This window comes from Saccostrea echinata, unplaced genomic scaffold (assembly GCF_033153115.1).
Source record: "Saccostrea echinata isolate AGI-Se365-2 ecotype Australia unplaced genomic scaffold, CSIRO_AGI_Sech_v1 ptg000046l, whole genome shotgun sequence".
In the NCBI taxonomy this organism is placed as follows: domain Eukaryota; kingdom Metazoa; phylum Mollusca; class Bivalvia; order Ostreida; family Ostreidae; genus Saccostrea; species Saccostrea echinata.
The window spans coordinates 5,273,406-5,345,494 of NW_026889795.1; the positions used below are offsets into that span (position 1 = coordinate 5,273,406).

Here is a 72,089-nt window from a genome sequence, read left to right on the forward strand (position 1 = left end):
CCGGGGGTAGGGCGGGGCAATGGAGGATCAAAGTTTTACAAAGAAATATTTAGGAAAAATCTTTAAAAATCTTCTTCTCAATAACACCAAAGCCCTAATTGATCATATTGATATGGAAGCATCCTAAGGTAGGGTAGATTCAAGTGTGTCCAAATCATGACCCCTGGGGGTAGGGTGGGGCCCCAAAGGAGGATAACAGTTTTACATAGAGATATATAGGAAAAATCTTTAAAAATCTTCTTCTCAAGAACAGCAAAGCCCTGATTGATCATATTTATGTGGAAGTATACTCAGGTAGTGTAGATTCAAGTTTGTTCAAATGTTGCCCCCCTGGGGTTGGGTGGGGCCACAATGGAGGATCAAAGTCTGAAATAGAAATATATAGGAAGATTTCTTCTGATGAAGAACTGCAAAGCCATGATTAGTCATTTTGATATGGAAGCATCATCAGGTAGTGTAAATTGAATTTTGTTCAAATGATGACCCCCGAGGGTAGGGTGGGGCCCAAAAGGGGGATAGAAAGTTTTACATAAGAACACATAGAAAAAATATTTCTTCTCAAGAACAGAAAAGCTATGTTTAGTCATATTGATATGGAAGCATCTTCAGGTAGTGTAGATTCAAGTTTGTTCAAATGATGACCCCCGAGAGTAGGACGGGGCCACAATTGAGGATCGAATGTTACATAAGAACATATAGAAAAAATATTTCTTCTCAAGAACAGAAAAGCTATGTTTAGTCATATTGATATGGAAGCATCATCAGGTAGTGTAGATTCCAGTTTGTTCAAATGATGACCCCTGGGATAGGGAGGAGCCACAAGGGGGATCAAATTTTTACAAAGGAATATATCAGAAATTTTTTTAAAAATCCTCTCAAGTACAACAAAGCCATTTGTTATTTTGACATGGAAGCATCATCAGGTAGTTTAAAATTCAAGCCCCCCCCCCCCCCCCCCCCGGGAATCTTTTCAATACTGAACTGATTTGTGCTTTTGCCTATCCACTGTGCTCAGGTGAGCGATGTGGCCCATGGGTCTCTTGTATTTTTTAAAAATAAATTGTTAATGTTTTTGTAAGCAAGGGTATGTCAAGGCGGCGCAACCTCAAATATGCGGATTTTTTTTTCTATACCTAAGTGTAACTTTAAAAAAAGTCTTTTGATATGAGCATTTTTCATAAAAAAAAATCCCGATAATGCAGACATGTGGTACAACACGATTGTTCCGTAAAATTTGCATTTTTTACCCCATTCTGTAAGCTCTATGAAATTTATCGTAAATTTTATATGGAGTGTCCAAACAATTAAGGACTTGAAAATGACGTCGAAAAGGGGGAGGGGTTTCTTTTTCCAATATTATATTCTATAAAGTTTTGAACCTCGAAATACTGGTATAGACCTAGGTAATGTTGAAACGGGCTACAGAAAAATAAAATGCATCCACAGTATTTGTTTTAAGTACCCAAAAAGATTCAGAGAGATGAGAGATGCACAGTTAATGTCGATTTGTAGTCAGGGTGTCAAAAGTCAGTCACGTCGAAGTGACGTTGATCATGTGTGATAGAAAATTAACTCCAACAAGCTAAATATTCTGGCATAATTATGATTTTAATTCCCTATGTATAGATCATTTTACACCATTATATGCATTGAAAGCAGCTGTTCATGACATTGTAAAGTTATATAAACAAGATGTCCTTACTTTACTGCAGGTAATCTTATCAAGATAAGTGTACGACGTAGGGAGAGCGGGCATTGAGAAACAAATATGTTGTCGGACGTCATGAAATTAAACGGCGGGTGAGCATATTATGTCTTTTTTATTTAAAAATAATTTGGCAGATTATCAATATATCAAGCTTAAATTTTCAAAATTTCTTAAACTTTTATTGTTTTATATTTCTTATAAGTTTTGTAAGCACAGACTGCATAGAATTAATCTTATTGCATCAGTGGAAGAACTTTTTGATAACCCACGTATATATAATTAAGGACCTAAGCAAAGAGGCTTTAAAATTTTTCCCCTTAGCCCCTGTATAATTGAAGAGTTCGGGTAGGATGCTGAGGACCTTTGTGTGACCTTTATAATGCCTAATGATGCTGTACACCTCTCATCTAAAATCGAGCTAAAACTATATGTTAATATATATATATATATATATATATATATATATATATATATATATATATATATATATATATATATATATATATATATATATATATATATATTTCTATGATCATCATCTGGTACCTATACAAACCTTTGGTAGAGTATCATGTCGTAAGGTATATTGCGTACGAAAGAGTGGAATTTGCTAAATACCGAAATCAAGTTTACCCACTTCCAAGTGCAATCTTGAAATTGTGAATTTATGTGTCCTGGTTCAAATTTTTTAAAGAGAAAAATCACATTCATTTTACAAATAGATCGTTGAAATTTGTTTGCATTTAATGTTGCCCCATAAGCGAGAGGACTAGTCACTTTAAGACAATAGTTTTAGATGTTTAAACATTGTTTTGAGAAATGTGCTGTCACATGTATCTATAGGCTGCATTAAATATAATTTGTATAAAAAGATTTTAAGATAATATAAATTAAACTTTACAAAAGTAAAAATAAAAATCCTTTCCTTGACGTGCTGAGCTATTGCATTTCTTTAAGCGCTTCTGAATATTTTCAGTACTTTGATTCAAAATGTTTTCGTTTTATACGCTGCCGCAGTTTAAAAATAACGTAGGCTGGCCTTGCTTCTCTGATATGTACGATCTTTCGTACGATAGAGACAGGCAATACCAGTCTAGTAAAAACAGTGCTACTCGGAACTTCTCTAAGGTTTGAAGCAATCGTTTGATCAACAGCTTGAACAAGATGCTAGACTTTGTGATTTTTGCGGCAACTTTTCTTACAGCCTTATTGATAGCCACGATTTACTTTTATCCGGTAAGAAATTTTACATAATGACATTCAACTTATTTTTGCCACTTAGTTTTATGAATCATGCAATGAACAGGTGTACACAGGTACATCATGTAGCATCCATATATCATGAAATTTGGAAGTTTGAATCTAAGAGGATGTCAGATCAGATGCAATGTAGGTTGTCGTTCCTCAACATGTCGTCTTACGTCAATCAATATTCTGAGAGAGTACAGAAACAAATATGAAATAGGTGAAGATAGCGTATTGTGATCAATCTCATAGGTCATGTAAAATGGGACAAAAAAGGGAAGAGCTAGGTTAAGAAGCGCCAATAAGAAATACGCCGTAAAATAATCTGTGAAAATGTATTCAATATATCTAAACAAACTTAAAGCGTTTAAGTATTCTGCTGTATGTTTTTGTGTATATTGGGTCTCTGCAGAATTTGTTCAAAGCGACAACATTTGTATCAGCTGTTTGTAACCTGACGGGTTAAAATTAGAAAATATATGTTCAACTAAAAAGATAGTGAAAGTTCATCGATTTACGTAATGCATTTTGGCTCTGAAATTGATTCTGTTTTCTTCAGACAGATTTCTTTACACAAAATTTGCTGGGAGCAAGTTTTCCATGTTTGGGAGCTATGAATTTAGCCATCTTTCTATGAATTTCTGTAATATAAAAGATATATCATCAATAATAAAATAGCGCCTAACCTTTTATATGTTGAAGGCGACAGGTACATGCGAATAGGTGAGTTTGTAACAATATGATATATTGTTAGGTCAATTTAATCAGGCTCGATGTTCAATCAATGCTTACAGTTTTGCTTTTGTAATCCGCCATGCTTACTGTTTACTTCTATTAGAATAGTCTAGTTTCACCTGACTTATCTATTCTACGAGCTCAGTCGATAGAGCGCTCGCTCCGTGATCGGGAGGTCGTGAGTTCGAATCTCGGTGGTGTTAGTGATTCTGGGCTGCAAGAGAGGCTTCTGTGTGTAGTTGACTTAGACTTGGAAAAATGCATTAAGGTTTGCAGAGCAACCGGTTTCCAAGGTGTAGAACAAAGAAACTGAACAACAGGACGCAAGAATATCTGTGCAAGCAGTGAACTAGCATAAGAAGAGCTTCAAGAATCAGCCCCAAAAGCCCCAGAATCAACAACAATAGGTATAAGCTGGACAAGATCCCAGTCAATGCAAGTACTGCGGAGGTCGCCACGCCAAAGTAATTCGAAATTGCAAAACTTATGGCCACCAGAGCGGGAAGTGTCGCAAACTATATAACTTTGAAAAGGTACGTAACTCCGCCAAGTCGACTGTACACCAAATCCAAGACTCTGCTGATTACTTTACTATTTACAGCATAGATCTGAAAAAAGAACAGTGAGTCAGTTAATGCCATTAACCAAGCTACTGCAAACAAGGTATTAGCCCCATTGTCAGTATATTGACAATATGTGAAGTCATCAGTGGGGATACATGCAACATATTCCCGACAGCAGAAACTCGATTCAGATCTCATAGTTCCCTACTTTGAGGTCAGAGATGAACTGTCTATCCAAACTGGAGTCATTTTCAATGGAGACAGACCAGTCATTCCCAAGCACTACGCAAGGACATGCTTAAGAAGATACATTCATCACACCTTGGATTTGAGAGATGTCTACGACGAGCCAAAGAGTCTGTGTACTGACCGCAAATGAATGCTGAAATCAAGGACTTCATACAAAAGTGTAAAACATGCCACACTTTTAAAATCAACCAAGGAAAAGAACCTCTACAACATCAGGAGATACTGTACCACCACGTCCTTGGGCGAAACTTGGTCTTGACATGTTCATTTTCAATTAACCTAACTACTTGATTAGTAACTGATTATTTCTGAAACTTCTTTGAAATTAAAATCTTGGACAATATGACATCCCGTGAGATCATTAAAGGATTACGAGTTCAATTTGCGAGACATGGAATACCAGACGTGTGTCTGACAACGATCCTCCATTTGTCTCTGAAGAATTTGCTAACTTTGCCCAACTATGGGAATATGACCTCGTAACATCTTCACCAAACTACCCACAAAGAAGGGGAAAGCTAAACCAGCAGTGAAAGTCGCGAAACAAATTCTATAGAAAGCAAAACACGCAAAATCCGATCCCTACGTAGCGTTTTTGGATTGTAAAATAGTATGGAAATTGAATAAATTAATAACATGCTTAAAACTGACTAGAATCACACCATCAGTACGGCTTTACAAACTGATTAGCAACAAAGTATATACATGTATATGACTGGAAATTGATTTTTAGAGTATTATATTCAATTGAGTTAGATACATCATCAGTTAAATAAATGAAGCATTATAGCTATATTATTTTACTAAAGCAAAGAGAATGTAACAATATGTTCAATCAATGCTTACAGTTTTGCTTTTGTGATCCGCCATGCTTACTGTTTACATCTTTGAAAAGTAGTCTAGTTAACTCTTACATACCTATTCTACGAGGCCACAGCATATTGAAACACGGGTAGCATGGAACACGTGGTAAATATCAACATACAAGGTACATTATAACAACAAAACAAGGTGTGTACTGAAAGGCTTATGGGCCTGGAATTCAGTAAAGCTAATACGGGCATCAGGTGACATCCCCACTATACGGGAAGAATAGGGTCAGAGGTCATAACAGTAGAGAGGTGATATATGGCATTTTCACTACATTCCTCCCCGTTTCATCAACAAGTTTTGATAATATAAAATATCCGTATATATATAAACTAACATAATTTTTTAAACATATCTATAAAGTTTGAGATTTACAGTACCTGCAACGTTATTCTTGACAACTCTACGCGGTTATGTTAAGGCTACACCCGGATACCCTACATGCCTATACAATATGACGTCATAGTAAGCTGTCTGACGTGAACTTTAGAGATAATAATTTCTTCATATCTGTATTTAAAGTTTAATTTCAGGTCGAATAAATAATTGAAATCATTCGAAAACACAAGATAAACTAAATCTTGTCGTTTTTGTGTGGTATTTATAGCTAAGTATTTATCGCAGGGGATAAATACCAAACACATGACGTCATAACTATTGATCAAATATTTGCCGAGTGAATCTTAACGTGACGAGAATTCATGTAAACAAATATATGAAATGGAATTTTAAAGCATATACCGTGAATGTCATGTGTGATTCATAAGGAATTAAAGATTAAGAATCAGGTACGCTAATTTATTCTTATCATGTTTTCTTAAAATGAACACAGTCAGTGTTTTGAAATCCCGATCAGCCTTTCCTCTGTCGGTCTATAACAACAAAATGCAAAAGTTCAACACTACGCCGCATACTTTGAAACATAATTATTGTTTGTATCGAAAGTTTGTATTCTATAGTACTTAGAAAGTGCTGCTAGAATCGTGTGGTTAATATGAATTGATGACAATTCCTTGATCGTATGTACAAAATGTAAAAATTTTGGTAAGGTTTCATGTGAAACTTTGGAATATTTTTTTCTGTGTCGGGAGAGTAGGATTCTAGCAGCACTTTTCATGACCCAGTGATGTTTTTACATAATTATTTTCAAAAAAGAAATGAATTATCCCCGGGGTAGTGTTGAACTTTTCACTTTTTCGTTAAGGCAATTTTTCTATTTATAGATGTCACGTGAAGACGTCGTAGTGGAGTGCTTCTTTTAGCCTAGGACTCAATGACGTCTATACAATGAATAATAATAGTAAATGTTTTATCTATGGCTTTTCCGACTTATAAATATTAAGTTTGACGGAAAAAGTCTAAATTCGCCGAAAAATGATCTGGGTACTGCCTTAACATACCTGCGTATCGGGTTCTATCGTGCGTGTATCCTATCGTATCGTGCGTGTATCCTATCAAGTTTTCGGTTTAACGTATTGTATGTTGCGTTCATCATGTTTTGTGTTTATCGTTTTTTTGCATTTATCAGGTTTTCCTTTTATCGTGTGCATTCGGAAGGCATCTAATTTAACGGTCCTTTTCAGGAAAAAGACAGAGGTATTCCCATAATTTACAGATTAATAAATTTTATTTTATAAATAAATGTATATTCATTTACCAGAAATTATTAAGTCAAAGTTTATATAGACAATTGTTTAAAAAAACCGTAATGGTTTGATAGTTATTTTAATGATTTAAATTTTTTTTTTCTTTTTTTTTTTTTTCTTTTTTTTCTTTTTTTTTTTTTTTTTTTGTTTTTTTTTGTTTTTTTTTTTTTGTTTTTTGTTTTTGTATTTTTTGTTTTTTTTTGTTAGTTTTTTTTTGAATTTAGATGTGAATAAATATTAGAATCATCCGTCACTTAATTCGATCAGAACCTAGGCAATTTTATTTGCACTAAATTTACCCATACCTATACGTATATGCTTTTCAATCGGCAAATATTCGACATTTTAATTTCCACTCTGTCTCAGATGAAGTGCAAGCGACCGAGTGATGTACTGATTGAAAAAAAAAGAAAAGTAATAAAGTCATGAAAACTTAATAATTTTTATCTTTTGAATATTTTTAAGATTACGTGGCCGTGTAGGTCGCACAGATTGAAAGAGATAACGTACTTCAAAATTAGATAATGTAAGAATTTATTTACATATGTATCTCAGACCTATTAAAAACGGAAAAATAACACAAGGACACCTGATTTGTTTCTATTAAAAAAATAGAACAGCGTGTACTTGTATTTGACATGCTAAGGACAGCACTGCAGCAGTAAAACATATTCACACGTAAGTCCAGTAAGTGCACGGACAAAAAGTCTTTTGGAAGTTTACTTACTATCAAAGGGTAAAATATATTCAGGAATTAATAAACAATAAATACATTAATGAGATTTATCAAAGAATTTAAATACTATTAGTCAATCTATGTAGCTACATGTTTTATTTCGTTTTGTACACAATTGTCTGTAATTTAAATTACCATTCGTGTATCTTATCATGTTTTGCCTTTATCGTGAAACAGTTTATCCTATCGTATGGTGCGTGTATCCTATCGTATGGTGCATGTATCCTATCCTATGTATCATGTCAAGAATAATGTTGCGGGTACTGTAGTATAACATTCTACAGGACCTTGGTCGGAAATCAATCCAGACCTGTAATTCTGCAGAAAAAAAAACAATATACGACATTACACATGAACTTGGTCGGAAGATGATTCAGACTCTAATTTTACAGGAATTGTCACCTAACATATATTACAACTAAAACTTGTAAAGGCGACGACTTTTTATGTCGCTTTTAACACATACTGCTCATTACCTTGTAGCCGTGCTGCAATTTTGGTAGTTACGTCACCAATATTGTTCATTGCGTGGACCCTGAGGTCCACGCAGAAAATATCTAAACGGGGTTAAACCGGATGCCATGGGCTTACGTCAGGCTACGCATGCGCGAGAATACTAGAGACTTTGCCTAGTAGACATCTTGCCCTTAGAACAATTCGCCCTTTTCGATTTAGAATATACCAAGCATTGGCAAATCTCGCTCTAAAATATGCACATCGTATTTATGTATTCTTTGACGTAACCAAGATCCTAATTTCTCTTTTATACATATATCCATATATACAAACTAAATTCTATGGTACAAGCATTTTAGATAATAAGTAGGAAGAACTTATATAGATAGCTTAACAGCTTGAACATTTTGAATTAAAAACTTAATTCAACTACTAGTTTTAAAAGATAGTCTTTAAATACAATGTTGACCGCCACTAGTTTTGTGCATCAAGGTTCGCAAATTCATTTGATAGACAAATATAGCTTGATAAAGACCTGTAGCACCGTTTTTCCATGTGGAGGAGAGGGAGAAACATCAAAAGAAAAAAATTCTGCGTACTACAAATCTGTGCTACACGTGTACCATCTATCTTTCCAATGATAAAATATCTTCCGTATAAATCTAGTACAGATGTCAAGTCCAAGAGTTATGGGTTACATGTATCGTATCGAAATAGCCCGATTATTTAATGACAAAACTATAGGCCAATCGGGGATAAAATTTAACAATTTTGCTATGAAAGTACAATCACTCAAAGTAGGCAGATCTTAATGAAAGGCTAACCTTTGCCACCTTCCAGAGTAAACAAAGAACTAGTCCATGGATGCATTGACAGTCGTTTAACAAGAATAGATATGGGTTACCCCATATTATCCAAGATATTCGACTTTTAATTTACTCCAATTTTCACTAGAAAAAAATGCACATGTTATGAAACTTAGTGTATAGTTCTTCATGTCCGTAGCAAATACTGTCACCAGTCTAAGCGTCACTAGAAAACAGTGCACATACCTGTGCTTGGAAGACCAAATAGCATAGGTCTCCACACCTGCGATGAGATCTTCTCAGACCTTTGTGGTGAGCTCGGAAAAACACGTTGTTATGCCGAGAAGTTACGATATTAACCATTCCGTTATTTAAAAAAAGACAGAGAAAAAAAAACACAAAAAATAATCTTTTTTTTGTTTTTTTTTTTTAAATTGATCAAGTTAATCGATAACCTAGCATCGCTTTAGATAACTCGAGACCCTCTGGTGCCGAGACTCTCTAGTGCTTCAATACAGGGTCGGAGCCAGGGTGGGGGGGGGGGAGGGGGGTTCTAGGTCTCACCTCAGGCACTTAAATTCAAGCCCGGTTTTCAAAGGGGGCAACATCAAAAAAAGAGTTGACAAGCAAAAATAAATAAATAAATAAATAAATAAATGAAATAAAAATAACAACCTGTGCACCACACTGTAAAATCCTATTTCGGGAGGGGGGACTTCGTCTAACTTTTCGGTACATTTTGATTTCTGAACCGATTAAAATATCCCCATAATATAAGCAGATAAATATTCTCTTATGGATACTCCCCTTCGTGACTTTTTATGCATACTTCTTAAAGTTAGTTACTTTAGAAGATGGTCCAAAATGGCATAGCCGTACGTTCGCCAGAATCTTCCGATGATATCAAAGTGAAATCTTTCATGTTACGTGTGGTTGATTAAGGCCCGGGGCCGGGGTAGTGAAGGTACACGTAGTAAAGCAATAAGCAAAATGCTATATAGAGAGCAGAAAGGGCAGAGATTGAAGTACTTATTTTATTGAAAATATTAGACGTAAAAATATTAATATTACAGAAAAACACACACACTCTCTCTTCCTCTTTCTGCAAAAATAAAGGGAGTTCCAACACCCGGAACAACCCTCACTCCCTGGATCCGCCAAATGGAGTTAAAATTCAATCATTACGATACCTGCACGCTTAAGCCTCTTTTAATTCTGTCGTTAATTTTAAAGGCTACATTACAATTGTGATAGATACCTAGATCAACATTTCATATTCATATCATTTCAAGGTCATGATTCTTTTTATCATTACAGGCTAATTAAGCAGACTTAAATAACGATCGATGAAAATTACAAGATACAAGTACAAAAATAAAATTTAATCACACCTTTGTAAAAACACTAAATCTAGAAATTTTCTTTGAATGTCGTTTAGAAACTCATGCATATGGTCCACGTATTGCAGTCCTTTTTTAAAGGACAGCAGCTTGTTTTTGTTATCAACTTCCTGGTTTCGTTGATGGGGAATCTGTTTCCAGAAGTAGCTAACTCATTGTAACGAACTGGACACCTGTAACACAATCAGCATTGAAGTTTGCTTCAGTAACTGTGAATATAAGATACACCTGTACACATTTGATCAGCTTTCCAACCATTCCTTGACTTACTCTGAATCGCCAATGAAGCAGTTGGTCTGAATCACACAATTTCCTAAGTATCTGAGCGAGCATATATATCCAGCCCAATCCTGTCGTCAGCAATCCCGCGCAAGTGAAGGACGCGGACGTTATCATTACGAGTTAACTTGAACACTTGATGGAACACTTTGACACAGGTTTCACAGGGCCAGTTCCATCCAGCCTTATCTCACTTAATGCCACCATATACGGGCTATCCAAGATTTTTTTTTTCATTTGGAAGACTCTTTCTGGTGTCAATTCATCAACATGCTTGGGATGAACTCTTACAGCCATTTTCAAAGGACTCGTCCAGTTTATAATTTGTGGGTGTGTAGATGGTTCACTATAGACAATTATTCTTCATGAAACCTTGACGTCGGCATTGGGAAGAAGGTTCTTGTGTAGGAGAAAGACGATAAATCCTTCACAGATCATCTTGATGAACATTTCCATATGCGGACAAAAATTTCCCGATGAACATTTCCATTTATGGATTCAAGTCCTGTCAAGATGAAGATGACTGTCAAAGGCATGGTACACGGTAGATTTCCGAGTATTACAAATCTCATGAACAACACATGGCTGTATATTACTAATGTGATTCTTCGGGAAAGTGCGTAGTAGACCCATAATTGACATCTTTTGCTGTAAGTTCGTTTTTGTTGAAGAATCAACCGTCTGAATTTGCATCTCATCGGTATCTGGAGTACTAGTTATGTCCTCTTTAACACGTCCATCTACAAGAAAGCCTTCATTTTCCATGGGCTGCAAAGGTGAAACAGTACTACCGACCACCAGTTGAAAAAGGCTTGTTGGTGACAATGTAAAATCCTCAGGTGGCTCCATCCACCTTTGGATTTATATATATTCATGTATATATTCATATATATTAGGAAGTTTTGCTCCATTGACTGACTGATCTGTTCCTTTGACTTTTGTTTACAAGTGAGGTAGCTTCTGGAGGGCTTAACAGGTTCCGTCTAAGGGGAGTAAACTTGACGTGAATTGTGGTAAATGTGTAACAATCCTGATCCGCCGTGTCATATGTACTACAAATAATTCCGCTGTTTCATGCACTTCGGAAGGTTATTGTTCACATATGTCTTACAACACTGTCAGCTTCTCTAGGGTCGAATGCCCACACTTCATTGCATTTTCTCGCAGAACTTAAAGATCTGGGTTGGACAGAATTCTTACGCCAAGAAAAATAGATGATAAAGTGGTTGATGAAACAGTTGCTGATGGATGCGTCCGTTTCTTGGTCTGGGACTGCGGAACAATGATGGAAGTTTTTCATCAACCCATCTCTCTGAACAAAGTATTGTGGAAGCTTTAGGCCTCGGTCCATTGTCCCCCGCATCCAAGCGAAACTGTTGCACAGTTACGTCGCAGAGGGTATGAAAGGAGTTTATTCGATGAGAAGGACAAAGTCCTAAATTTAACCTCTTTAGATCAACGAGACTTCTGTTCGCTATTTTCTTTCTTATACAGCCAACGTAATGTTCCTCTTTGTCCTGGCGAAATGATGATTTTTCAGATCTTCATGATCTTTTCTAGGAAGATATATTTTACAAGTACCTGGTATACAATTCTAATAATACATGAATCTGAGGGGGTATATTACAAAACGACCTACTGACAGGGTGATCCAAAAGGACATCTATATAGATATGCATGTTTATTAATTAAATTAACATGAGTTTGATCTTATGAAGTCAACTTCTACATCAACAATAATAAAATTAATATAAGTAAGATTGTTCTATCAGCATTGCAAATGACAAGCATTTAACATTTTACTGCGTAGATTAGAGCCATACATTTTCTGAACTGCATGGTAATTTTACCACGACATCAGAGGAACATTAGTAATCGTTGATGCCATAAGCAGTAAATCATAAGCAGTAAACTGAATCTAGTAACAAATTGAATTAATAACTTAGTTTTGACAATTTATATTTGACTTGATCCACCCATGCTGTACTGCGATCACCTTAGAACTGGAATTCATTGCTATACGTTCGTGAACCATACCATCGACAAATTAACTTAGTCCGATTTGGAAATCTGGAATTTTCATGAGCTACAGCTAAATGCTTCTTCCCTACCGAGGGCTTCCATCTTTGATTCAGATATTACAGACACCTTATAATCCCCTTTTACATTACCTACCTGAAGAAGTTGATGTACTCCTTTTCTACACTCATAACTTCAATGACGATATCCTCTCTGGTTTCGTCTGTTGATGACTGTAGTTCTTGTGTTTGGTTCAGTCTTCCCAGATGATTTTATGTGTAACACCGAGATCTGAGTATGACATCTTCTCGCCATTGGTTACAGGGATAAGCCATCCCGGTTATTAGTATCAGTAAACACCCTACAAGTCTATGTTGGGCATCTTTCCACTCCCAAAATATCACAAGCTGAGACCTCAAATTCCTCCTTAGTGAATGACTATATTGTAACAGAGTGTCTCGGTTTCTGGCTCTAGCTTGATAATCGGAAAAGGCAAAATCTCTGAAGAAGTAGACTGATAGTTTTCGGACAGACCCGAAGTGAGACTCCTGTAGTGGAGACTAATCCGATTCCCCTTACAATTCAGAGTTTCCGAACTATCCTAATCAATTGATTTTTATCCTCTCTGGTGAATTGCCGTTTTCAGTCTCTCCACTGGAACTATCTCTAAAGTCTGACTTGGTCTTTGCTTGCTAGTACAAAATGACTCCTTCTATTTGACTGAAGCAATGTCCCTTGATTCTGCTAGATCTGCTGAATTGACAACTACTTTTGGTGTCTCTGGGCGAGGACGAGAGGAGTTCGTTAATCAGTGCAGGAGGAATTCTGTCTTCTACTAATAGACTCACTTCTGGAGTGGAAGTCTTGATGAATACCACTATCATTACTCCAGCATGGAATTATCTCACCCTAAGGATATCAGGGGAGAAGCTGTAAAATGCCACAATAGAATTGCCAGCAGAACATGTGGAATCTGAGTTGGGTGTTGATGTTTCAACTGGCTTATCATATTGGTGTCTGACTAGTAAAATAGAGAAACACACGAACGAATTGCACAATGTTGGTGTTTTGCATTTGACTATTAGGTTGTGTAAAATGGGAATACTTTATTCACCCGACAGTAACAAACCGCCTAGAGAATGGAATATTCCTGTGCTTTGCATTTGACATCAGATGAATGGGTCATATCCCGTTTACTTGACGATTACAAAACGCCCTCTGACTGGGATATTCACGTGCTATGTATTTGACTCTCAGGTGTATGAGACATAAACCTTGTTCAGGATTCAAGGACACATACATACCCTGAACAAATAACGGCCCTGAACTGCCAAGTGTTTGAGTATGCATTCCTTCCCCTAAAGCAAATTGTCCTTGGCAATGTAGGTCAGATTCAATCCTTATATCTATAGATGGCACATGAAAATAAGGTAGATTATTTAGACTAACTTAACAATTAAAGTCATAAAGAGAACATGGTGGCATGCACTGGGGATACTAAGGTTCCCAGCTGCACACTACGATATAGCATCAAAGGATACCCATATGGTGGCATCATTCTCCACTGATTTGAAAATCCAGTAATGGGTGGATAAGGAAACATATCTGCCTGAGGATATCACATGCCATTAAATAAAGTATGAAGACCTGTTTGCATTTTAGTCATATTTGTTTGAAAAATTGATGTTTCTCATTTTGCCTGCGAGGCTTTGTATGTGTTTGTATCTTTTTTTCAAGAATAAAATTCAGAAAATCTGTTTTAGGTTCGAAGAGAAAAAAAAATCTTGTGTTTGTTATTTTATCAAGCCTTAACATAAAAACGTCTACCTAAGAGAGAGTGAAAAACTTGCGGTCTGTATTAACTTACATTAATTAGCAGGACTCTCCATGGGCCGTTAACGTTTAACGTAGCGGCCCCGCCAGTTACATATAAATTGCTTGGCACCACAGTTAAAAAAAAAATCAGCATTATAGCTCCGCCACAGTAAAATACTAGCTCCACAAAAAGATAATTCTTGATCAAAAACATGAATATATAAATTAATAATCAAAATGAAACTCCCGCTATTTTGTAAAACGTACCGCAAATCACAAAACAAAACATATTATTTAAGCTAGACAATGATATTGTATTTATGAGCTAGATAAAATTTTCTCGAATTGGTTATTATTTTATATTTTTATTGTGGATATTATTTTATTATTTTATACAATCTTTGGTTATGCTATTATATGAATGAAATTCTTGCGTATTAACGCGAAAAAACATTGCGTAGAAAAACAGATTTACTACGGAAGCCCATTTAGGACCTATCAAAAATATTTTTGAATTCGATATAACGAATTGTCAAATTTGATATAACAAATTTAATTCGTCATAACAATTTCTTCAAATTCGTTATAATTTGTTAAAACGAATTAATTCGTTTCAATGAATTCTTAAATTTGTTATAACAAATTTAAATTCGTTTGAACAATTTGTAAACTGTTTTATAACGAATTAAATCGTTTATTCAAATTCAACTATCAGGGCCTATAGAAAAATATATATGAATTCGATATAACGATCTGTCGAATTCGTTTTAACGAATTTGATTTGTTATAACAAATTAAAGAGTTCGTTTTAACGAATTCAATTCGTTAAAACTAATTTTTGAATTCGTTATAATGACTTAAACAAATTTGTTATAACAGATTAAATTCGTTATAGCGAATTCAAAGAAATTTTTATATCTGATAAATTCGTTATAACAAATTCGACAATTCGTTATATCGAATTCAAAAATATTTTTTGAAAGGTCCTAAAAAAGCTTCCGTAATTTTCAGTACGTTTGCATTTACAAACCACGGCGTAGGGCTTTGACAGGAATGCTAGCAATAAACTAAACAATCATTTTAAAAAAAAAAACTGACACAATTGTGCAATTCTTTTTCTTTTTCATAACAAAAGTGTTCCAAAGAACGAGTGTATCATTAGAGATCTAGGAAATTCTAAATGTAAGAGTCATCAGCTAGGCCTTTTATTCCCATAAGTATTATAGCTCATGCATATACATGTACCTGCAAAAACATCAAAGTATTGATACAGTACTGAAAGACGGGAACAAAAACTTTAAGGATTATATATTCTTCATTACTGGTGAAGATTTTTTATGCACCTGTAAGCCGACTTTAAGTCAAGCTTGAAGGAAGTGTTTGATTTTGTGGTAATCAATAGAATTTAACACAGGTTTCACGAAACTGACACCATTGGAAATCTTTATTTCCCAGCATGCTTGTACAATAAATTTCTTCAGAAATTCGTCTTTTTTTCCAAACATATTTATCACGATAAGCAAAATTACAATTTTTTAAATACTTTAGTGCAAATGTAATGTTTAATATCAATTTTTATATAAGTTATATAATTTTTCTTCAGGGATCTAGAAGAGTTACAAGAATACCAGGTCCAGAGCCTACCACAAAAGAGTAATTGAATTTCATAAATTTTAACTTATTTTATATTTGTTTCATAAGCTACGCTGAGTCTGAGGTTCAAGTTTGTTAAGCTCATGCTCTCCTGGGCTACTGTTGGTTCACATTGTGTAACAAGATTTTATTTAATGTAAATCTGGAAAAAATAAAAATAAAAATCCATACTAGACACAAAAGTTGCTTGTGACCAGAGAGTTTATAACAACAATGTACCATAGTCATTTGGACAAGGTCAAGGTTACTGATCATGAGTTGAAGTTTTAAATTCTTGTTCTTCTCATGGTTTAATTGAATGACTTTAGAAGATTTTGCTTGCCGTCTGGGTTGATAATGACTATAGGATGTAAAAGGTGGTGATAACGAACAGTGATCAATCTCATAAATGCAATAAACAAAATAAATCGAGAACATAACAAAAACACGGATCCTTGGAAACACTAGAGATGGGATCAGGTTCCAAGGAGGAGAAAACATCCCCACCTACCGTGAGCCCTATGTATTGATAAGGCAGACGGAGTACTCTGTTGCCAAATTTAGTATTTAGCGTAGAAAAGTCATATGTGCTGATGCCATTTATCCCATGTTTACCCCTTTATCCCGTGGATATGACTCATTGGATATTTTTTTCATATCCCACAGTTAAGTGCAGTTGTGACGTCACAATGGTTTTTGCGTTAGCGTGATGAAGTAAAATAAAGTCCTACATGTATATAAAACATTGTAAAACATTGGTTGTGAAGTATTAAACATGGGATAAAAAGAATCTCCCATGATTTCTAGTTGGATATGACTTTTATCCAACTCGTTGTGTGTTTTTATCCCCTCGCCAAGGCTCGGGGATAAAAACACACTACTCGTTGGATAAAAATCATATCCAACTACAAATCATTGGAGATCCTATATTTATCTTTCAAAAGTTTTGAGATTTTAAATTTTCTTTAAGTTCTGTGGTTTTTTGAGAATCCACATTTGATTTATACCACTTCTTAGATATGCTGTAGAATATGCCGTGACCCTGAACTCAGTTTATTTGATAAGGTCAGGGTCATATAAGTCAAAAGTGTCAACTAATAAAGATTGGGAAAGTATAAAATTCTAAAAGATTAAACTCTTCAGGAGTTTTAGTTTATCATACTTGACACAAAGATTGCTTGTAACAAAGAGATCTGTGACAGTTCTTAGCAATGATTCTTTGTATAGGTCATGGTCAGTTTACCCAGGAGACAGATGGACCTTGGATGATGACCATTTAGAATTAAGACGTTGGATGGTCAGATTCTCAGTTGTTTATAACAAGGGGTTACAACCTTCGGCCTAATACTTGGTACTTATCAAAAGATACATGGACTCTGCAGAATATGACAGCGCTCATTTTAAAGAATGCCCTATTTAGCCCCCCCCCCCCCCGGAGGGTATCATTGTATTAGTCTTGTATTGAATAGTTCTAGGTTTCTTTTGTTTTTCTTTCTTTTTTTATTTGAAGAACTATAAAATGAATAAAATTATTACCTGAAAGACAGGAATCATGGATATAAAAAAAATGTTTGTTTGTTTTTTTTTTTTCGGGGGGAGGGGGTTCTTGAGGTTCATAAAAGCCATGTTTGATTAAATATTTTAACACTATGGCTATAGAGATGGGAACCTGTCTGACATTGCACGGGCTGGGAGTCTACATCAGTACCTGATGATGCTTCACAAACAGTACGGGGACATCACAGCCTTCTGGATGGGACAGGAACTGGTGGTCAGCATCTGTTCTCCGGAACTCTTCAAACAGCACGCATCTGTGTTTGATCGACCACGTATGTTAACCATAAAACTACTATTATACGCAACAACTTTTATTCATGTATGATTTGTCGGCTTAAAATTTATTAACAAATTTTAATTAAAGGAAATATTCTGTACGTAACAATAATTAAATAATTCGTACATGAAAAGAAATATTGAAAACAGAGAAAAATCACATGTACGTGCTGCGGTAAAATCTAAAAGGCACAAAATTCAATCGCAAAAAAAAAAAATATAAATATTGCATTTGAAATTTCCTTCTTTGAGGCCCCTCCACGAAAAAGAACCCGATTTTAACGTTTCAATTCCAAATTTAAGTACCTGCTGTAGTCTATGTAATGTCCAGTTATATAAAGAAATAAAACTCATCTATCTTAGGAAGATGTATCTCTCTTATCAAAATGTCAATGAATCTTAATCTCTACATCCTGACCACATCCCAGGGATACATGTTTGTCGAAGAAAGTCCCATCTTTAAATACAACTTCTAAATCATTGATTTTCGGACATCTAAAAGTATTTGAGAAATCATACAATGTCTGAGGTCGGAGATTTATCTATGAATCAATTATTGGATTTCTATCTTATCAAAGAAAATATATTGAAATTCTGACTCGTCGGTAATTATTTTTTTTTCCAAATAAAGCGTCCTTATTTGAGCTTTTTAAGCCATTGCTTGGAGAGAAGTCGCCCCAGTATGCCAACAAGGCTGACGGTAGAAAACGTAGGAAGTGTTATGATTCTGTACTGGCCCATGATTATCTACATCACTACTACCCAGCTATACAGGAAGTAAGTATATAATTACCTACATCACTACAACCCAGCTATACAGGAAGTAATTATATAATTACCTACATCACTACAACCCAGCTATACAGGAAGTTATTATATAATTACCTACATCACTACAACCCAGCTATACAGGAAGTAATTATATAATTACCTACATCACTACTACCCAGCTATACAGGAAGTAATTATATAATTACCTACATCACTACTACCCAGCAATACAGGAAGTAAGTATATAATTACCTACATCATACATTTAGCTACTCAGGAGGTAAGTATATCATCATTTCTACCCAGCTTTACAGAAGTTTAGTATATAATTTCTTACATCCCTACAACCCAGCAATACAGGAAGTAAGTATATAATTACCTACATCACAACAGCCCAGCAATACAGGAAATAATTAAATAATTACCTACATCACTACAATCCAGCAATGCAGGAAGTAATAATATAATAACCTACATCACTACTACCCAGCAATACAAGAAGTAATAATATAATTACCTACATCACTACTACCCAGCAATACAAGAAGTAATTATATAATTATCTACATCACTACAATTAAGCGATTCAGGAAGTAATTATATAATTACCTACATCACTTCTACCAAGCTATACGGAAGTAAGTACATGTATATAAGTAAGTCAAGAGTATGCAAACATTTTCTGTGAGAAACTGAATTATACAATGGTCTCACTTGAAAAGACTTATTTGTGTTTCTGTTTAACGTATTGGAAATCTATAAGCAATTTTTTAAAAAAGGAAGCATTTTCTTTCAAAATTGTAATCATATCATTACTACATTTCTCTTTTATGTAAAATGCTTGTTTGACTATCATGATGATTTATAATATAAGTTATATCTATCATTTTTGCATGATAAGATTTTTTAAAATGACTGTAAGAGATAACAAACAGCTAAAATATTAAGAAGTTAGTACATTAAATACCAGTGTCTAAATCGGCAGTGTTTGTTGTCAGACATACTTGCCTCTGTAATCGTGGTACCAACAAGCTGAACACTTCATCTGCCAGAAAAAAAAATGTAGGGAAGAGAATATACATTTATATCTGCAAATTGTAAAAGGTGGATTAACAGTAATCTAAGCGCTTCATTAATCCTGGCGATTTGCTCAGGAACGCAAGGCTTAACTATATAAAATTTGCATTTCACCATGTTAATAAGTTACATTTTGTTGACTTATTCAGTAAAAAAGACTTCTATGTAAAGCGGTAGAGTAAACATATACGAAACCAAAAAACCATCCAGTGTTACTTGATTTGGTGGGTTTTGTTTTTCGCTTTTAAACAAGTAATTACATTAGTCTTTCATTATCCACAGATTTCGGATAACTTGGTGAAGAAGTGGTCAACTATAGCCAAAGACGAACACATCCCTTTGGCTCAGTACATGAACGGGTTTTCTTTAAAGGTTGTGCTGGTCAGCTTGTTTGGAAATAAAGCCTGGAGTGATGAACAGATTCTGGAGTTCATCCATCAGCATGACATTGTACGAATACTGATGATTCTTAATGATTGCAATTTGTGAAGGTCATTTGAATCATTGTAACTTGTAGGTCTCAATGTTTGAGAGCAGGCAAACCTTAACTGGTTTTTTGGGAGTAATTTTGTGGATAAGTAGTTCATACAGTGATGCACAGACAATTATAGTTTGTGTGGATGTAAATTTGTGGGTTATGGTGACCAACATAAACCAAGAACCCGCCTCCCCCAAACAAAGATGATTCCACAGTAATCATTCCTCAATTAAATGCAATTTCAGAAAAAAAGTTTCATAGCTTGTGATTGATCATCTACAAAATTACTTTGGAATAAAAATCACTCTCTTACTGTATATAAGAACTCTGAGGTTGATATCAAAGGATGCTGGAGATTCTCATTCACATCTTTGTAGTCTTTGGAGACAAAGTCTTCCAACAATCTGTTGGAATTTCGAGAGGCACTAATTTGTGCTCCCTTATTAACCGATCTCTTTTTATATTCCTTTAAAGCAGAATACATTTATAAATTGCTACATGAGAAGAAGAAAACACCTACTTTGGCTTTCAACTCGACATTCAGATATATCGACGTAGTTTTATCAATTAACAATAATAACGTAATTCATATGCATGTCTACTCGATAGATCCATGCAAGACAGTAAACTCGAAATAAAAAACACCACAGAGTCTAGATATGCCACATCTGTTTCATATGTGGATGATTTAATGACTATAGACGGTAAGGGCAAAATAACAACTAAACTGCATGACAAACGAGATGACTTCAGCTTTTGAATCGTCATCTTTCCTTAATTATGTATTAATATTCTACTATCACCTGCATATGGTGTTTATGTCTCCCAACTTCTTCGATACTCAAGAGCATGCTCCGAGTACAATCAATTTTTAAATTAAAGCAGGCTACTGACATACAAATTGATTTTACAGAGCTTTCGAAAACCCTGATTAAAGTCACCATTTCGTTAATTCTATGGTGCATATATATCGTTTTGATAAATTGACTTAATAATAAATAAACCTATTATGGGGTCGTATTTTGACTGACATATTTCATGCCAATTGTTAGATCTCTATGTTTATTCTAAATTTGACTTTGGATTATTCCGTTTTCCTGATTAATACATACAGCTCATGGCATTTATTCTTCCTAAGCACCTGATACCACCTCTGGAATTTCCAGGGTTCTGAGTTTTATGACCTGTTCACAGGTTATTAATCTACATTAATTTGAAATGCTCAGCTTGCTATAAACGAGATTTACTGTAATGGGGAAATTCATATAGTATTTCAGGAGTAATATACTTTTTGTAGGTATGGGGGGAAATGGAAAGAAGATTAACAGATTTCCCAGAGGAAGGAAGTTCAAGAATAAAAGCTTTTGAGGAAGGTTAAGTATATCTTGGTGTACATGTCTTAGTGGTCGTAGGTATTTGGCTTATTAACTAAGAGGTTCTTGGTTCAAATCTCCCCGTGGGCACTCGATGGTGCAATTTATCTGCGATGACTCAACCCATCTAGCTGAAATGAGTATAGGCTTACACAAGGAATAAACCTACAATGGACTGATGTCACATACAGGGGAAGTCAATGAATCTCATTCATTTAGCATCACAGAAAGTGGGTATAAGTTCCGAACGTTTGCATCTCATGGCTCAGAGAATGAGTTAAATCTATTTACTACAGAGAAGGTTTTTGGCTTCATTCTGTTTTCATACATTCCAATTTAAGGACAGGTGATACAAACAAAAAGATGGATGCCTGGATTGGTATATATTTTTGGACCTATTTTGGTTGTAAATGATTCAAATAATAAATTTCTAAAATATAAAGAATTTGTAAACCTTTTATGATGTTCAAAAATCTATCTTTGTGGAACCATCCTTATTAACCTATACAACTTTTTGTCACTTTAAATCCCATTTTTGTGAAACTTTGATTGAAAAATTAAAAAAAATATGCGGTTAAACGTATTCATTTTACTTATATGAACATGACTTAAGTCGTTCTTTTCCAGATTTTTGATAAAAGTTTGTATCATCTGTCCTTAAAGCCAAGAATTTCTTATAATCAATACAAATTCATAATAGCTAACTGATCTTTTTTGAACTCAGTTGCTAACTAACATAATAAATAGAAACAATTATTATTTTTATCACAATGTGAATTGTCAGCTTACATGTATAGAAAATAGAATCTAATTTTGTAAAATCAAGGTTTCACATTCAGATACAGTCATTTTATCTAATATGAATGGTTTTGCATATTGTACAACTGTATCAATCTTTGATATAAATAGATCTTTACTCAAAGTGTGGGGCTTCAAGTAGAAAATGTTCTTTTGAAATATATTTTACAGAGCAAACTTTTGGATATTTTTCTTACTAAAACTTATAAAACGAATCTTTGTGTACACTTTCATACCCAAAAATACTATACCGCATGTGTACTTTTTTTTTTTTAACAAATACCAAATTAAGCACAGTTGATGGAGATTTTCATAAAATTAAATATTTAGTAATGACATAAATCATACTTAAATGGTGCTCATGATTTATCGCCATAAGCGCCAAAATCTAAATCCTGCTATACTCGTACAGTTGTATATAAAAAATTCACCCTTTCTTTTTCATTGAAGGCCACCCCAACCCCCTCCTCATTTTATGGGCGACGTAGGGATCCTCAATCCTTTGTATATCAAAGTTCTTATACCTTCCCATCCAGGAAGGCCCGAAGTCCACTTTAAGTAGATGGAGGGGGAGTAATCAATGTTTTGTATGTAAAACAAATTTAACATTTTTCTGCAAGACGGCAAATATCCCCTTTCTGAGGGGAGGCCATTCAATCTCTTCTGCATATGAAAAAAATTATTGCATTGCTAGATTGCTTTTTTTCTCATTAAAAAGTTGTTTTTTCCCTTTAAAATCAAAAAAAAAAAAAAAAAAAAAAAAAAAAAAAAAAAAAAACCCAGAGATTTGCAGACATGCAATGAACAGAAAAACTTGATTTTCTGCTCGATATTAATGTAGCAATAAGTTTAAAATGCTAAAAATTGAAGAGGAGAGGCCTGATAGAGTTGTGTCTATGTGCAGATTGTTAGTTTCTTTTTCAGCAAAAAACAGGATGCTAGAGCTTTTTAAGAAAATTATAAAGAATCCCAAGAAACTGAAAGACGCAGATGAATATTTGTTCATAGATGCACTACTAGATAGCACCACGGATAAAGACCAGATCTTCTCAGATGTCATTACATACGTGATTGGAGGTTACCACACAACAGGAAATCGTAAGAATTATTTTATGGATCTTATTTGGTCACCCGGGTCACTAAAGTGACGTGGTGACCTACTGTATACTAGTATGTTTTTGTATGTCGTGTTGCATCGTGTGTCGTCCGTAGGAGGTAAACTTTTAAACATTTTCACCTTCTTCTTTGGAACTGCTGAACCAGTTTCAACCGATTTTGGTATATAGAATCTGTGGGTAAAGGAGAAAAAATTATGATTTTCATGGTCACCTGAAGGATGGAACTAAATCAATCCAAATTAATGTAATCTTCAAAAGATTTCTTTTTTCTCCTGGACATCGAGCAATCAAACTGTATATATGATTACAATGAGATTGAGCCCTCTACCAAAATTGTGAAATTTATGGCCCCAGGGTTAGGGGTCCTGGTGATAGGGCGGGGCTTCATTTATTGTATAGTGAAAAGGCAGCAATTATATATAAATCTTATCTACCTGTAAAGATTTAGCTAACAAACTTAAAACACAGTTATGATCAGCAAGAGTATCTCTTTCAAAATTTTGAAATTCATGGCCTCAGGATCAGGGGATCCATTGTTACGGCTGGGCTTAATAGATATAGTGAAAATGCATTAATGCTTTTAAAAAACTTCAACATCTCTGTACATTTAGCAGAAAACTAGGTGGATGGTTATAATGAGCTATGGTGCCTCTTCCAAAATTGTGAAATTTATGGCCTCAAGATAAGGGGTTGTGACGGTACATATTGTCGTTTTGTACATATTGTCGTCGGCGACAATATGTACCTACCCTCAATGCACATATTGTCGTCCATCGGTACATATTGTCGCCGGCGAGACGAGCCTTATTTTCCTCCTACATAATGGACGACAAAATGTACAGTCAAGCACAAGCACATATTGTCGTCGGCGACAATATGTACAGTCAAGGTTGGCATATATTGTCGTCGATATATTGTTTTGCTGAATATTTACTTGAGAAAAGGAGAGATTGACAAACACGCATACGCACGGAGGAAGACAGCATTTCTCACAATACTGTAGGGAGAAAACTTTTTGGACAGAAAATTGTATCCAGGATTGATGTACATCAATATGACATATATAGATACCGTAATTCTTGACATATCTGATAAATCATCTATTCTTTTTTTCTTGTAACATATACTTGGAGATTGAATACAGATATGTTTTTTTTGTTCAGTAGTAATGATTATTTGGAAATTATTTTTTGCGTTATTCTTATATACGATCATGTGCCGATATAATATTATAAATATAATTTATTGTTAATAATAATATAAGAATAACGCAAAAAGTAACATTTTTAGATCACCTGAACTGGAAGTTAGTTCAAGTAAGCTTTACTGATCACATTTTGTCTGACCTTCCGTTGGTCTGTAAACTATTCATAATTTTAGCTTTTTCTCAAGAACTACTGGGTTAATTTCAACCAAACTTGCCACACTTGCATCCGTGGATAAAGGGGATTCAAGTTTGTTCAAATGAAGAGCCATGCCTTCTTTCAAGAGAAATGGTGAAGAATAAGTGAAAAGTTAGTGACTTCTAAAAATCTTCTCAACATCCACTGTGTCAGAAAAGTTTAAACTTGTGTGAAAGCTTCATTAAAAATGAAGATTCAGTTTTATTCAGATCATGTCCCTCGGGGGATTGGTGTGGCTACAATAGATGATCTAAGTTTTTCATAGAATATTTAGAAAAAAATCTTTCAAAATCTTCTTTTCAAGAACTACTGGGTCAGAGGAGATGATACTTATGTGAAAGCTTCATAGCATACGTTCAATTTTGAGGTGCTGGCACAAAAAGACCTCTCACTGCTCAATGATCCTGAGTGCCTAGTATAGGTCTAAATTTGCTGCCCTCCACCGGAGAGTGGTGACCTCTCAATATGAATGAAAAATTCTCGAGAGGGACATTTTAACAACAAACAAACAAACAAACAAAAACAAAATCAATTCTGTTCAAGTCATGACCCCAAGGGTAATGTGGGGCCACAATGGGTGATCAAAGTTCTACATAGGAAACTACACAGAAAATCTTTAAAAATCTTCTCAAACACCAAAGACAGATGTAGCACCCCCTTCGCTTGGTGATTTGATTTTTTTTTTTTTTTTGCTTTGGTAAATTCTGTTTGTTTAACTTGTATATATTTAGTCCACAGGTAAAATTTCATAATTAAATAATTAACTTAACAAATACAATAACACTGATGGACGACAATATGCGCAGTGAGGGAAGGTACACATTGTCGCCGGCGACAATATGAACAGGACGACAAAATGTACCGTCACAATCATGCTGCATGAAATAGCATAAGAGACACTTCAGTGTGATTCCCACGCAAATTACATTCACAAAACTTCCAAAAAACAACAAAAGACATCTTTAAACAGCAATATCTGTGGGGCGACAATATGTACAGTGAGAGTGAGGCACAAAATGTCGCCAGCGACAATATGTACATATGTAACTTTTCAGTCGGCGACAATATGTACCGATGGACGACAATATGTGCAGTGATGGTAGGTACATATTGTCGCCGACGACAATATGTACAAAACAACAATATGTACCGTCACAGGGATTCTGTTGTTAGGGTGGAACTTCATTGATCACATATATTTCATTAAAAATCTTCCTTTCTCCCTCTGTCGCGATCGGTTAAGCAGACAACTGTAGTGCATATAGTGCCTCTTCCATAATTATGAAATTCATGACCCCAGAAATAGAGATTCTGGTATGAGGGCGGGGCTCTATTCATAATACAGTGAATATGCCATATTTTTTTTTTTTTTTTTTTTTTTGGAAAATCGTCCTCTCTGTTCCTGAGCACTAGTATTTAACGACAAATTAAGTGTATAGTTATCATGATTAAGGTTGGTTCTAATTACTCGGGTATGATAATAAATAACACAGGTGACCAATAAGGCCCTTTGGCTTCTTATATATACTAGGGTCTTCCCATGAATACTATAAACTGCCTATCCTATTAACGACAGAAACGCAATAAACCGGATATCATTTGAAAAAAAATTATAATTTCACTTGCCCGAACTGAGAATTAACTTGGCGCGGACAATTGGACAACTATTGTCGATCCCTGTTTCACGTTCCACTTTATTTTACACAGTTCTAACATGGGCAGTATACTTTTTGGCAACTTATCAAGATATACAGGATAAAGTCTACAAAGAGATCAGAAAAGTTCTTGGTAAAGAGGATGTTAACCCCAAATCAGCCAAGGATTTGGTGTAAGTTGGAGTTACACTCAAAATCAAGTAGGATTTACACTCAGTCTTAATCAGCCAAAGATCCAAAGATTTAGTTTAAGTAGTATTAGGACACTAAATCAGCCAAAGATTTAGCATGGGTAGGATATAATTTAGACTCTAGTACAGACAAATATTAAATGAAAGTAGGATAAGACTAGTACAGACAAAGATCTAGTGTGAGTAAAATGTAGACCCTAGAACAGACAAAGATTTAGTGTAAGTAGGATGTACGAGGGGTTATCAAAAAGGTCGTGGAATAGCGCCATAACATTATAACCGCCTTAGGTACATCAATGAATTTTAGTACATTTAGTTAGCATCATCTTCTCCATCTATAGAATAAATCATCAATCATAAGTTTTATTTTTTAATAAATTGTTATGTTTTGTAAGCAATGGTATCTCCAGGCGGCACAACCTCTACCTGAATGTTACTGAGATAAAACTCTTTCGATATGAGCATTTGTCAAAAAATCCCGTTATTTCAGGCATGTGGTATGACACAATTGTTCCGTGAAATTTGCAATTTTTACCCCATTCTGTAAGTTCTATGAAGTTTTATCGTTAGTTTATATGAGGTGTTAAAAAAATTAGAGGCTTGAAAATGACTACAAATGGGGGGGGGGGGTCTTTTTCTAGCATTCTATAAGTTGCGCACCCGGAAAAATTGGTATAGACCTCGGGAATGTTTAAACGGGCTACAGAAAAATAAAGTGCAGCCAGAGTACTTGTTTTTAAATGCCTGTAGTGTTATGACCCCCCCCCCCCTTCCTTTATTTTTATATCATTGTAGTTTTGAAAGTGTAAGTAAAAGAAGTGTACATGATAGTAACAGTTTGGATTAATGTACATGTATAAAGTTTATCAATTACTAATGTGATCTACGGTAATGAAGCACATGTGTTTACATCATGTTTACTTTCCCACTTCCTGTGTATACGGAGTTTACTTTGATTTGTAAAGTGAATACTGAGGCATTCCGAATGTTAGATTATCGATTTTTCTGCTACTGCGGGGAATATGAATGGCATGTTCTTTCGATATTGACTGAATGTATACGAGATTTTTGAAAACATAAGAAATGTTTATAATGTAAATATTACGGTTTGTTTTATAATTTTATAGACAATTTTATATATTTTCTGTTAATGTAACGTGATAATACAGATTCTGTGTTTTTCTGTATTTTTCTGTTTTGCTCGTGCGATGTATAGAATTCTGTTTTTCATAGTATAAAAGCCTGGTAAATTCTGTAATTCGAAGTCTTTTGGTTCTCTCTCATTCTTGAGGCAACGTAAGTCGTTTTATATTTTATTTTGTTATTGTTTAGGCTACATCTTAATTTTTGAAAAGAAACTTATTGATTGAATATATTGTTTTATTGATTTATGAGAAGTAGCAAATATTTTGATAATTTATTTGGCTAATTTTAAAGATTGTTTGAGACTTTGATCAGTTGAGATTTGATAGCAAACTACATTTGGTAGAACTTTATTGAGTCAATGAATTTTAACTTTATTGGAAAGTCTGGCCTATCTGATTTCTTAAATTAGGCTCTCTCATTTAATTATTTGTGACAGAAATAATATTTTAGAAAAGTCTTTGTTAAAAACATAACTTGATGATTGTCTCAAGTGATCATTGTAATTGATAATTTAATTACTGTTGTATGAAGACTTAAGGTATTTCTCAAGAGTGATTTTCCTCAGAGAAATTATTTTTGGAACTTTTAGATTCTTAAGGGTGATTTTCCCCTGAGAATTCTATAGCTTATTCATTTCTAATTACTGATAAGAAACTCAGGAGTGATAGCCTCAGATGAGTTTAGCTTTTAAATTTTATACAAGAAGTGATTGACCTTCTTGTTTTGTCAAATTGAGTTATCCCGAGTTTTTCCCCTTTATTTGTGCTAAGATATTGGTCGATCTCGTCATCGTGTCGGTTTTGTGAAACAATTTTACGCACATGAGTGAAGTCCTCAGCCGCGTTGGTTTATATTTTGCTTGTTATATTGATTTGAATGAATAAATTCGTTAACTTTATGAACTTGTGTCTCATTTACATGTCTTTTAGACTTCTGTTCAGGTGTTGGTAATGGTCAGTGTCAGAGTAAAAGTATTGAGAGTTGAACAGGTCAGGTCATTTTATTTTATTTTTATAAGAGGCCATATTTGAGTTTCCTTGCTGATGGGAGCTAATCAGCTGGTGGCAGCGCTACTGGGAAAAGGACTTTCCCGCTACACAATTTCGTGGTGGCACCGGTGGGATGTGACTTCGCAGAGGTGCGTCCACATTCAGAGATACGTGCCCAGCCTTGAATTTGTTCAGCTACGGTCCAAGAAGTTGATAGTAGCAGTGAGCTGACTTGTTGGAGGGTGTACACTGTACAGACTTTAGTCTTCAACGTGCCTGAGAGCCTTGGAAGCAGACCTACGATGTCACGATGCACCAACTGGATCGGAGTCTGGGATACCAGTTTTTTTAATTAATTTATTTATTGATGTTGAGAAGAGAAGTTTTGAGAAGGACTGTAGTCTGATGTTGTAGTGATAGTTGTTGTAGTTGTAGTAGAGTTGTAGTGTTCATGTTTTGTAAAATCAGTTTAACTTTAGGACTAAGTGAGAGGTAGTCCTGGTTGACAGGGTTCAGTGAGAGAGGTCCTAGAGTATGTTATTCAGTGAGAGTGAATACTGTTAGCAGAGGTTTCAAACTTGAGACCTAAGTTGATGGCACATGTGATTTTTCATTTTATCACCTATCTCGGCTTTTAATATGCAAAGAAAACGAGATCCTGTAAATAAACAGAGTGCTACTGTTGTTATGAAAAAAGAAATGGCAAGCAGGAGAAGAAACCTTGGTTTAATGGTTTAAGAAGTCAACACAGAGAGGAGAGTGACAGACCAACAGACACAGACACTGATACAGAAGTTTGTAAGAGGAAAGTTGACAGCATGAAAGACTTTCATGGTGGCAGTAAGAATATTGCAGTACTTCAGAACCCGAACAGAATGGAAGCAGATCAAGACATTGCGCCAAACACAAACAGAGATGATGAAGTAGAATTTCATGCATGCAGAGATAGAAATGACACAGATACATGTATTGATCAAGGAGACAGGGATATCATAGCACCAGTGAGTCCTATTCATTCACCATTTGAAGTGAGGCGAAGGTTGATTTCACCAAATCTCAACCTCATGCACCTGGAAGAAGAGATCAGAGTGAAAACACAGATAACATGACAAAAACAGTGTATGGAGCTGTTAAAAGAGCATTGCTGGAAATGAGTCAAACTTAAGTGACTACCATTACTAAAGCCTTTTGGAAAGTTTCAAATGAGCAGCAAGATGTTGATAATGACAAGAGACAACATGAAAACACAGAAAAGAGAAGTCGAACCTCCATTAAAAGCAACCAACGCCCTCGTAAAAAAAGTCACAAAAACAGAAAAGAATGTCAACCCAAAGAAGAAGATTTTTAAGTCAATCGTCATCAGATGACAGTGAAGAGGAATTTCATACAGAAGACTATACGGATGACTTGGACCTAGGAGTTCAAGAAAAATGCTCTTTAAAATCACACAATGTGAAGTTACCTCCTTTTACAGGTGAAGAGGATTGGAAGGTATGGTTTAACAGATTTAAAACAGTAGCAAGGAGACAACATTGGTTCAGAGGACAAAAACTTGCTCAGTTATTACCCAGAATATATGGAAAAGCAGGTGATTTTGTGTTCGGACAACTATCACAAGAGAAAATTGACAACTATGAGGAACTTGTGGAAGAACTTAACAACAGATTCAGCATTATTGACACAGCTCGTAGTTATAAACTGCAGTTTAACAGAAGAGATCAGAAGCATAGAGAAACCGCAACTCAGTATGGAGCTGAGCTGAAAAGACTCTACGACAAAGCTTATCCTAACAGAAATCCTGGGACAAGATGTTAGGATTTACTCCGGAGATTTTTAGATGGACTTAATGATGAGAATGCAAGGTTTCAGATAGAATTTGTCAAAGATCCTGCCAATATTGATGAAGCTATCAGACATGTGATCAACTTCACAGAGGCTAAGAAGTCTGGCTACACAGATGAGCAAGACAAAAGACCAAAGAGAATAGCAAGACAAGTGAAAGTAAAAGATATGAAGAAAATACAAACTAATCAGAATGGCATGGAAAAGAGTCAGGGAATTACAAAGGGAAAAAGAGTCAGAAAAGGGAGATAACTGTTCAACAGAACCTTTACATGCTGGAAACAGAGTGAATGTAGAGATAATATGTATGAAGAGAGACGATTTGCAGAACTTGATGAAAAGTCTGATGATTGACAGTCAAAATAAAGCACCTCAATACCGTACCAGAGAACCTCATACGCATGATAGAACATGTTTTAAGTGTGGAAATCTGTTTCATTTTGCTAAGGTTTGCCCCCAAAACCACGAGTTCCTAACAGACCCACAGCAACAACGAGATGGACTCCAATGCTAAGAGATAATCCCTCACAAGGTTCTGCTGATGGGCAGAGAAATGCAGCTACAAATCAAACATTTGCTCCTTCTTTAAACTAGACAGGGTTGACTCTGCTGGTCAAGAGCTGACCCTGAAGGAAACTTTGACAGACCACATTATGAAAGTTAATTTGGGATAGAAAAGCAGACCATCCAATGAAATATTTAAGCATTTAAATGAAGGAGTACTTCTAGAAGCAGCAGTAAATGGACTTAAAGTTAATTTCACAGTGGATACTGGAGCTGCTAGAACTGTGATTTCAGAGAGGGTTTCAACAGATTACCAAAGAACAGAAGACCAGTGTTAGAAAAATCAACAGAATTATGCAACTGTAGTGGTGAACCTCTAAGAGAAAAAGGCAAAGCTAAATCTGAAATAGAAATAGGACAAATCACCCTCATTAAAGAGCTTGTAGTAGCAGCTATTGCAGATGATGGAATATAAGGAATGGATATTTTAATAGAAGAAGGAAAACCTACTGATGTTTTACTAAGTAAAGGAATCATCTTGTTTAATGTTTAAGAAATCCCATGCCATACAGGAATAAATCAATCAATCAGAAGAATTACAGCAGCAGACAATGAAGTAATACCACCATACTCAGAGAAACTAATAGATGTCTACATTCAACGTTTTGAAGAAGATGAGGCATGTTTCGGGGAAAACCTTCTTGTTCCAACTCAGAGTTTTTCCGAGGATTATCCTCTGTACTTGGCTAAATGTCTAATTGACATAAGAGACCAAGTAACTTCGAAATTGAGAGTAGTCAACCCCTATAACACAGAAGCTTTCATCAGACAAGATGCAAATATAGCAGAAGCGGAGACATGCACACGAATCGAAACCATCCTTGACAGTGAAGATTTTGTAGAAAAGGGAAACAACTGTGTTTTGAGACAGATAAACATAGCAAGATCAACTGAATCTTTTACAAAAGAAAATATAGATCAAGATTTCATGCTTACAAATTTGCCTTTACGTCTTAGAGAATTATATCAGAGATCTGGAGAAGGGAGGACGGAAAATGAGAAAAAGCAAATATTTGAAATGCTTGTGCAATATCAACGCACATCTCTATGCATGAAGATGATCTAGGCCGAACAAATTTAATTGAACATCATATTGACACAAAAGAGGCCAAACCAATCAAACAACCACCCAGTCGAGTATCTTTGGCATTTGCAGAAGCTGAGATGTAGTGTATTACCAAACTAGAAAAACAGGGAGTAATACGAAAATCAACTTCCCCCCCTTGGGCATCACCAATAGTTTTGGTAAAGAAAAAGAATGGTAAAATACGCCCATGCGTGGACTACAGAAGGCTGAATGCAGTTACGCAACCTGATGCATTTCCACTGCCCAGAATACAAGATTGCCTTGATTCAGTTACTGGGTCAGCCATATTCTCAACATTTGATCTCATTTCCGGTTACCATCATATACCAATGAAAGAGTCTGATATTCCAAAAACAGCGTTCGTGACTAAATACGGACTTTATGAGTTTCTAACAATGCCGTTTGGATTGATGAATGCTGGTGCTCGATTTCAGAGATTAATGGAAATAGTTTTACAAGGTCTTCAATGGCAGAGCTGTTTAGTTTATTTGGATGATGTCATAGTGTTTTCTTAAGATTTCCCACAACACATGGAACGAATTCGACAAGTTTTAGACAGGATATAAGGAGCAGGCTTAAAACTGAAACCGGAGAAGTGTCACCTCTTCTGTCAACAAGCAACATTTTTGGGTCATGTAGTCTCGAAAGAAGGTGTTCAACCAAATGGAGAACACATTAAGAAAATTTTGGAATGGCCAACTCCTCAGAATGTAACAGAAGTTAGACAAATATTAGGACTAGGCTCGTATTACCGCCGTTTTGTATCAAATTTTGCTGATATTATGCGGCCTTTGGTCGATTTGACAAAGACAAACAAAGAATTTTTTTGGTCGGAATCCTGTGAAGAAGCATTCAAGAAGCTGAAGCAAGTTTTAACAAAACCTGACATTTTGGCGTACCTCTGAATGATGATGGACAATTTATCCTCGACACAGACGCTAGTGATTAATCAATTGGTGCAGTCCTCAGTCAAGTACAGGATGGTGCCGAAAAAGTTATTGCCTATCGTAGCAGAGCCCTGAATAAATCAGAAAGAAATTACTGCATCACAGACAAAGAGTTACTGGCCCTGAAGAACTTCATAGAATATTGCGGACAGTATCTATTAGGTAGGAAATTCAAAGTAAGAACTGACCACAGAACCCCCATCTGGCTGTTTAGCTTAAAAGAACCAAAGAGTAGTTAGCGAGGGGGATTGAGATCATATCATACTATGATTTCACTATTGAGTACAGACAGGACATAAGCATGGAAATGCAGATGCGATGTCAAGATGTGAAAACCCCAGAAATTGTTGTTGTCCAGATTCTGAGCTTGAAATTCCGTTGGAGTTTGGTCCTTGTAAGAAGTGTTTCAAAAGAACAGTGGAGATGCATTCCTCGTCACCTGAAAAATACTTGAATGCAGCAAACATGACAAGAGCAGTTCAAACCAGATCATCGAATCCAACAAATAAAGCCGAAAACAAAGATTCTGATGAGGATGATGTTATGTTTTATTTTTTCCCAGTGGAAACCACCTTATACTCTTCTATACCTAAAAGAGAAACAAAATGAAGATGGGAATTTGCAAGTTGTTAAGAAATGGTTACAGAGAGAAGTCAGGCCTTCTTATGAAGAAATAATGAAAGAAAATTTAGAAATCAGACATTATTGGCACCTTTGGAATTCCTTACTTCTTGAAAACGGTATTTTTATAGAAAAATTGAGAAGATGAATGAGTCGGGTGAGTACAGACAGTTTAGTGTACCCCAGTGTTTGAAGACAGAAATTATCCTCCATCTGCATAGTGATTTATTGTCTGGGCATTTTGGAATAAAACTCTGTATAAGGCACAAAAGTATTTCTAATGGTATGGTATGAAAGATGACATCAACACAGCAATTCAGAAGTACGACAAGTGTTCAAGAAATAAGATTCCATCTAAGCAGCCGAAGGCACCACTAGGAGATATGAGAGTTGGAGCACCAATGGACCGAGTGTCTACTGACATAGTTGGACCACTACCCCTAACCCCCAAAGGAAATCGTTATATACTGGTCGTCACTGATTACTTTTCAAAATGGGTTGAAGTTATCCCCATACCTGATCAGTCAGCGGTTACAACAGCCACAGTGCTTTTGAATGAAGTCTTTAGCAGATTTGGATGTCCATTAAACTTACACTCAGATCAAGGAAGGAATTATGAGAGCAACATTATCTCAGAGTTATGTGATCTTCTACAAATCAGGAAAACCAGATCAAGTCCTAAACATCCCCAAGGAAACGGTCAAGTAGAGAGATTTAACAGAACCCTTATATGCATGGTAAAAGCCTATTTGAAAGGACAACAGACAGATTGGGATCTTTTCTTAGGTTGCATAGCTGGAGCTTACAGATCATCAACCCATTATTCCAAAGGTTTCACACCAAACATGTTAATGTTGGGGAAGTAGATAAGATAACCTACAGAGATTGTTTTTGGGAGTCTGGACACCACCATTGTTTTGGGAGTCTGGACACCACCAAGAAGACTATTTCATCTTATGGTGAATATGTAGAACTTCTTCGCGAGAGAATACAAACATCACATAAGATTGCGCAAAAGCATTTGGCCAGTTCAGCTAAACGTCAGAAAGAACGCTACGATAAGAGAGAGAAAACATTGTCATACAAGGAAGGAGAAGTTGTCTGGTATCTAAATGAGTCCAAAAGAGAAGGCATCTCACCGAAGTTACAAGATGCTTACTGGGGTCCATTTGTTATCACAGAAAAGTTAAATGATCTTAATTTCAGAATCCAGTACAAAGAAGATGGAAGCTCAAAAGTCGTGCATCACAACAAATTGAAGAAATACTGCGGCACTGATGTTCCTTTATGATGTAAATTATAGAGCGCGCTTAAAAAGAGTTTAACGTAAAGTTCAACCGACGCGTACGGCGACAGATCGACAAATTTTAATGCCTACCCTTTCCCTTTACCCCTTTATTTTATCTGTCATTGAAAGAGTGATAACCTCAGAACAATGATAAGGTATGATGTTAATGAGAAATAAAATCTTATTTACAATGAAAATTATTAACATTATTATACAGATGGCCAGAGGAAGAGTATTTTAATGTATACACTGTAAGCCTATCAAGCTGACGGCTGGAGATAAAGCTAACATTGATAATCATTTTTTGAGAGTGCATGTTCCCCTGTTCGATGTTCCCTATTCCTGTACTTTGTGCCGATATCGGTGTTCTAAAGATCAAAAACAAAGGCGAGAGGAGATAAATTTCCAGAGACTCAGTACATGCTGGTGGCAGCTAAACCATATGAAGTCAAAGAAGGGATAGACATGGAGAGGTGGAGCAGGAATCATTCAGAAGAGTACTGGAGAAGCAAGGACGCAGGTAAAAAGGAAAAGAACAAGATTTCATCTGTCGGAGTACCTCTCAAGACACAGATTTCTACTGCCTCTCTTCAGACGCCTGTACCGTTGGAGCTTTGAAGTCCGACCAAACTTGGGCCATTAGAAATTTACTGGATGAGATATTGGCAGAGGAAGAACCCCTCTCAGGAACCACCGGAGGAAGATATAGCAGCGCAAGAACCCTCAGGAGGCAGCCATCCCTCAGGATGCAGAGCATAGGACCCGAGCACATACACCCTCCTCTTCCTCATCTTCTTCATCTAGCTTGAGTGCTCAGTTGGTGGAAACCGTGCAGGATATGTGTAGTAAGGTCACCCAGGCCATCAATGGACTGTCCCATAGAAGAGCAGAATAAGATACTGAGACAAATTATGAAAAAGCTTCCCACGCAGAAAAGAGAAGGGTCCCGGACACCGCCTTCGCACCATAGATACCAAGACAAACGTTCTAGGAGATGACTTTGATGTTTTGAAATTTTGATATTACGGTTTGTTTTATAATTTTATAGACAAAAATCGACGAGATTTTGCTAAGAGAATTCTGTATTAAGATTTTCTGTTATATTTTCTGTTAATATCACGTAATAATACAGATTCTGTGTTTTTCTGTATTTTTCTATGTTTTGCTCGTGCGATGTATAGAACTCTGATTTTCATAGTATAAAAGCCTGGTAAATTCTGTAATTCGAAGTCTTTTGGTTCTCTCTCATTCTTGAGGCAACGTAAGTCGTTTTATATTTTATTTTGTTATTGTTTAGGCTACATCTAAATTTTTGAAAAGAAACTTATTGAATTTTATTTACGGAAAGTTGTTTTATTGATTTATGAGAAGTAGCAAATATTTTGATAATTTATTTGGCTAATTTTAAAGATTGTTTGAGACTTTGATCAGTTGAGATTTGATAGCAAACTACATTTGGTAGAACTTTATTGAGTTAATTAATTTTAACTTTATTGGAAAGTCTGGTCCATCTGATTTCTTAAATTAGGCTCTCTTTTTTAATCATTTGTGACAGAAATTTTATTTTAGAAAAGTCTTTGTTGAAAACATAACTTGATGATTGTCTCAAGTGATCATTGTAATTGATAATTAATTTAATTACTGTTGTATGAAGACTTAAGGTATTTCTCAAGAGTGATTTTCCTCAGAGAAATTTTATTAGGAACTTTTAGATTCTTAAGGGTGATTTTTTCCCCTGAGAATTCTATAGCTTATTCATTTCTAATTACTGATAAGAAACTCAAGAGTGATAGCCTCAGATGAGTTTAGCTTTTAAATTTTATACAAGAAGTGATTGACCTTCTTGTTTTGTCACATTGAGTTATTCCGAGTTTTCCCCTTTAATTGTACTAGGATATTGGTCGATCTCGTCATCGTGTCGGTTTTGTGAAACAATTTTACGCACATGAGTGAAGTCCTCAGCCGCGTTGTTTAATATTTTGCTTGCCATATTGATTTGAATGAATAAATTCGTTAACTTTATGAATTTGTGTCTCATTTACATGTCTTTTAGACTTCTGTTCAGGTGTTGGTAATGATCAGTGTCAGGGTCAGAGTAAAAGTATTGAGAGTTGAATAGGTCAGGTCATTTTATTTTATTTTTATAAGAGGTCATATTTGAGTTTCCTTGCTGATGGGAGATAATCAGCTGGTGGCAGCGCTACTGGGAAAAGGACTTTCCCGCTACATTCCCAAAAAGATTCAGAGAGAAGAAAGATGCACAATTAATGACGGTTTGTAGTTAAGGTGTCAAAAGTCAGTCAATTCCAAAAGTGACGTTGATCACGTGTAGTAGAAATTGAACTCCAACAAGCTCAGTAATCTGGCATAATCAATTGAGGATCTTTCCCTATGTATAGATCCATTTACAATATTATATGCATTGATAGCAGATGTTCATGACATTGTTAGGTCATATAAGGAAGACGGGCTTAAGTCATTACTTAATTCCGAGTACTCCGGTAATCTCATCAAGATAAGTTTATGAGGTAGAGAGAGATAGAGCGGACATTGAGAAACAATGACGTTGTTGGAATAAACGGCGACAGCGCCGGGTGATCATATAATGATCAACGTATCAAGCTAAAATTTTCAACATTTCTTAAACTTTTGTTGTTTTATTATTTTTTTTTTATATAAATTTTGTAAGCACAGACTACATAGTATAAATTTTATCGGATCAGTCCACGAACTTTTTGATAAGCCTTCGTAGACTAGTACAGACAAATATTAAGTGTAAGTAGGATGTAGACTAGTACAGACAAAAATTTAGTGTAATTAGGCTGTAGACCATTTTACAGGCAAAGATTTAGTGTAAGCAGAATGTAGATCCTAATAAAGACCAAGATTAGTGCAAGTAGGATGTAAACCTCAAGGTTTAGAGTACGTAGGACATAGACCGCAATGCCGATTTACAACAAAGATTTATTGTGAGTAGGATTTAAACCCGAGTACAGTCGGAAATTTATGTACTAAGTAGCATGTAGACCCTTGTACATTAACGACATTATATAAGTATAGACCCTGGTGCATTATTATATTATATAAGTATGATGTAGACCCCAAAACGGAGAAAGCTGTAGTGAACGTATGATGTAAACATTAATACAGACTAAGATTTAGTGTATTAAGAAGAATGTAGACACCAGAACAGACAAAGATTTAGTGTAAGATGTAAACTCAAATACAGACAAATATTGAGTGTAAATAAGATGTAAACATTAGTACAGACAAAGATTTAGTGTAAGATGTAAACTCAAATACAGACAAATATTGAGTGTAAATAAGATGTAAACATTAGTACAGACAAAGATTTAGTGTAAGATGTAAACTCAAATACAGACAAATATTGAGTGTAAATAAGATGTAAACATTAGTACAGTCAAAGATTTAGTGTAAGATGTAAACTCAAATACAGACAAATATTGAGTGTAAATAAGATGTAAACATTAGTACAGTCAAAGATTTAGTGTAAGATGTAAACTCAAATACAGACAAATATTGAGTGTAAATAAGATGTAAACATTAGTACAGACAAAGATTTAGTTTAAGTAGGATGTAAACCCAAATACAGACAACTATTGAGTGTAAATCAGATGTAAACATTAGTACAGACAAAGATTTAGTTTAAGATGTAAACTCAAATACAGACAAATATTGAGTGTAAATAAGATGTAAACATTAGTACAGACAAAGATTTAGTTTAAGATGTAAACCCAAATACAGACAACTATTGAGTGTAAATAAGATGTAAACATTAGTACAGACAAAGATTTAGTTTAAGATGTAAACTCAAATACAGACAAATATTGAGTGTAAATAAGATGTAAACATTAGTACAGTCAAAGATTTAGTGTAAGATGTAAACTCAAATACAGACAAATATTGAGTGAAATTAAGATGTAAACATTAGTACAGACAAAGATTTTTGTGTAAGTGGAATGAAAACCCCAGAACATGCAAAAGTTTTAGTGTAAGTGGGATGTGAATACCAATGTAGGAGGTTGACACCAGTATAGCATAGTAGAGATCTACTGTAGGTGTGGCAAAAATTATTTTTTTTCTTTTTTAAGAAATCGATTCAGATTAAAAGATATATTTTTAAGGTTTTGTTTGTTATTTTTCTATCGCTATTATTCTTTATGTCTACTTCCTCCATGGAACTTTATCCCATTTCTGTTTTCAGTGGTCCGTGTTGGCTCTGCTCATAAATAGAATTGTTTGAATGAACTTTTGAGAATAAGGCATTAGATGTCTCATTTTCATTATTTGAATTGGGCTGAAATATCTTTGGCATTAATTCTGTATTGTAGGCAAGAACCACACAATCTCTACTCACCGACATTTCACCAGTTGAGAAGGGCAATTAGACATTGGGTTCTTAATCCGGGTATTTTTATTTTTGCTAGGTACCTAAACCAAGTTATTGACGAAACTTTAAGGTGTGCTATAGTGGCTCCTTGGGCTGCCAGGTATCAGGATATCGACTCGGAACTCGGAGGGCATAAAATTCCAAAAAATGTAAGACACCTGACTTTCATGATCTGATGAGGTATGTTCATGAAAAATTGCTTAAGAAAATATGTTGTTATTATAGGGTATAGAAAACTCAAATTAGATTAACTGTTGATATGAACTGATAAAGCTCTAGTTACATTTAAGGTCATGTTCCTCAACGATATATAATTTTTCCAAGAATTTGTCATTGAAGTATTGCTACTGCAACAAGTTTCCTCACAAAAAATTAAGGACCCTTACCAGGCATTTATGCACGATTACAGATGTTATTAACTATATAATCCTACTGGAAATCACTAGCATTGCAAATATCACATTTTTTGTGTCTTTATCTACTTACACATTTTGAAAGATTTTAAAAATCACAAGAAAATGATAGTTATGATTAATTTGTTCTATATTAATGACGAGATACAAAACAGATATTCGAGCATCGTGTCCTCTCCTTAAGACATTTTGAAAACAGTTTAAATGTCACAAGATAATGATAATTATGATGAATTTCTTGTGTATTACGAAGAGATACAAAAAACAGATATTCGAGCAATGTGTCGTCAGACCTTAAATACATGTTTCAATCAGATGCATTTGTTTCACAAAAGGATCTTGCATCACTTTCAGACTCCTGTAATTCATGCTCTTGGTGTAAGTCTACAGAATGGGAAGTACTACCCTGTTCCCAACAAGTAAGTAATACCACTTTCCCAAGAAGTAACATTAATCTGTGTGTCAAAAGTACAATATGACAAGGATAATCAACGACGATCAAAACTTAAAAGATCACCTTGTTTTTCTGTATGTTATCATTCATTATTTTAAAATTAGGCCAAACCACCAAGAGAATGTCTTGTTAGTTTGCATCTCAGATGCAATGTCTATGCAAGTACATATACAACACGTAAAATAGGGCTAATAATTACTTACGAATAAACATGTTCCTAAAACTTTTTCTGGCACATGCAGCATCTGAAGCATATTTAAGAGTGTGCATCAGTAGAATGCATCATCCATGATATGAACAGGGCTTGGAAATGAACTAGTTAAAAAGAAACAAAACCTGTTCAATAATCTGAAGTATTCGGGTCAAATATTGATATGACTGATAAAGGCTTAGCTGTTCTTGTTAAGAAAATTTTTAAGACATTTCCTGTATACTCGTATGGTAAACTTTGACCAACTTTTGTGGCCCTATCCTACCCCCAGGGGTACTGATTGAAAACAAACTTAAATCTACACTACCTGATGACACTTCTATAAAAATATGACTCATCATGGCTTTGCTGTTCTCTAGAAGATATTTAAAGACATTTCCTATATAATCCTATGTAAAACTTTGATCCCCTCTAGTTGCCCCGCCTTACTCCCGGAGGTTATGATATGAACAAATTTGAATCTAGAGAATGTAATGAAGCTTTCACAGAAGTTTCATCTTTTCTGGCCCAGTGGTTCTTGAGAAGAAGATTTTTAAAGGACGCCACCAAATTTTTACGAATTCTTACTTATCTCCCTTGGAAAAGGGCGTGGCACTTCCTGTGAACAAACTTAATCTCCCTTTTTCCAAAGATGCTTTTTGGCAAGTTTTGCTGAAATTGGTTCAGTGGTTCTTGAGAAGAAGTCAAAAATGTGAAAGTTTAGAGATCACAGACGGACGCTGGACACTCTTTGCTCAGAAAAACTCACTTTAGCCTTCGGCTCAAAGCTCAAAGCTAAAAGTATCGCAAGTATTGAAAAAGAAAATAAAAGTATTAAGTCAAAGCAGTATAATTTGTACTTTCTTGTCCAAGGTTTGATCCAGATCGATTTAGTCCTGAAAACAAGAAGTCGAGACCAACTCTTGCCTTCCAGCCGTTCGGATTTGCCGGCAAGAGAATGTGTCCTGCATACAAATTTGCTTATGCTGAGGCCATCATAGGACTTGCGACCTTGCTTAGAAAGTTCAAAATCAGAATGGTTGAAGGTCAGGTCGTCACACCAGTATACGGCTATGTCACTCATCCAAAAGACGAGATATGGGTCGAAATTGAGAAAAGATAAACTGGAGTACTTTTAAAAGGTGTTTCTTCATTTAAATTGTTAATACATTATAAAAAGTGTTAATTATGTAAATACAGTACTATATATCATTTTTGCTATTTGCAGGATTATTTGTATTAAGAAAATACAGTGTAGAACTATGGGAATTGGTAATTTTATTCCTAATATAAAAGCTATATCATGTTAATTTCTATTATAGTAATTATGAATGTACTTTAACTAAAACTTTTTTTTGATATGCATCAAGAAACAGAGTAAAGAACTCATAGAACCATACAGGAAATGTAAGACTAAGTCACCTATTGAACCCACTTAAATTATTTACCTACTAAAAAGTCATTTTTGCTAGGCAAATGGTTTTTAACACTACTGGACTTATTATCCCCTGATATTCTTATTTTTCTCTGAAAATCTCTGTCAACCTTTGTACTTTCACTGTACATTACTGTACTTACCTCTGTACTTCACAGTACATAACAGTAAAACACTGTACAGAAGCACAGCATTTCACAGCACCTCCCTGTACTTCACAGTACACTTCCTCTGTACATCACTGTACTTCACAATACTTCACAGTACGCAGCCACTGCTTACCACTGTACGTCACAGATATTAGCTGTACAGATAACTGATCTTCACAGTACATTGCTGTTATTCCCTGAACCCTCATATTGTACATCACAGTACATCAAAACATTCTACAGTTTATTCAGTATATACCAATGTACAACAAATTTTACTTTGTCTTACCCTGAAAAGCTTTGTATCCTAGGAAATTTATTTAATATTCAAAAAAAAAATCTTATTTTATTTCATGGTTCCTTTTGAATACATGTATTTCTGAGAGATTAATTTTCAAAATGGATAGAGCGCCCTTGATTCTAGATATAACTGAAAATGTTTTATTTATATGTTGTACATGTATTTTTCTTTTTTTTTTTTAAATACTTTTGTCCAAGTATTTTAAATGAGTTTTCCATTTAACATCTGAGAAATGAGTAAAGGGATATTTTAAAGAGTTAATGAGTTTTACATTTCTTTTTAATTTATAGTTAATTAATTATATTAATCTTTTCTCCACATAGTATTGCATGTTTTAATTCTACATAATTGTGTACACTGAAAAGCTGATTAAAGCCAATGTTATGATTTAGATTTCTGATTTTCAATTAAATTAATTCAACTTTTCATTTTCCTTGAATTATCTTACATGTACTATACTATACTAGTTAACTATAGTTTACTATAGTTAAAAGTTCCAAAGTTTTCACTACAGTAAATCAAAGTTCCAAAGTTTTTACTATAGTATATCAAAGTTCCAAAGTTTTTACTATAGTAAATCAAAGTTCCAAAGTTTTCACTTTAGTAAATCAAAGTTCCAAAGTTTTTTACTATAGTAAATCAAAGTTCCAAAGATTTTACTTTGGTACTATAATTAACTATAGTAACTTATAGTTAACTATAGTTTACTATAATATTTTTTTGTTAGGGTACAGCGTATATCTACTGATAACTTTTTCTTTATATTCATTATGAAAACAACTAGAACTAGAACTGTCCAAAAGGGACAAATACCCCCGCTGGGTTTTTCAGAGAAGGTACCAAATCACTAATGTTTTCTACATGTGAGAGGTGCTCACAATTTGCTTAAACATTTAGAGTGAAAATTTAATTACTCATTATATTTTTTTTAATGAATGAAACTAAGGTGCAGCCTAATAAAACATCAATACTAATAATTACAGTGTTTTTTATTACATTGAAAAAATAGTTTGCAACTATCTGTCATCTTTGTGAGACATGACACTCTGCAAATTGATTGTTGAAAAAAAAATCATAATTAATTATACAAAATCAAATTGATCTTAATACCTTTATATCAAACTCATTTTAAAAATAAAAGGCTGGTTCCAGTAACTATGTATTTTGACAGACATAAATTACAATTAAGAGACTTAAACAACAAAGATCTTTATTTCTTTCTGCCCAATTCCCAGGAGATATAGATAAGACCTGCTTGATCAGAGATGCCCTAACAGTTTCCCATAATGAACTCATTAATTAATCTTTAACTGGATGCATGTCCACTCATTACTCCCAAGGGACAAATGGATTTACACTATCTGCTGTGTAATGTAAAAACTGTTTTTAATACTTTGTGATTTCTTTTTAGATTATAATGAGTAGTTTTAAGCTGTAGTTCACATTTTTGGTACAGATGTTCTAGATTCTTTGTCTCAAACCTTAGACATGAACTCGAAATGATTAAGTCAATAAAAATGAGGAAAAAAAACACCTGTAATATGCTGAAAAATTATCAAATAATGTTGAAAACACCAGGTGCACATCTTCATATGGTAAATAATAAGTGACCAAATTTTCATACAAATCTATGCAATAGTCTCTGGGAACAGATCCGGACAAAACCACATAATAAAAATGAAAAAACAACTGTAAAATGCAAAAAATTATCCAATCATGATGAAAATACCAGGTGTACACCTTCATATGGCAAATAATAAGTGTACAAATTTTCAGACAAATCCTTGCAGCAGTTTCCAAGAAATGGTCCGGACAAAATCTCGTCTACAGACGGACGGACATGCTGATTCCAATATACCCCCCTAAACTTCGTTTGCGGAGGGTATAATTAATTAATCCCTAATCGCCGTCAAACGTACTGATACCCCCCCCCCCATTTTTCTCGACAAACTGAGAGAAATTATTGAAAATGTACTGTCTTTACTGCAATACGTCGATAATTATTGACCTTAAGTTATATTGCCAGTATTGAACTCCAGAACAATGCTTATTATCTTGGTTTGTGATGATAAACGTAATAAAATATTTTAATTTAAGTGAATGTATCATGATATGTATCATATTGTGAACTGAATACCATGATGCATATCGTATCGTGAGGTTGGTGTATCGTTGCACCCCTCGATGAAAATCACACCCTCTTTGAAGGGGAGATCATTAAGAATTAGAGAAGATTTGGTGGTATCTCTTAAAAATCTTCTTCTTATGAAACACTGGACCAAAGAAGTTGAAACTTATATGAAAACTACTTTACATAGTGTGAATTCAAATTTCTTCAAATCATGACCATAGGGGTTAGGATGGGGCCAGAATGGGGGATCAAATTTTTAGATAGGTAGAGAGGAAAAAACTACACAAAACAGAAAAGCTATGATTAGTCATATTGATATGGAAACATTTTTAGGTAGTGTAGATTCACGTTTGCTCAAATAATGATCCCCCGGGGTAGGGTGGAGCCACAAGATGGGATCAAAGTTTTGCATTGGAATATTTAGGAAAATCTTCAATAATCTTCTTCTCAACATCAAAGCCATGTATAGTCAAATTCATATGGAAGTATCTTGAGGTAGTGCAGATTAAAGTTTGTTTATATCATGACCCTGAATAGTAGGATGGGGCTAAATCTATAAAAATCATGACACCTGGGGATAGGGTTTGGTCACAAAGGAATAAAAGTTTTTCAAAGGAATATAAAATAAACTAGATGCGATCTCGTTGCGAGCAACGAGTGGGTCTTCCGTCCGATTTTTGATAAGATGAGATAAGAATTTGACTGAGACTTTCGCTCAAATATAATGATAAAAAATAAATTGTTAAGACGAACAATTTTGTTTTAGTTATCTGTAATCTGTAACAAAATATTGATCATTAAAGAGTTATAGATTAAGGACTTTTGGCCCGTCTTGGCCCCTATTTTGAGGGGCCAGCCCTATTTTCTTGATATCTTCTTACAGCTCTCATGACTTTGAACATAGTTTTGAGGATATGATAAAAAAAAATGTCTCGAAAATTCACCCCTGATTCATGTCCTAAATTTCGACCCCTACCGAGGTGCACAACTACAACATGTCGTCTATCATCACTGAAAAGTTCGGCACTCTAGCTTTTGTCGTTTTTGTGTAGACAAAATTCAATTAACGGGCGATAACTTCCGACCGGAAATAAATTTCCAAAAATTAAAGAAAATGTATCAAGTTTAGATCACGATACAACATCCCTGAAAATTTCGAGTAAATCTGTCAAGGCATCTCTGAGATATCGTCTGCACAAAATTTGGACAGAAAATAATAATAATAATAATAATAGTGAAAAAGAAACAATAGAATAATAGAAGGGTCTTCCGTTGGAGACGGAAGACCCTAAAAAATCTGTTGATGAAGAATAGCAGGGTCATATTGACTAGGGATGTGCGATTCAATCGGTATACAGGTATATCGTCATTTTTAATTGCGCGATACATATCATGATACGGATACTAAAATACCGGTATTCACTGTGTAAATATAAATTTTAAACTTCATTTAAAGGAACTGTAAAAAATGTTGCAAAATAGTAAAACAACGGCATCCTAGCATCCAAACATGCCTTATTATACATTTATATAGGCCTAAATAAAAATAAAAAAAAAATGAAGTTATGTTTTCACACTATATTTGTTAGAAAAATCATGGAAATTCATTTAAAATCAAAGTAAAGAATATGAAAAAATATCATGATTTTATTGCGATACTTTTGGAAAAAATTGTGATATGACAATACAAAATTTTTGGCAATACCCATCTCTAATATTGACCCAGGTGAGCGTTTTGGCCCATGGGCCTTTTGTTTCATATTTTGATAATTAAGTTTGAACAAATGGATAAAAGCTACATTGAAAGCAGAGATAAGAATTAAAATAAATTTCATAAAAATTAAAATAGATTTCATAATCTTGACCAATAAGAAAATTATTGCGAGAATTTATTTACCTAACTTGCTGCTTGTAGCACTGGTGGGTGGATGGATGAGATCCTGAAGTACTGAAAGACTTTCAGCATCATTCATGACCTCGGGAAGTGAGAGATGATCTTCAGGATTGCCTTTGTGGTGGTGGAAGCATCTTGAACAGTTAAAACAAGGGTGGCAGAAACAAAAGTGACCTGGGAGGCAGCACTTATTACAGGGGTGGTAGGAACAAAAGGAGGGACCTGGGAGGCAGCACTCATCACAGGGGTGGCAGGAACAAAAGGAGGGACCTGGTAGGCAGCACTCATCACAGGGGTGGCAGGAACAAAAGGAGGGACCTGGGAGGCAGGACTCATGGCAGCATTTTGTGAAGAGGCAGATGCACTTGCAAAAAAAAAACATTGAAAAAATAATAAGATGACATGCAAAAAATATGTAAAGGAAAAATAATAAATAATGCTGTAAGAAATACATTATATATATATATATATATATATATATATATATATATATATATATATATATATATATATATATATATATATATATATATATATATATATATATATACGACTTTTTCACACATCTTGCTGTAGTGCTAATTTTGAAAACATTGGTCATGCAGGCAGTTTGAAGGCAGATACCTATGACCTAAAAACACATTAAATCACATGTCTTTATGAAGCTTAAAGAATTTAGCTTACACTGTGCATTAATTAAATAAGAATCTTTTCAAAAACCTATTGCATCTGTAAATTCGTTTGAATTTTGGAAAGTTGTAAATAAAATGAACAATAAATTATGAGCAATTTATCATGTTGACTGCGTTAATTTAAAATACGATTTTCCAGTTCTGAAAACGTAAATGTATTTGAAATGCTTTTCCCCACAAGACAGTTTAAAAAGGTACATTATTGAAAAAAATATCTATTTAATGTACTATCGTCTATAAACGTTCATTATTTTAGAAAAGATATAGAAAACTGGCGTTAGGTATAGAAGTTGATTAAGTTTTTCAAGGTACTTTACTTTAATCGAAATTTAAACTTAGAGATTTTAGAAATAAGATATTGATAATCATTAAGATGGCTGTGTTTATGTTAAATGTTTAAAATACTTTCACTGATTGCACTTGTTTGAGTTAGCTCGCAGTGTCCAATTATTATAGTAGCCCTGTGTAAAGATATACGGGGTTAGTTTATATTGGAACATTTTCAATAATGATGTTAAACAGTTCTGTCATATCATATGAGCTTCATATGGCGAAATTAAAAAAAAGTAGATCAAAGTTTGCTCAGCCAATGAAATCACATGCCAAAAGAGAATGCAAATAAAATTCCATGTTCTTAGCATAAAATTGCCGATCCAAATTTTATCGTGTAAATAACATTTTATATGTCATACATTTTCATTGAATTACTTCTTTTAAAACTATAAAATAAAAATAATAAAACAAAATATTAAAAGTTTTTTTTTTTTTTTTTTTTTTTTTTGCTTACACATTTAATACCAGTATATGCATATATACGTACTTGGAGAAGGTTTTTTGAGAAGTGATTCACCTCTTCGCATGATTCATTTATCCATAGATCAGTAGGATATCATTGGGGATGGAGGTGTCTGGATAAACAAGGCGCCACTGTATATAGGAATGTAAATCATATATGGTATTTTGAACAAATCTTTAAAAAAACTTCTTCTCAAGAACAGGAAAGCCAAGACTAGTCATATTGATATGGAAGAATCTTCAGGTAGTGTAGATTCAAGTCTGTTCAAATCATGGCCCCTTGGGGTGGGATGGGGCCAAAATGGCGGATCAAATTTTTACATGGGAATATATAGGAAAAAATCTACCAATGAAGAAGGGGCTTTTATTGACTCGGGTGAGCCTTGTGGCCCATGAGCCTCTTAATTTTATAGAACTCAATTGATTTTTATCTACATAAAATTAGAAAGTTAGATATAAACAATTTTGCTGTAAATGAACATAATCCCTATTTCTGTAAAGCCTTGGTCATCCCTGTTTAATAAATTTTTATATTGGTGTATTTATACAACTAAAAAGTTAGGTTTCCTCTTCAGAAATTGTTCTGGCATTGGGGAACTGGATTTTTGGTAACTTCCTCAATTATTAACTTTGTTTGTTTTTAAAATATTTTTGGTTAAAATTAGGTCAGCTGATTGATCATTCAGATTTGAATGAGAAAAAAATCCACCTGAATGTAATTTGAAGGGGTCAATAGGGCTACAGGAAAGAAACAATTTTTTTTAGGTCTCAACAATATGTTTTATTTTTAGCTCACCTGAGCTGAAAGCTCAGATGAGCTTTTCTGATCACCGGTTGTCCATCATCCATCCGTCTGCAAACTTTTCACATCTTCAACTTCTTCTCAAGAACCAATGGACCAATTTTAACAAATGTTGGTACAAGGCATTCTTGGGTAAAGGGGAGTTTACATTGTTAAAATGAAGGACCAAGCCCCCTTACAAGGGGAGACAAAAATAGGTAGGGGTCATTAAAAAATCAAGAAGCACTGTGCCAGAAAAGCTAAAACTTATGTGGAAGCATCCTAGGGTAGTGTAGATTCTATACTGTTCAAATCATACCCCCAGGGTTTTACATTGAAATATGTAGGAAAAATCTTTAAAAATGTTCTTTTCAAGAACCACTGGGCAAGAAGAGCTGAAACTTATAAAGAAGCGTCATTTGGGTAGTGTACATTCTAAATTATTCTAATCTTGACTCTCAGGGGTAGGGTGGGGCCACAATAGGGAATCTATGTTTTACATAGAAATACACAGAAAAAATCATTAAAAATCTTCTTTTCAAGAACCACTGGGCCTGAAAAGCTGAAACTTATGTGGAAGCATCCTGGGGTAGTGTAGATTCTAAACTGTTCAAATCCTGACCCCCTGGGTTAGGGTGAGGCCACAATAGGTCTTACAAGTGGGGGAAATCTTGTGAAGAAGGGCCAAAGTTACTCAGGTGATGGTTGTGACCCATGGGCATCTTGTTTCCAGTTGAATTTGAATAAATATTTAGATGAAATTGTTTTCAAACATACATATACTTGAACCTCTTCTACTTGTGCCACAGGAATATATTACTGTAAAACTGAGCAAGTATGTGTGCATGCAAGTAGAAGAAGAAAAAAAAGGATGATAATGAATTGTTACCTTGATCCACTGTCCACTGACAGAGTTCTTTTATTTACATTGGACACATTTCTTGAAAAATAATAATAAAAAACCTTTCTCTTTTTTAAGGCACTGATTGAGAGGGAATGAAAAGAAGAAGTTACAGACTAGCATGTATGGCAATGGATTGAGAAAATTCAAACTTACTGAAATTGTTAGGAGTCCTTATGCTTGATAATTTCTCTTAGTGTAATTTTACCATAGCCACTTGGATCCTTGAATAACACTCCAAGAGGCAGTCCTTTTAATAGCCACTGTGGTGTGGACTGGGCTAAGAGTTTTTATAGGGTACAGGTGCTTTTTTCCCTGTGGCAGTCTCTGAAATGCAAAGTAGATTTGTATGAATTTTATAGTAGTCAAGAAATATGCCCTTCATTTTTAGCTTTTTTGGGCAGAAGGCAGGACCACATTTGGCAATTAAACTTTTACATAGGAATATTAAGGAAAAATCATAATCTTCCTATCAAGAACTGCAAAGCCATGATTGGTAGTATTTACCTGTATGGAAGAATTCTTGGGTAGTGTAGAAATCATGAGCCCATGACTAGGTAGGAGTCAGATTAGGCAATCAAACCTTAAGGTAGGAATTTATAGGAAATATTTTAGAAATATTTTTCTGAAAAAGAGAAAAGCCATGATTATTCATATCTACATATGGAACATCCTCAGCATAGATTTAAATTTGTTTAAAATATGACCCCAGGGCTAGGGCAGGGCAACAATAGGAACTTGTAGAAAAAAAACACTTGAGAACAGGAAAGCCATAATTTAGTCTAATAGATGTGAAAACATCCTCAGGTATAGTAATTTCAAGATTGTTCAAATGCAAAGATGGGATGTGAGATCAAATTTGTCTAATAGGAATATAGGGATAAATATCTAAAAATCTTATTTTTAAGAACAAGAAAGCAGTGATTAGTCATACTGTGGAATCATCATTGCTTGTGGGGGACCAAAGTTCATGGACTTCGTGGGTCACCCTTACCCATGCATTTACATTCCCACTTGCATTTATTTCATAAACATATTGATTCCTCAAATCTAATATATGAACGAGTAACCTACAAAAATACATCCCCACGAACCAACAAAATTTTGTTTGCCCAGATTGACCCCTTGAAATTACAAGATGTGTTTGTGAAACACTGATGCCCCCGTATGGCAGCTTATGGCGAAGGTTAAAATTTCTTCAAATGCAAGTCAAAATCCAGGCCAAAAAATAAAAAATGTTGATACCCAAAGAAAAGTCTTGTCTCGAGGAATAAACCTGTGAAATTTGAAAGACCTAGATACAACTGTTCAAAAGTTATGGCGAAGGTTAAAGTTTCTTAAATAAAAGTCAAAGGTCAAGGTCAAAGTGGTTGGTATCCAAAGGAAGATCTTGTCACAAGGGTTACATATGTGAAGTATGAAAGCCCTAGCACCAACCATTCAAAAGTTATGGCCAAGGTTAAAGTTTTTCAAAAGTAGGTCAAACTCCTAGGTCAAGGTCAAACGGTCAAAATGGTTGGTATCCAAAGGAAGATCTTGTCACAAGGGTTACATATGTGAAGTATGAAAGCCCTAGCTCCAACCATTCAAAAGTTATGGTCAAGGTTAAAGTTTTTCAAAAGTAGGTCAAACTCCAAGGTCAAGGTCAAAGGGTCAAGGCAATTGATATCCAGAGGAAGGTCTTGTCACAAGAAATACACATGTGAAGTTTGAAACCCTAAGCACCAACTGTTCAAAAGTTATAGCCAAGGTTGATTTTTTTCAAAAGTAGGTCAAACTCCAAGGTCAAGTTCAAAAGGGCAAAGTTGTTGGTATCCAAAGGAAGGCCTTGTCACAAAGAATACACATGTGAAGTTTGAAACTCCAAGCACCAACTGTTCAGAAGTTATGGCCAAGGTTAAAGTCTCATAAAATTTTGCAAAAGTGGGTCAAACTCCAAGGTCAAGGCCAAAAGGTCAAATATGATGGTACCCAAAGAAAGGTCTTGTCACAAGAAATACACATGTGAAATATGAAAGTCATAGCTCCAACCAATCAAAAGTTATGGGAAAGGTTAAAGTTGACAAAAGACAGACAATCAGACAAACAGACAAACGGACAAACGGAAAAACAGACAAACAGACAAACAGATCAACAGACAGACAGGACAAAAACAATATACCCCCGGGATATTTCGATCCGGGGGCATAAAAATGATGCCACAGTATATGGAAATGTATTCAGGGAGTGAAGATTATCTCGCTCCTGGATAATATTTTTCTAAGGGAGCTTTGCAATTGTGAGTACTTATGTTTTTTACCTTTAATTATCTTTGGATGTGTTCGATTTAAAAAAAAAGACAGTTAATATGAAATCTTTACTATTTGTCTGTATGGAGGAATGGGGTGATTGGTCATGTCATATGACAATTACAGAAAAGAATATCTTCCCACTGTTCATTAGTTTTATGACTGTGTTCTTGAAACTTTTATAAGTGAGGTTTAAAAGAAAAACGGTACAATTAATACTTTCATAAAAAAATTTGGAAAAAAAAGTTGCTTACCTCAACACTTTCGTAAAAGTTGCCGGACAGTTTCTTTCATTGAGGATCTGTTATCAGATTTGTTGGAAAAAGATGCTACAGTTGTACTTGTTTGCTCTAAAAGGATAACAAAGGGATTTTGAATTTAATGCAAGATGAGCAAACGAAATTCCAACATAAAAAATTCAAACATAACTAAAGATTGGCAGTGTTTACTGTTCAGAAGACATAAGTAGAAATTTTCGAATATGTATTGATTAATTCAATTATTTTCTTTGGTAGGAGTATAAAAACTTTGGAAAATCTTTAACAGCTAGGCTATATAAATTGAATTCTCTGGTTCTCAAGCCAATTTTCTCAAAAAACAGATGCGGGAGGGAGGCTTTTTTTATTATCATTTTATTGGTGATAAAGTAGATGAGGGAGATATATCTTTAATGCCTGAATTTTCTTTAAAATATTGATAAAAAAATTTTGTTCATAGATATACTTTCCATACTGTCTATGTCTGATCAATAGGTTTGCATTATCCATTCCTTATGAACATGATTAACGTGTGAACATCGTAGGCATTATCAGGTCTTCGAATGTATTCTTAAACAAAGTAGCCAAATCTCTTTGAAAATGGCTACCGGAAGTGATATACGAGTACTGAACTATGAGAAAATGAGGGTGGAATTTTTTTTTTCTAGATTGGTCTCCGCATTACCATTTACCAACTTTTCATTTTATCAAAAGTATGATAAAATTTTGAATGCGGCTACTTCAAAACAGATGCGTGCTGGCCTGAGAACAGTAATTTCAATTTTATGTGGACTTGTCCAGACTTAAAGGTTAAACCGATAATGTAACAATATACTGAGGAATGAAGAATGTAGTTGTAAGAAGTAGATGATGAAAAGTTTACTTTTGCTTTGTTGATGTACTGCTTAACATTGGGAGTATAATCCGAGTGAGGATACTTCTGAAAATTCCAGGTAATAAGGATTTAACGTACATTCCCCCTTCTTAACCCACCTTAATGTTCCAAGTGAAAGTTGGGGAGCAATGGAATACACCTCTATGGTACATACAAGTATCTTTGCAGTGGTTCTTGGATCATTTAAATGTGTCAATTCTGACCATGGTACAAGGCAGCAATTTAATTCAAAGAAGTTTAAAAATTGTTTTCATGTTTGATGCCAGTGAAGCCTTTCAGGCTTTTGATTTTTTGAGGGACGAACTTCCAAGAGAAAGAAATACAACAAACTTAGTTCTGGTGAACAGTTTATTCTTTTTTCTACAGAGGTGTATCAGGATAATCTTTAAACTTACTCTTGAAAGCAAAAATAACTGGTCTCACCTTTACAAACACATCTGGTGAATTCATCAAGCCTTTCAGTGATGAAGTCCACTGCATTGGATGAGCCCATGATGTGGGGTGGCTCAGAGCCATTTGATTTTATGGCAGCAGTAACTATTTGGTACCCAAGGCTTCTCAGCTGTTCACTCTGAAATCAAATTGTAATGTGTTTATGAAGTAATTGATCAGTGTGTATACATGCTTATGTGTTGTGCTAATTCATATATGTTTCTCTCTGGGGTTCTCTTTGGCCTTCAACAAAACATCTTTGCCAATTTTAACTTAAGTTGTGACAAAATCAAACCAGTAGAGCTTTTGTATCTGGAAAAAGTCATGGCTTATAAAGATGATATACTTACGGACTTTTTCATCTGAAAGAAGTGATGTTTTGATGCCTTGGCCTCTGAGCACCCTTTAAGTGGAACTGATCTTATATCCCTTGCTTTCAGGAGATAGGAGGATTTCTCTTCCTCTCCAAGAAGTTGCCCATTGATGGGCAACATCCTTAAAATGTTGCTCGCGCGATTTATCACCTACAGATAAATAATGTATGTATAAAAAACATTTGAAACTTTAATGAAATGGTGAATTTTCAAAACAGTTTAATTATTAAAACATACTAATTATATATATATATATATATATATATATATATATATATATATATATATATATATATATATATAGTTATACAAGAGGCGTGTTATGGGATATTTGGCGTATCTCAGACTCACGTTGTGGGATCCTTAGGTGGTTTATGGGTCATCTATATTTTGACCCATAAACCATGTAGTCTAAACTTCACAGAAATGTTGGAAATGCTATTCCTACCATAAAAAACAAAAAAAATAATTTTTTTGACCCATAAGGATATATAGAAAAATGTCCCACAACGCAAAATCTATTTTTAGAACAGTCGGTCTAAGTCCCTCGCTTTCAACATTTTGTGTATCTATAAATGTCAATTGGAATATCCCACAATACGGTGTAGCGATACACGCAATGCATTGTGGGAGGACAATGGCGGCGTTTAGCAGGGGTAAAGAGCTGTAAGACAGTAAGTATCTTGTTATTATTAGTAGAGCAATTGAATATAACACATATTTATGATAATTAGACGAGAGAACGAGGAACTTTCGAACTTGTTTGATCGTAAGCACAGTTTAAGGTTGGTCGCGGGTTTACTGCATAAAATTTTTTACGGGAAAACATGTTCAGAAAAATTTGATATAATGTTCCTTAGAATTTGCGGCATATTATCTGAAATTTTTATTAAATTTGCCTACGTGAAGATAAGTAGCTTATCTTCTCTAGTATTATGAAATTCATATTCTGCCCACAAAGTCAGAATGAACGGTATATTGATATAAACATTCTTCGTGCATTAGAATTAATATGCAGTAACTAGTGATGGGAATCGGTAAGAATTTCATAATCGATGATCGGGCTACTGTAACTAACTAATTATCAATTATAATCGGACATTTACAAAGTCTGTCAATTTAGTTTATCAAATGGTAAGAATGGATGAATAACTACTTTCTGTGGTGGTCCAGCTGTAGTTAGAATAATCTAACTGTGTTTTGGGACAAGCCCTAGTCCTTAGGACAATATTTTAACGATAGAACGTTCGATCTAGTCCAGCTGGTTCTTCATTCATTTTGTAGAATCCAAAGTATGTCCATACCCGGGAATTAGCGTTGTTACCCGGGTATGAATACAATGTCTGTTCGTCTACGCCATTACGATACACAAATAAGTTAATAGAAAAGTCGCGGCTGGAATATTTGGCTTGAAAACTATTACGCTTGTAAAATAAAATAAATAACCCGATTAATCGGAATAGAAATTTTGTAATCGAGCGCTTGGATTATGCCAACAATCGACTGATTTTCGATTATTGGAACACCACTAGCAGTAACACTGCGATAGATAATATAATACAAGTAATGTTAGGATGTTCAAGTTCATTATTAAGAATTCAAGTATAACACGGTAAAGGAAAAAAAAAAGTCCACCATTGAAGGGGGGTGGGGGTTATCGGTAATGTTCTTTTTAAGTCAATCGCAATTCAGTATATAGTCAGAACTCTCAAACATTTGTTCTTTCTTGTTTTTTTTTTCTTTATTAATTTTTCATCATTAAAAAATGTAAAATACTTGCATTCAGCTTAAACACAGATAGCTTAATTTTGTTATAGAAAAAATTGTACTTGAAGTCTTGATACTTGTATTTCGTAATACATGTACAGTATATTAATATCTGTTTAGAGTGCCATAAAGGTCCGATATGCTGGGTGTTTGTATGAATTCATTTTAAGGGGATGAAGGACACATGGTCACATGACTGTTTAACTACATCATAGTCTCCGTTTATATAAGTGCAATATGTGTAAAGCATTAATTCTTGTATAATTTTTTGACAATTTTTTAACTTTAATTACCATCTTATATAAAAAAATTAAAAAGTTTTTACGTTCTTGTAAACATTAACAAATTATGAAAAAGATTGTTCCACTCCTCTGTTTCCCTAATCTGCGTGTCCAACAAGTCAGTGACGTCATACATGATCTGTTAGTACAGCAAGATCATACTCGGTGAACACAGGGGTGGTATTACAGTGGTTCCCGTTTTATCGAATAGTCAAGTTGTCAGCATAGTTTTATCCGAATAGCCGAAAATTAGAATAGCCGATTGCTCCATACCGAGTCCAAAGATAGATGTATAGAGCTACATGTATTGATAATACATCGTAGCTAGCAAATTTCAAGCTTGCACTTTTGTTTTCTTTTGACATGTTTACTTAATGACTTTACTAAAAATAATTTATTTCACTTACTTATGAATTTAATATGAAATTTTTTATCAAATAAATTGACGTATAGAGTATATTCTTTGATAGTTATTGCCATCTTTCTTCAGCACATGTTTACATTCCTTCTTCGATGGTCGCCATTTTGGAAAAGGAAGTAGACTAAATGCTTGACTAATAACCGTAAACTATTTTTCCCTGGATAGATTGTAAATTGAAAATAAACAAAAATATTAAATATATGTAATTGTTTCCTTTAGATTTGTTTCTTTAATACGGTTACGTATTTTATACTGTGTGTGAGTTTACCAGTCTCGTTCTTGTCTGCTGAAGAGAGATTTTGAGAGCCATGTCGAGAAAGTTGGTATGAATTTTGAGACGTATTTTTATAGAACGAGCCATTTGTGATTTTTACCGTAAATTTTGCACTGAAAAGTGAATAAATATTAAGCCAATTTACCAAGTTAAATGATTGAATAGGGTTATTTCATTATCCAAGCAAATTGTCATACACAAGCTAATCAGTTCAATAATTAAAATTTCACGCCGAAAAAATTGCAGATAACTGTCATAATTAACAAGTGCATCATTGAACCCAAGCTGATCACCACAACTGTAATCAAAACATATCTATTTACTATGCCCACTATTGACACAGGTAAGGTGCCTGTGTGCGTCCAGGCGTAACTAATCCCCTCATTGTCGTACTCAAGCCAGTCAAGGTAATTGGTGTCAAACTGTGTAAACAAAGGCTTCACATACGAAGGTGGAGCAGGGCTCGACATTAATTTTTTCCCCTTACTTGTCCAATCGGGCAAGTGACCAAGACATTTACTTGTCCGAACTTCAACTTCACTGGTCTGAAATTTGTTCAACAAAGATAAAATACTGTCAACTTGAAAACTAATATAAAGTCCATTACATGTGATTCCTTCGTGATGTTATTGATAAATACAACAAACACATAAAAACAAACTTTTATCTAGACTTTCTATCCTGACAACAACATAAATGTTCACAATTATCAAAAAGAACCTAAACTTCGTAACTCGACGTAACTTCATGCCCTCCTTTGCAGTAGTATGCAATTAGTGAACTTCGATCCCGATCGAGTGTGAACTCAATTACATAGCGATCCATATCGGGATCGAAGTTCGTTTTTTTATGTACTGCTTACGTCTTTACCGATGAACTTTCAATAGTCGTTCTTTTTATTATTTGAAGACTTCTTTATATTAAAATGCACTTGTCCAATCGGACAAGTGCCCAGCAATATTCACTTGTCCGTAATTTTTTTTCGCTGGTACCGGACAAGCGTTAATGTCGAGCTCTGTGGAGGTGTGAACAAAGTGCTGATTATCAAAAAACACTATGATAGTCCAAATTTTTGTATGGGATAAAACAAAATTCCAGTATTTTTTCATCAGAATATCAGGTGAAATTATTAATAAATATATAAGAAATGGTTTTGTGCTCTGATATTATATTGAAATAGCCGAAATATTCGTTAAACCGCTATCCGATAAAATGGAAGCCACTGTATTATGTAAAAACAGTTCATAATCAGTATATGATGAAATATTTTGAGAAATGGGGAACACAAAAATTATTTTTGCATGGCTGATGACGGAAATCATATGTAGGTATATCTTATTTCGCTTATTTAGCTTACCTGTGACGTCATAGTTGGTTTTTCTCGTAGTCGAGAAATGTAACATGACACATTTTTGTCATGCTTATGTCCTCTTTAACAATGTCCTGTGAAATAATGAGGTCAGCTTCATCATTTGAAATTTTTACAGTTATTCAATAATTTGAAGGATTTGCATTTCAACGTAAATTAAAAAATATTGAATGATAGAATTTTTTGTAAATTACATTTTTTATTGTTTAAGTTGTCTTAAAAAGTGCGTAATTTTCCCTATCCAGATGCAGTGTGATAGACAAAACTTGCTTTTTTGAATTTTAAATCCTAGTTATACTCTGAAATAATTTAAAAGATACATGTCCACTTTGATATTTTTTACATATGCTTAAAAAATCCCATTAAGGACAGAGTAATTAGCCCGAAAACATGGAGAATTAAAACTCCACTTAGATACAGTAGGGCATAGTAATTGTCAATCAATATCTCCAAAATAAGGTAAGAAACCTAATGATATAACTGCTTTAAGATATGTGGGACATACTTAATTAGAAATATACAAAATATGAAAAAAATTGAATGACAAGTATTTTTTCAGCTCAAGGTCCTTCTCCTCCTTATTATAACATGTTTAACATGCATTTCACTGATAAATCAATTCCTTGCTAGCCTGCTTATAAATAGAGAACAACTTTATTAGATTCAAATACAAAATATTTTTTTAAAAAAGAGGAAAATGCATTTAATTAAATTTCATCCATTTTTAGTGTTTAGGGTTGATGTTATCCTTAAAATAACAAATGTGTTGGGGTTTTTTTTGGCTGTGATGAGCAAACATGGTGCATTACACACCTTCCCTTCATTGCAAATTTATGTGCATACATACAGCCTTTCAATTTTTCAATGTAGCAATTTACTGAAACCGTTACTTTCATTTTGCATGCCATATTTTTAACACTGAATCAATTTGATTGACCTTTAGTAGTTTAGTATTATTTTCAATATAAAATGAATTCCATGCATTTTGCATCACATTTATTATGTTTTATAAGTTTGTTCTTATACATTACACATATAATCAGAGCAGAATTAACTTATAATCCTCTAGGTTCATACATACAGTGTGCGAAACTAATCTGGAGAATGAAATAGCCCATTTGACTATCTCATTTGAAATTGGGATAGACCGTAGACAAATAGGAATGTCCAAAGAAAGTAAATTAGGAAAAAATGTGCTCTTGTTATTGTTAATTTTTTTAAAATTTATTCATTTCAGGGATAGACATTAACTTTTAGATTTACTTGCCCTTCGGGCAAGTGATCTCAAACTTTGACTTGTCCGAATGCAAAACTTGGTTGCCCAAAATAAGGAAAGAACTTCAGAATAAATTTTTATTTCTGTAAATGTTATGACAAGAAAAAATGTGACCAAATACACTACTGTCAATCTGGCAAGGTGAGGTACCTGAAAAAATTTCTATGATGCGTTTGTACATAAATGTATACCACTGTCCTGGTAAATTTAGCCTGTTAACACACACTGCCATTTATAGCAATAACGCTCCGTCTTATAAAATTTATATTTTTAAACTTATTTTCGGTAGGATTCTTTTGTGAATCGTGATTTTCTGAGATAACTGTGAAACGACGCTGAAGGAAGATAGTTGCTACGTAACATACATCGATCTTTACCTTAATGATCAGGATACATCGTGTTACTCTGTACTTATATTCTGTGAGTGAATAAATAATCTAATATCCAAATTTCCAGAGATGTTTGACGAACAGCATAAAAAAACGAAAAAAATGGAATAACGAACCGGATTTTCAAATGAAAGGTATAATCCAGAAATGCTGACAAGGAATTCCGAATGCAAAAACAATGTCAGTCAGGTACCTGGCGGAAATCAAGTCGGGTTTTTAAAATATAAATTAATGTAAACTAAATAAATATGCACATTTCTATGAGAAAAATTCACTTGCCTGATCGGACAAGTACGTCCAAAGATTCACTTGTCCGAACTGAGAATTTACTTGTCCCGGGCAATCGGACAACCGTTAATGTCGATCCCTGCATTTATATTCTTATTGAAGTATCTGCTATATATTTTCATGATTATCTAGTGAAAATTAAATATAATCATGCAGTGTTCATGCATTTCACACCCCAAAAAACTGTGCAATTATTCAGACTCGTCGTATATGAACTTCACTCTGCAGACCAGCTAATATTTGTGAAAGACACAAACTCTAATTTCATCTTTATAGCTTTCCCTTTTCTCGGATTCATTATTTTATTTTCAATTTTTTTGGTTGTCTTTTTGTTGATTCAATTCATGTTTTAATGCAGTGCTTCCTGCAGTCAGGATTTGTAGCATGCCTGATATACATAAACAGCAAGCATTGGGTAAAAATTGTACACCACTAATTCATCGAAGGATGCACAATGTTATAAATTAATAAATAAAGAGATTTAACAACAGTTCTTTTACCATGTAAAATATAAAAGTATTAAATTATTTTTTCACAATTATTTTGTTTATAATTATGTGTTAAAAATACGAAATGGTCATTCTTGTTCAATCTCATTTTACCCATGGCCAAAATTGGGATAGAGAATTCGGTCTGTTTCAATTCGGATCGGGGTAGACCAATTCAATTTGAGATAGATTCGGACCATCGGACAGGCGTTAATACTTTCGCACACTGTACATACGCCTCGTATGGACTAGATTCTATTGCTAATTAAAGTAATTTTCAGAGAAATAAGCAGGAAGCAATGCAACATCGCCTTTGTGATGTAACTCACGTCATAATCAAATGTGCACAAAACAACCACTCGAATTGTCTAAATTGTGTACCGAAATTGATGACAAAAGCAAACCCGCGACCTACCTTACAAATGACGGATGCTTCAGCCTGAAGCAGCTGTGAAGCATAATTACCAGCTTGTCAACCTCAAAAAAGCACATGCACCGATTCTGAATGCAGATGGCATACTTGGGGTGTTAGTTTTATGTTTATAGTTTCCATACATGTTTAGGCCAAACAAAAAAATATGTTCGTTTACTGTTACATGCCGAAATAAAATAGGGCCGATAGGTAGGATTTTTTTTATTTTATTGAATTTTTTTATACACAAATTCAAATGAATTGGTTGAAAAACAAGACAGTTTTACCATTGTGTGGTGCTTTACTTTTGTTTGGGCTTGCCATATGGCAATATCTTTCTTGCCAACTGCCTTACAGCTACCACACAATGAAAAAAACTGTCTTGTATTTCTTCTTTAATTCCATGTTGCACTAACTATTTCTAGTACTTTCAATTTCAAACGCTTGACTGATTAAGATGCATGTAAAAGTTAAACCGACGAATGAGTGACTTCTGGATTTTTACGACGAAAAAAAATTTGGGTTGCCTATTAGATATAGGGTCAGTCGGGTAACTGTAAACAAACATATTTTTTTTATTATGCCTTACCTCTGATGAAAGAAAGGAGGGAGAACATAATATAGGGCCTACTACAGAAGCATTAGGAAAAACCTCAGTTATAAAACATTTTTTTGCATTTGTTTGAGATTGGCATGATTCAATTCCCACTACGGTTATTTCTAGATATTTGTGGCTTTTCCACATTGCATCTTTTGCCATTTGCTCAATTGCTAAGAGAAGTGTTGCACAACTTTTCATACAAACAGGGTTTTCTAAACATTTTGATCGTGATCATAAAAATTTTTATGACCAGGACCTGGGAAGGGGCCATATCATGTGCTATATGTGCATACTGCCGAAAAATGGCCCAATGCATTGATGCACTGATGCCATGCAGCACAACACACATTGTTTTCTACTTTGTGAAGTTCATATCAGTCTGCTCTATCGGTACAGTATTCATCGTCGAAGGTAGATGGAATCTGTAATGTATCATATTAAAAAATTGGAACCGACATTCAACATATTTTACATCCATTGGCAAAGAAATGTTGAGTCATTTTGGATGGCTTACCACAGATTTACGAAAAAAATTTTACCTTACAATGAAAAACCACATCATCGAAGTTTTTTATCTTTGCCTGTCCCTTGATCTCTAAATCGACAATTTTAAAAAAGTGTGTGTTTGGTTTAAATGTAATTTTCCTAAATACTTGCTGTGGTAGATGACGAATGATTTATGAATTTCTTAGAAACAGAAAAATCACTTTTGCTAGTCAATGTCGAATGATTTGTCAATTCCTATGGCATTCTTTAGCAACTTAAATTTAGGTGTCAAAGATACATGTATATGCATTATTATTAGCACAAAACTATGACATATTTTAGAATGACCTGAATATATTTCCTCTAGACCCCTTAAATTTCAAAATGACCCTGGTTAGTGGCTATAAATAACAGGGCCATTTGCCCGCATCTGTTGTTTTACCTTCCCAGGCACTGTATAACAACTTTTTTTACACTTATAAATAATTGAAATTAAATACAGGTACATTGATATTTTCGGAATTTCCCATATTTAACATGACAAGGATCACGTCAACACATTGCTGTAAAGATCGCTGTATTTAAAGAGGTCTATATGCTGTTTGTTTTATAATTAAATGCATTAAAGTTGACAGTTTGTCAGTTATAATGCTATATTTTCTCACAATAAGCTAGCTTACAATTAAAAAATTTATCATCTTTTAGAAATATATGTATAAAAGTTCCCACAGGTAACAAGGACTTCCTGTGTATACTGTGTGTGTATAGGTATTAACACCATACACGATCAGCCTCTGGGAAAATCTTAGTCCCTCCCCTCACCAGAGAAAACTGTTTGGTTAAAAATATCAGCCTTTAAAACTGGTCGCTGAAGAGGCTACTAGTTCTAAAATGGTAGTGGCCCATACTGATTTTTAACAGCTGGTATTACAGGCACTTGTTTTGGTAATAAATTTTTCAACCCATAGTATGATGATAATACAAGGTATCCAACTCCATATTACATTGAGTACCCCCCCCCCCCCCCTTCCCCAAAATTGAACTTATTTACACTTTCAGAGGAAATGCACTGGCAAACTGTTTATTACCATTGTCCTCTACGATAATTTATCTACACAACTATCTATGACATGTTTGTCTTATTTATTAATTTTCTTTTATTTCCGTAAACAGTGTCAAAACTCTGCTCGCCGAGTGCAAAAGTCGACTTTCTTGTCTAGTCTAACTTTCAAGATAAATTTGTTGTAAAGTAAATAAAACTAATCTTTTAGTATATAATATAATTAAAACTAATTTGATATTGTATATTTAACAAGTAATCAAAACTAATTATATAAAAATATATATATATATTGTATACGCAGCTAGGTTTAGGACTCCCATACTTACATCAGCCTATATGCAGAGCTTCTGGAAATCGATTATGACGTCACAATGAAACTGAACAAATAAATCCTAAATACTAATGTTTTCTTTTTCATACACGCTCAAATACAGTCTTTTCTCATAACATCATAAATATTGTAAACATAAATTGATGTGTAACTTATCATGTCATAATAACACTATTTGAATGTAGAATTTAAGCCATCTTGACCTTCCTGCACTGACTAAGATGACGTCACACCCTAGTTTGACAGACAGTTTCTCTGTACTTGAGGCATAGATCAAGCTATTATTGTAGCTTGTAAATATCAAATTAAAATAAGTGTGATCTGACCAAAACTAAGTCATATTTTTGAATGTATTAATCAATATTTTATAGTCTAATTAGGCCTAAAAAAATTGTTTGCTTCCTGTAACATTCCCAAAAAATCAAGGGTCGGTAGGTTGGGATTTTTAATTTTTTTTTTTTTTGCTTATGGATAATAGGGTCAAACATCCCCAGACTGAATTAACCAGGTGTTATATTTAAAGTGGACACCCAAAATGGCTGCTTAGCGGCAGAGAACGAAATCCTAAAAGTTGTGGGTGGAAATTCTTGTTACAATAATGATTATTCTTTATATTCAAGGTAAATGTTGACTAGGATGACATATTTTATATCTCAAATAAAGCTACAATTAATATTTTTTGAATAAATGGAATCAGCTGATCCATCGAACCAAAGAGCAAATGCAGATTTGGCAGAAAAAAAAAATCCGCCGGGGGATAATTTGAATGGGTCGGTCAGGTTACAGGAAACAAACTTATTTTTTTTTTAGGCCTTAAATTGAAAATGTGTAGACCTCATATAAAGCCACAGGTAAGGGACATTTATACATTAACAATCTAGAATAACAGGCACAGCCCCTCGAAAATCTCAAAAGTTCAACGATATCTGCTTCACTATAATTTATGAATTTTTATACGCCCGTCTTTAGACGGAACGTATTATGTTATGGCGTTCATGTCCGTCTGTCTGTCTGTCTGTTAGCCTTTCTCGTGTCCGGCTCATAACTTTAATACTATTAGGCCTAGGATTATCAAACTTTGTCAGCTGATACTTCTTTGGTAGAAGGTGTGTCACGCACTAAAAGTAGGTCGTTCTGACCCTTAATTAAGATGCTATGGCCAAATATGGAAAAATCCTGTCCGGCTCATAACTAGAAAACTATTAGACTTATAATCATCAAACTTGGCCAGTTTATGCATCTTAGGTAGAAGGTGTGTCGCGACCTATTTCAAGGTCACTGTGACCTTTAATTTAAGTGAAATTTTAAAAAAAAAAAAAACTGTCTTTTTACTATTAAATTACACAATCCCAAAAAATGTAGAAGTGTTGCAGTATCCTTATTAAAAAGATGTTAAAATCAAGAAATACTAATTTTTTTCATTATATACTTTACAGCAATCTATAACAAATATAATGTTACAAGAGAAATTCCACCTCTCCCATGGGTGTAATTATCAAGCACTGGTCAAGGAGAATTTTGATAACAGAAAATTGCATGTCAAATTAGCGAGAAATTAGTTTAGTGTGAGGAGCTAACTGGTAGAGCATCTCTGATCAAGCAGGTGTTATCTATATCTCTTGGGAATTGGGCAGAGGAATCAGCCATGTTGGATTAAATAGTTTTTTGTGGGCTAGCCTAACTTTTAAAATGAATTTGGTGAAAAGTAATTAAAACTAATTTGATACAAAAATTGTATAATAAACTAATTTGATATTGTATAATAAACTAATAGATAGTCCCTACAAATCTAAGAGTCAAGCAGAAACCTTATTAAAAATGTTGCATCAAGATTACAATTTTTTTTTCTTTTTATAAATCTTTGTAACAAATTGAAAAAAAAAAATCTTTGTTTTCAAATTTAATTTCAGAATGACATAAATATTCATTTTAATTGCACTACAAAGCAGATAGCACAGATCCATTCATCCCTTGGGAGTAATGAGTGGACATGCATCCAGTTAAAGATTAATTAATGAGTTCAGTGTAGGAAGGCTAGCTGTTCTCAATCATTTCTGTTAGAGCATCTCTGATCAAGCAGTTCTTATCTGTATCCTTTGGGAATTGGACAGAAGAACTGCTGGTCAGTTTATAGCATATGTCATTTGATGGCCAGTCTTTTATTTTAAAATTAAATTGGTATAGATTAAGTTGTTAAGACTAAATTGATTTTGTTTAATATGATATTTTTATTTAATTTTTTGAAAATATCAACTAGTAAATTTCAGAGCATCATGTCTCACAAATATGAAAGATGTGTGTGTGTGTCACTGTGTGTGTGTGTGGGGGGGGGGGGGGGGTGCAGATGGGCATTTGTCAAGCTCTAACACTACCAGTTGAGGATCTATAATGTAATATTTGTTATAATGCCTACACCACAGGAAATGTATAAACAAAAATTGTAAGAAATGGAAAAATCTTGGAAATCCTTGTATCAAGGTTGACTTTATTTTCTTGCACTCTAAACTGTTCGTGATAATTGAACAATATTTGACGGGCGTATCATGCTGGGGCACTTTATTATACAAAGGTAGTAACATCCCTACTACTTTGAAAAGTGCCAGGAGCTGGTTGTGCGCTGTTGCTTTTTTCCGTATTTTATCATTATTTCAATGCATATTATGTCAATGTAGGAAGTTTATCAAAAATTTTACATAATTCTCAGGCATGGGGAAGTTGCTCCCAGCACTTTTCAGGTTAAGGAATTTGTCTTAAAGAAAACAAAATTAATTTCATAGTGAAAAGATATCCGTATATCGTTGTACTTTATGATCTTTGTAGCCATACATATTTTTTGTAATTTTAAACATGTCACTTGACAAACAGCTGATGTAAGTAAAGTTGCTTTGGCCGAACTCGGCAAAGACCTCATATATATGAGGGTTGTCCCAGAAAACACAAACTTTTTGTATATTTCAGAAACTATTTGACCAGAACTAATAATTTTTTGCAAGTTGTTGGAAAATGATATTTTCAGTATTATGACAAAATATTTTAGGCTTGTGATGTCATTAATATGTAAAAATGGCATTTAAAGGGTGTTAAATATCGGTGGTCTGCACACTGCAGTTTATTGACTTTTAAAAGTAGCATTGTCAATGAATTTTTCTTTATTACCAGGCTATACGGAAATATAATGTCACAAACTTTACCTCCATAAATACTCTTTGATCTAGCTGATATACTTGTGTATGAAAATTCATTAATTTGATATCATTAATGACAAATATATGACGTTATATGCCAGAACACTTTTAATTAGATATTGTTAAAAATGGTGACGTTTAGTGATAATTTGGAGCACAAATTATTAAGCAGCACTGTCTTTAAAACGGGATAGGACTCTTGCCCATACGATGAAAGAGATATTAGTGCTGGAAGAGACATTTTGTAGACCAAAAGAAATGAAGACAAACTGAAAGTCCTGAGCTTTATGTCATAAGCCTAAGCCAAGGCCATCGTTAAACAATGTGAACTGTTAGGTTTATTATCGGAATTGAGAAATTGTCTATTGAAAGAATTAATTCCACAATCTTTTAGCAACACACGCCGTATTTGAGATGCATTACTTGGTAAATAAAATAAAATTAAATACTGTGCCGAATTTATGCTTAAATAAACTAATTTTATCAGAAGCACATTTCCAGAAAAAATTCACAAAAATGTTGATCATGATCTATGCCTATTTTTAACTTTACAGTATTAGTGAAACAAAAGATATTGAAAATGTTCACGTATTTCTGGGACAACCCTCCTACATATGCAAATAGTAGAATTCCCATTAATCAAAACTCATGCTGTAAAAAAAAAATCAACACTATATTTATTTTCTCGGAATATTTTTAGGCGTATTATTTCCTGTGGGCATCCTTAACCTTGCTGCGTTATATTTTTTATATGGATTTTTATATCTTTACAACAAATTGCAGAGTGTCATGTCTCACTAGGATGACAATTTTTTAGAGTAAAGAATAACATAATTTTCTTGCACTCTAAAATGTGTACGATAATTGAACAATATCATACAGTGGCAGGGATTTTTATTACTCTTGCAAATTGTATGAAACAAAAATTATTTTTGGAAAAATTCATTGTGATTCATATATTGTGACTACTATATTGTGATTGTTGCATAAAACCTGTATTGTTCCTGCAGTCCTAATATTTCATCATATATGTTATTATGTTTATATGTAACTTTAAACTTTTTATTTATGGTTTTCATTATCATTTTACAAGCATTGATGCATCTGACAGCTTCCAAAGGCTTGGAAAGTAGGTTAATGATGCAGCTATAGACAACCCCATCTTATGCATGTTATGAGAAGTTAAAAGTGTTTAACAACTACTCCAGGCTTTTTCTTTGCAAGAAGGGATATTGATAGAGGGAAGGAGATCAGATATGACTATGGTGATCCCCATGCCCAATGGACAATCTTCCTTGGAGTTCATCACTCATCAGGTAAATATTTAGAATAATGGATTTTCAAATTTGATACGCTGCATCCTCTTTGTAGTGCTTTTTTTTTTCAATGTTCTTGAGAGGTCAAGAGATGAAAAATGTTTTACCCAACAGTGTTCCAAGTCACACTTACTTTCAGGTCACTAAATGAGGACCTAAAAAAAATTTTGGCCACCATTTCAGAATATTTCACTTGCCATAATGAAAATATTTTGTGAATAACACTAGTAAAACAAGGAACTAACACCCTGTATGTTTTATGTCTTTACTAAATCAAAGATGTAAGGTATTACTGTGACTATAAACAATTTGCTAGGTTTAAGGAAATATTTTTATTAGTACAACCACCCTTATGGTTGTACAGTACACAGAGGAACACAAGAAGACTGATCCTAGAATTAAAATTTATTCAAAAGAAAATACCAAGTTTGACACTTATTGAGACAGGACTTTGCCAGCTGTTTGTCATGTTTACTTATTACATAGTACGTACCTAACCCATTAAACAGTCATTATTAATGCTGCCAAAACACTTAATTAGTTGTAATATGCAAGCAATTGACCAAATGTTTCAATAACAAGGTCAGGTTCTAAAAAGTTTATGACGTTTGGATGCCATTCTGTCAGGGACGTATAGTATAGGTCCGTGGTTCCATCAAACTGTATAAGTAGTCACTATTAAAGCATGCTGTCATAACATTACGACTTGATGATTAATGATTTTTTTTGCGGACAAACAGACAGATGGATGCACAGGGCAAAAACTATATACCCCCGAATCTACGATTACAAGGGCACTAAAATTGATGTTCAGCAGATGCAAGTTTCTGAAGTTTACATCACGTACATTGAAATATATTAATTTGTGAACTTTTTTTCCAAGAATAGGAAAATAGCAATTGGTGAAAATGATGAATTAATTAAATCGATGGGGAAAAAACAACATCTTTTTGTGATCCATATTTTAGATAAGACCAAAAAAATAGTCTTGTTTCCTGCTACCAGCCTGAAAAAAGAAATAGGGTAGGTAGGTAGGAAAATCATTTTATTGTATATTTTCATTTTATTTTTTTTTTTCGACAACATTTTTTGGATATGAACTAATAAAAGATAAAATTAAACATGTCACAGGTCAATATTGTCTTTTAAAATCAAATTTCATGTCTTTTGACTAAACTCAAGTGGTATTCTATGAAAGTCCACATTTAAAACAAGAATTTCATGAAATGCTTGTTTTGTGTTAACACAGAAAACGATTATGGTGACAGAACGATGAAATTCCGGAAATTCGAGATTTTTTTCTTCCAAAATTTAAAAAAAACAAGACTATTATTTTTTTTGGCCTAAATAAAGTAAATTATTGAAAATAATACCTCTAAGACAAGGTTAGAGTGATTATTATTATTGGATTACAAGATCACCTTGATATGAAATATATGGAGATAATGAACAGTATTCAAGCTCAAAAGTCCATTATACAATACAAAATAGGAGCAGAGCAAACACGGACCTCCAAACATCAGAGGTGGGATCAGGTGCCATGGAGGAGTGAGCATCCCCTGCAGACCGGTCACACCCGCCGTGTGCTCCTTGTCATGATTGGGAAATAACGGAAAAATCCGTCGACAATTCAGTGTGTAAATAATGGTCTAACAATTAGTATGAAAAACGTCAGTCAGCATTTGACTCAATGATAAATTGTATTTGCTGACAAGGTCATTGTATCGACCATAGAACTTACAAAATGATGACTTTAAATGAGACAGCTGATATTTGATTATATGTACAGGATCACCTCTTTGCCTCATGCTATAATAAATATATTTGTAATACCTAGGTTACACATATCCTTAAAGTTCTTATTATTGAACAATTGCAGTAATTTATACGTATGGATGTTTTTTTTAAAAAGAAATAATTTGCATTGATAATCTTGATAAACAGGACATACTAGTAGAAAGTGATATTCATCCTCGACACAAGTATGACACAAAAAAACATTTCCAGTGGGATCTGTTTGTTTTATTATATCCAGTTTCAATAGCTAAAAGGTGTGAAGATAATCTTAACTTTGATATACATTTTTGAAACTTAGTCAGAATTGAATTTCTTAAATAATACGGTAGGTAAAACCCATCAAGTAGATATTTATAGAAAGAACATTTCTGCGAACTTTGAAGTTTAGTATATTTCTTGTTTAGCCTGATCCAAGATCCTTTGATAAATTGTCATAATGGTCCTTACAATTAGGGTCTACCTAATAGGACTTCTCAGTTGATTGTACAATTTACACCTGGGTGACCATTGCCCTTGCTGTTTAGTGTTATATAAAAAAACAATTAGTTTATTTGATACTTTTTATTAATTTATTTTATGTTAAAAACATTTAATAGCATGTTAAATTTCTATTCAAAATGCATCGAAATAGCTTACATTAAAGGTATCTGAATGTAGTTGTAGGCATAAATATAATCACAATTAATTTTGTTTTGCACATATATTATAGGAAGCATTTTGGAGGCAAACCCTGTTGCAGCATTTCTACATGTTCCACAGATTGTGCAGACTAGTCAGGACCTTGTAAATTCACATGTTCAACAGCTTAGGCAATTTAGTACAGGTATGAGTAACTCTTCTGAAATATAGGAGGAAATTTCAATACGAGACTTGTAGCATAACTTATATTACATTGTCAGTTCTTCTTTGCATGTTCCTTAGAGTGGATTATTGAGGCAGACCCTGATGGAAAACTTGCACATGTTCCACAAACCAGTGAAGACCATTTTGCAGAATATAAACTTTTTCCGCAGATAAGCCAAGACCCTAATGGTGTTCATGTGTGTGTGGTTAATTATTTGCTCTGAAGCTGATATGTGGACTGAATATAAAACTGTCTTTTTCTACAGTTAAGTCCATCTTAATCTGAAAATACTACCGGTACATTTTGAATTATGCTTTATTATGCAGAAAAAAAAATAATTAGTTTCAAATATGAAAAGTCTGTTGATACACTGCTTTGCAATTCCAAAAGTGATAATGTGATAAGTTTTGATGTGAATATGTGACATGTGCCATTATCAATTTTCATAAATAAAATCAAATACAAAGGCCATTCCAATTTAATGTTTTGCTTGTCGGACCCGCACGCTCTTATTTGAACAAAGCTATACAAATAATATTAATTTAAATCTCCTGCACCTGGGAAATTCTGTGCCAGTTTCTGTTTTATTTCCGCTCTATTTTTGATAATTTAAATCTGTTTACTCTACAAATCAGAAAAAAGTAGAAAAAATATAATTGTCACTCAATTTTTTTCATGTTATGCCTAAAAATTTTGCGTACAAAAAAGTAATAATATTATTATTTAATCTCTTGCCCGCTCTTACTTTTTTCACCAGATGTGCGACGAACAAGAAATTAAATTCGCGTGGTGAAATTATGTTTTATTAAAACTCATTTAAAGCTAACTGTCTTATTTTTTGGATTCCTGATGTGATCAATCGAGTGGCTTGCGTGATAATTTGCATAAACGCCGAAGGCGTTTATGCATAAAATTATCACGCAAGCCATTCGATTGAACATCGTCATGAATCCAAAAAATCTGATAGTTATTCCTTATATTTACATGCTCCCAAATTCCCATGCTAATAGCCCCGCTTCTGTCTCTATTTGTCCCGCCCCGCACGTGATTTTTTTTTAACCGCGCCTATCGATGAACTAGTAGATTTATGTAGAAATAAAGTATTTTTACAATTTGTAATTTTTATCTCGGACAAAGACATTGGAAATGTAAATATTTATGCAATAAATGATAAATAAAGACTAAACAGTCATGTTCACAAGCCAGAGGTGATAAAATATATATCTATTCTATAGGAAAAAAAGAATTATAAAGTGACATCAATTTTTCAAGTAATGTCTGTCTAGAACCTGTACATCAGATTTCGTATTTTGTGTGATTTTTTGAAGGATTTTTACACTAACAGTTAATAAAATCAAATCTTAGTTC

The 72,089-nt window shown here is 34.2% G+C and overlaps 1 protein-coding gene and 1 long non-coding RNA gene across 2 annotated transcripts; both read left to right on the forward strand.

Annotated features, from left to right (window-relative positions):
• Positions 1 to 2,801: 2,801 nt before the first annotated feature.
• LOC133202186 (cytochrome P450 20A1-like) lies at positions 2,802 to 42,100 on the forward strand. The gene is made up of 11 exons (XM_061337962.1): positions 2,802 to 2,944; positions 16,131 to 16,180; positions 17,819 to 17,988; positions 18,624 to 18,769; positions 20,123 to 20,290; positions 21,616 to 21,691; positions 23,414 to 23,587; positions 26,718 to 26,838; positions 39,789 to 39,900; positions 40,519 to 40,583; positions 41,682 to 42,100. Exons 1-11 carry the CDS (start codon positions 2,873 to 2,875, stop codon positions 41,929 to 41,931), a joined length of 1,404 nt encoding a protein of 467 aa, XP_061193946.1. The 5' UTR covers positions 2,802 to 2,872; the 3' UTR covers positions 41,932 to 42,100.
• A 12,650-nt stretch (positions 42,101 to 54,750) lies between these two features.
• Positions 54,751 to 71,192, forward strand: LOC133202197 (uncharacterized). The gene is made up of 4 exons (XR_009723215.1): positions 54,751 to 54,807; positions 67,858 to 68,080; positions 70,587 to 70,700; positions 70,799 to 71,192. It is a non-coding gene; the product is annotated as an uncharacterized LOC133202197 (long non-coding RNA).
• Positions 71,193 to 72,089: the final 897 nt, after the last annotated feature.

Excerpts from the sequence above, each read along its gene's own strand:
- LOC133202186 (XM_061337962.1), top strand. The coding sequence starts at position 2,873 with ATGCTAGACTTTGTGATTTTTGCGGCAACTTTTCTTACAGCCTTATTG. Across the intron at positions 17,989-18,623 it reads ATCTGTGTTTGATCGACCAC|CGTCCTTATTTGAGCTTTTT; the intron begins GTATGTTAACCA and ends TTCCAAATAAAG. Across the intron at positions 20,291-21,615 it reads TCATCCATCAGCATGACATT|GTATGGGGGGAAATGGAAAG; the intron begins GTACGAATACTG and ends TACTTTTTGTAG.